At 37.7% G+C, this 72,089-nt stretch overlaps 1 long non-coding RNA gene across 1 annotated transcript; it reads left to right on the top strand.

Moving 5' to 3' along the window:
* The first annotated feature begins 38,138 nt into the window (after nucleotides 1-38,138).
* On the top strand, nucleotides 38,139-68,534 carry LOC128638731 (uncharacterized). Its single transcript, XR_008399120.1, has 3 exons — nucleotides 38,139-38,352; nucleotides 38,589-38,795; nucleotides 67,924-68,534. It is a non-coding gene; the product is annotated as an uncharacterized LOC128638731 (long non-coding RNA).
* The last annotated feature ends 3,555 nt before the right edge of the window (nucleotides 68,535-72,089 follow it).

The following is a 72,089-nucleotide window of genomic DNA, read 5'->3' as shown; positions in this document are numbered from 1 at the left end:
CTGGCCCCTGCTCCGGTCCGGACTCCAGAATATGACAGTGCTGTGACTCTGCAGCTGCCGGCCCAGCAAGGAACCCGCCCTCACACTGACTGAGAGCCAAGTCGCGGGAAAAGGAAACTACTTCCTCCTGGCTCCGCGCTGTTAGTAACTGGCTGCCTCCTCCGGCTCCTCCTGTCAGTAACTTCCGGGGCCCACCCTGAATACCACGATGCTCCTCCTACAGCTCCCACACACACAGCTCTTAGTGTGCGAGTGTCACGTGACAGCTGGCTCTCGCACACTAAGAGCTGTGCGGTTAGGAGAGCTATGGGCTGGCCTGTAGGTGGCACTGCAGTCAATGCAGTTTTAAAGTGGAAAGAGCTTTTGCTTATACTTCTATCTATGTCACTGCACAGCATATGCGATAGATAGAAGTATTAGGCAAAAGCTCATTCCACTTCAGCCTAAAGAATTAAAAACTGAAATTTTAATGTTTTTATGTCAAAACTGCAGTGGAGCCTGGAGGATTTTTGTATTTAGTTAGCAAATAAAGTTTAAAAATGTAATTAGTTTTTTTTATTTCTCAACTTTTTTTATTTATTTTTTTCATCAGGGGTCAGGGGGTTTCATCAGGGTTCAGGGGGTTCACATGCTCAAGTGATCCTATAGAGGAGCCTCCACTGAATAGAAATATGTATTTATTTTTATATTTATAATTATAATTAACTTTCTAAGTTACTTCTATTATTCTTGCAAAATAAGCACTTGGAAAGTGGTAGTGTAGCATATGTGTACAGGGAAATAAGGAAGCTACCATTCTTCTGTTGCTGCTTGACACATGTTTTTTGCATCAGAAGTCCTCTCCTGAGCTTGGGCAAGAAACTAACTTCCTGTTGCTAGTGCACATGTAATATTTTTTTTTTTGAAATTTTTTATTGAGAAATAATCAAAACATTACAAGTATCTATTCAACATCATTGAGAATAGTATGGCAGTTTTTACATCAACAATCGAACAAAATATGGTCTGAGCCAAACCGGGCCCAAGAGTAAAAACAAACAAAAATAAATAAATAAATAATAATTTGGGAAAATAAAACAAAACAACACAGGCCACTTTCACGTAAATGATAAACAAATGAAACAGTGATTAAAATAATACTTTCTCATCATAAGCTCCATTCAATTAACGTAATTTTCTGTAAGATTTAACAAGTCGGCTGTATATCGAGGCTATTAGCATGTTTAGTATTGAAGCGTGCAGAGTATTCTTCCCACAGAAAAGAGATAGATAAGTAGTCATCAAGTCTTTTAGAGACAACGAAGTGGTATCTTTCTAAGAGTATTGTTGAGGAAACTACTTCTCTCCATTCAACTATATCAGGGGGTCTAATTTTTTTCCAATTTTTTGGTATTAGTCTTTTTGCACTGTTGACCATGAGGTATAATAATTGTAATCTGAGCTTGCAGCGTACCTTGGGGAACTTGTTAAATAAGAGTACGACTGGGTGAAGTGGTAGTGCAATTTCTATAACTTTTTTGATTTCATCCACTATAGTAACCCAGAAGGAAGTTATAAGAGGGCAATCCCACCATATGTGTATGAATGTACCTGGGTCCCCGCATTTCCTCCAAAACCCCGTCGTTGTGTTCTTAAATATCGTGGATAGTCTGACTGGTGTGAGATACCATCTGCATTGAAGTTTAATATTCATCTCTTGCGTTTGCACTGATGAGGAATATCTATTTATATTTTGGAAGATGTGTAACCAGTCGTCATGTGTAGGATGATCCTGTAATTCCAAATCCCATTTGCTTGTGTAAGATGGTAATTGCCTAGAGTGATGTTGTAGAAGTAATTTATAGGTTAAAGATAGAGTACCCTTTCTAGAGGAGCTCATATGGCAGAGTGTTTCAAAAGGTGTTAGGGGTCTAAGTATACTGTCTTTATCTTTATGATTAAGGATGAAGTGTGTGATTTGGTGATATCTAAACCAATGACAGAAAATCCCCCCATAACAGTCCGACAGTTCCAACCTAGGTCTAATTTTCTTATTTTGTAGGATATCATAACACTTGGGGATGTCGGATAGTGTGAGAAATCGGTTTGAGGTTGAGGCCAATGTAATTGGTAAACTGGGGTTATTGATCAGTGGTGTCAATGGTGAAGTACTTGAGGAGATGTTCAGAATTTTGGTAAAATGTTTATCCCATAGTTTGTATGTTTCAAATGTGGTTTTGGGAGTATTGTGTCCCAGGGACCGGTTCCGAGGAGGAATCCAGCAACACCCCCCTAGCTGTGAAACGTTAGCTAATGTGTGTTCCAGCACAACCCACTCCTTGTGTGAGGAGTTCCTGCACCAGTCTACTATTCGGGTGATAAATACAGCCCATCTATAATATTTCAGCTGCGGTACTCCCAAGCCTCCATTGTCCCTTGTGCGGTACATAGTGGACCCGGATATCCGCTGCCTTTTATTCTGCCAAAAGTACGTGTTGATCGTTTTTTGAAGTGTGCCTAACTGAGATTCTGAGATGTTTATAGGGATGGTTTGAAAGATGTACAAAATCTTTGGCAAAATAGACATCTTAACTGCATTTTCCTTCCCACCCATGATATATTTTTAGCTTGCCAAGAGCGAAGTTCCTGTTGTATATTATTAGTAAGTAAGGAGTAATTAAGCGTGAGAAGGTGATTAGGGGAGGCTGTCAAGGTATTTGAAATATTATTAAATAATATATAGAAATATATTTAACTTTATCTAATAAATCTGTGGATGTGAACATGGTCTGTAGGACAAAGGATTAGATCTCCCCCACTCCAATTGCACAGGAGACATTCTTGGCTGAAAGGAGAACAAAGGATTATCTCTGGCAGATCTCACACACTCAATATGTTAAATTATGCAATTGTATAATTTAGCAAGGAACTAAAATATAACAGTTTCAGGATACAGGCAAATATATGGAGACGAAATGTCTGAATTACCCTTTTGGAACTGATCAAAATCATGGAGAGACAGCTTTTATGCACATGGTGTTAATTTTTAAATACACATCTGCACTGCTGGCTAAACAGGAAATATGCTGTTTTAAAGACTCTTACAACTCCTCATGGATTGACCCCATGTGGAGCAATAAAGGCCTTGGAAAACACAGACAAATGCTAAGGTGTGACTCTGGAAGTTCACGTAAGCAGACAGCAAATAAACATTTTTTTTTCTCTCTCTGTTTAAATACATGCCCCAGAATGTATTAAATATAGAAATTTGGGAAATTGTCTAAATTCTATATTATTATTACATGGGTATTTGCTAAGCTTGGGAGGTAACTGTTTTAGTCAGTCAAAAATGTGTAATAACCTCTGTTTTTGCTTATATTTTTCAGACAGATAAATTCAGATATACATAGAAATGATATATATGTTTTGAAAACACAAAAGATCTTACTTAGCCTCTGTGTTTTTAAGAATATAAATAAATACTTATGGACCATACACATACTAATGATTGGATCATCTCTAATAATTATTTCTATTTTTATTGCAGACAACCATTGGTCATGAGCATCAATCTTAGAAAGAGACGGAATGCCGCATGAAATGAATTAAGTCATATCATATAAACATACAAATAAATGTTTATAAAGTTTCACATACATCTTTTAAAATATAGTGAGATGAAAATATGGAAGTTACTTTGATGTGATATGACTATGAGATATATATTTGATGTGATATAACTATGAAATATAAGTTATTTTAATATAATGTTAGATATGTGATGTTTCATATCAAAATGATCAGAAAATTCATTAAGATATAACTTATCCAAAACAAATATTATGAATAGTTGTCGCAGTAAATTATGATAAAAATTAATAACCATTTCATAGAAATACTGACTTAAGCTGTTTCAAATGTTGCTGTGTCTGTTTGTGCTGCCACCTGGTGTTATGTTGCGAGAACTACAGCCAGAAGGTTCTTTCTGGCTGTTAAAAATGAAATTTCCAAGGGCCAATCCGATTTAGACTTCCCAGATAACCAATGGGAAGGTCAGCTCCCGCAGGGCCACCCACAATTTACCAATGATGGGAAAACCAAATAAAAAGTGAATGCAATGGAGAGAAAGGGACAGATTTTCTGCTGAAGCTAAAACTTGTAACTGGTTCCCGCTGGGTGTGAGATACCACTTTACTTGAGCAAAGCTAATCTACCCTTCTCATTGATTGCGATATACACTTATTGGTGATCTGAGGTAAAATAATTCCTACCAAGGAATATCGGATATCGACTGCTTTTTACTTTGGTAACGTATTCAAGGTTTTGTAAGATAAGTTATATGCATAGTTAATTTGTATTTAATAGATTTAAAGAAGCAGTGTGTTTTTTTTTTTCTCAAGTTAGCATTTCACAGCCTATATACATATATTGTTTAAATCTGCGTCTGATTGACCAAGTAACTCATCTATGCAAGTTCTGATATTGTCAGTTAATTTTGTATTAGGATAAATTGCAGTTAAATAGCAGAATATATATATTATCCTATTGTTTTATAAACACTGTTTAGAATTGTATTGTTTGGATGTTAAAGGTTTTTAGTCCCATTGTGTTAAATAAATAAAAGGCTGAATTGTGAAGGTATATCTTTCTGGGTTTTGTAAGAAGGATAGCATATCTTAAGAGTTGGTTTTAACGCATATAAATTTTGTTTCATTTCCTTTTATTGCAAATATACTTCAATATGTTTATGGATATTAACTAAATAAAAGAATTCAGATATTTATATTAATTGTATGGTCTAGTAGGTGCATGGTTGATAAGGGTTTCTATTTCTTTGTATTGTGTTTATAACCCTGCCATAAACTTATATATATTATTTGGATAGCACTGCTAAGATTTTCATAAATATACTGACATAATAATTGGAGGCACTGCTGAGATTTAATAATATCCATCATAATTGATATAATATATTTGTAAATAAATAGAAATTATTATAAAAAAAAAAAAAAAAAAAATTCATATTTCGATATTAATATTTTGAAGATATAATTTTTTTGAAAAGTTGAAATATTAATTTTCATATTTCGAGATTGACATTAATATCTTGAAATATTATTAAAGATTAATTTTGAAAAAATAATAAAAATATTAATTTTTCATATTTCAAAATTAATCAAAAATATTGATTTTTCATATTTTCAAAGTTAATCAAAAATATTAATTTTTCATATTTCGGAATATTAATTTTTCATATTTCAAAATTAATAATATTTTTTTTTTGAAATATAAAATTTTTCCTTCTCTCTTTTTATTGGTAAAAATTGTATTAGCATTTTAGTTAAATAAATACTAAACCAATACAATAATGTCTGTAGCCAGAAGTGACTCATTTAATTCTATACATAGCAATGAAATTGGTCCCATAACCATACCTATTACTAAAGGTCAGGTCCTTAAGAAAGATATCTTAAGTTACCTTAAAGGGAAGTTTAATATTGCGGGTGAATTAAATGATTTTATGGATATGCTTGAAACTAGGGCTAAAAATATTACCGTTAATAATAATATGTGGAATGAAGAGAATGAATTCTTCCAGGAATTATTAATGATTAATCAATGCGAAGCTCCCAAAAAGCGAGATGAACTAATACTAAAATCCTGGCCCCTTTTAATATGCATAATTGACGAAATGTCGTTTTGTGTCACAGACAAACGATTGCAAATACAGGAGCTAGAAAATAGTATTCGTTCCTCGCGCAGACGCGAAGAGGGTTTAAAAATAGCCAAAAATAAAATGGATGAATTTGCCCAAAACCTAGCCACCTTAGATAAGCACAATATGGACTTAATCGCGCAGATACAAGATTTAAATGAACAGCTTGCGCAAAGCCAGAGAGAATTAAGCGATTTAAAAAGGTCACATCGCCATAATGAAAACCCCTATATTAGCAATGAGAATAATACAGATAATGCTAACTCCTTTAGCGAACGCGTCAGGGACGAGGTACGAAAATATATAGAACAACATAGACAAATGACCCCTAACGGGTCAGAAGTAGATTTCCCAAATAGACAATCCCCTCAGGATATAAATCCAGAGGACAGCTGTAGCGCAGCTGATGCGGGGGAGGGGAACTCTAACAGAGAATCCCAAAATAAGTCTGATAAAGTCTATGATTCCCATAAAATAATCACCTTCGTACAACGCGCAGTACCTATATTCTCCAATAAGGGAACAACATCTGTAATTGATCATTTACAGGCTTTTGAAAATGCGTTAGCTATAATGAATGTTACAAGTGAGAAATTGAAAATTGAATTTCTGCCTTGGGTATTTGACAGTAGGCATCACAAATTCTTTGTTTCACTAAAGGATATGAATATTCATTCCTGGAATGGGGTAAAACAACAATGCAGAAAAGAATTCGGGCAATATCGCACTAAAACTGCCGCGAAAATAGCGGTATATGGTTTAAAGTGTCGTGCAAATCAGAGTCCAGTCGAATTCCTTTCTGTATTGAAAAATGCGTACAGTATGGCTGAAGATAATCCCAGATTTGATGGCTCAGAATTTGTAAATTTATTTTTTGAAGCATTGCCTACACCCATCAAAATCAACTTAGCTAGAGATTTTGATGAGGACTGCTCATTGGAATGGCTGATCAAAGAGAGTACGAAGTTATACTCTATTCAGCAGTCCAGTGAGCAGGGGGTTAAAAAGGAGTCAAAACCCAAAATTGTGGCAGAAACTAGGGTGTCACCTAGCCCACTCAATTTGGAGTCTAACAAGAGGACTTATGCAGAGGTGGCCAGTCAAAACAGGCCATCTCCACAGAGGTTTAATTCTGCCCCTCCCCCTACACAGGTTGAGGCGCAGGGAGACTATAACCAAAGTGGGGGACATAATCAGGTGAATAATTACTCACAAAGAGAATACTCACCAAATAATTGGTATCCGCGCAAGGGTAGATACAATAGACGGCGAAGATATTCTCAGAGTAACCAGACACCCCAGGTATATAATGCTCCCCAAAGTACTAATGCTGAACAAGCTGAACCCCAGGGGCAACCACGCCAGAATAGAAATAGTGGCCCTGATTCTGAGGGAACCCAATGGTCCAGGAATCAGTACAATGGGGCACCAAGAGATAGGCCCAGGGGTAGAGGTAACTTGTACAATCAGGTAGATATGCTGTTTACCCAATTAAATCGGTTGAGCGAACAAATCGCTAATATGAGTCAAAAATCTACGGCTCAGCAACCGAACAATACTTTTTTAGGGGTACAGCCAGTGGTCAGCAGTGGACCACAGGCACAGTCATAAATACTGCAGTATCACCTGAAGGGGAGGGGAGAGATATACAAAATGTAGTAATAAATATCAATGATACTAATCATGTTATCTCCCCACAGACCGGAAACGGACAAATTAGCTGTGACAATGAGCGACATCAGCCGGGAAAAATTAACCAAACTTTTCCTCTGCAGTGTTCTCTTAACATTATTTCCACAGATGCAGTACACAAGAACCCAGCTGACCTTGTCATAGGGGAAACAGGTAGGTATGAAATTTCCTCTGCATCGAATGACACAGCGGATCCAGGTAAAACGTGGCGAAGCCCACAGATGTACAAGAATGCAAATTTTATGTGTGAAATGATAGAAACTACAGGAAGATATTATGTACTAGTTGAGCTGCAAGATTCAGTCTCCAACCCTATCAGGGGATTAATTGACACTGGGTCACAGGCAACTATCTTATCCCACAGATACTACACACAGCTAAATGAGCTAACACCCCACAAACCTAAAATAAAAGAATTTGACGGTTCTCTGATAGGTGTTGGGGGTGATTCCCTAAAAGTCTACGGTATTGCCTGGTTAAAATTTAAATTGGGGAACAGGGTCATAAGACACCCTGTCATTATAGTGGATCTGCCAACTGATCGTTTAATTATTGGTAGTGATCTCCTGAAGCGATTAAGCACCATAATTGATTGCATAAATAATGTAATTTGGTCGCAAGTTAAACGGCCTATCAATTATGAAAAATCTGGTACATCTCGCACCCGACACAGCTGTCACGTGGTGGAAGAGAAACCAGATGCTGTGGAGATTCATTTCAGGAATAACTCTACACCTGAAATCACTATTCTACAAATAGATGATCAGACTCCTTTTAGTGGCTCTGATGGTAATACTTTTAAAATATCGCCTGGAAAGATAGCGAATATCTCCCTAGATGGCGATATATTAACCATATCACTCCACAAGGGGGATCCTAAAATCCCTAAAGGGGGAGACCATGCTCAATACCTCACAGGGATTGAGAGAGTTAAAGAGGATCTATGTATCCCTATACAAGTACATAACCTTGGTAAAACCAAGTATGCTAAAATAAACTTAAAACAGGAAGCTAGCTATATAAGCGAAGGTTTATTAGAGCAAATAGCTGAACCTAAAGTGATTAAATATCTTTCTCCCCAAGACCACTGTGTCAACGGCCTGGATGACAGGTCTGAAAGCTATAACATCACAGCTAAGTGCTTATTATCTATCTCTCTTGGTAATAAGTCAGTGAAGCACCTGTTTTTAGTTTTAAATACTCCCCATAATCAAATATACATTGGCAATGATATCTTACATAGATATGCCATACAAATAGATCTGATTAATTCTTGCCTCTGGAGCAGGTTAAAGGGGGACCCTGAAGTATTTCAGGATGAAAATGCAGCCCTGAAATCAAACCAGCAATTGCCATATGCTGTGAATATGCAGGTATCTAGCGATGTTATAATTCCTGCTGGGGCTGATAAATTTCTGTTACCCTTACAGGTAAAGAGAGGTCAGAAATTAAAAACTTCTGAAACACTGATTTGCCTCTCCCATAGAATACAAAATCTGGGTGTCACAGTAACCTACACTCCTATGGTGAATATTGGAACTGTTCCAATACATATTATTGTGCATAACATGACCCCACAGGATATAACATTATCCAAGGGAACTACCTTAGGATATGCACTGGAATCAAGTTATTACACTTTTGGATTCCAGAATAATGTAATTGGGCTAATACCTGAAGGATACCTAACTGAAGAACAATTAATAGAACAATCCTTTGCATCTATGCCAGAGGGTCTATTTAATGTTCAATCTATTTATCCCTTCAGCTCAGAGGAAGGCATCTGTAAAATTGAAGAAGCCTCTCTAGTGTTTGATCAGCCAATCAAACAGCAAGATTACCCCAATACCCAGAGTCATGGGAGCAATGTAAATTATAATCAAGGGGATCTCACCTCTAGACTGGAAGAAGCCTATGAAATAGGACAGCCTGAAATCTTTCCAGGATTTCAGCAAATAGTCGAAGAGCAAATATCCTTAGCTAATGGCTGTTCCAGCGATGATGAACGCCAACAGCTGCGAGAACTCCTAATGGAATACAAGGATATTTTCGCTAAGGACTCTTATGACTGTGGTACCACAGACTTGCACATTGCAAGAATACAAACAGATCCTAATGCGCCACCTGTATTTGTCAAACAATACAGACTTCCCTTAGCCTCATATGATTCTCTTGCAGAGATCATAAGGAATTTGGAAGAAAGAGGTATTATCAGACAGGTGCACAGCTCTTACAATAATCCTATTCTAGGTGTCCTTAAGCCCAATGGACAATGGCGTTTGTGTGCTGACTTAAGACAGCTAAACAAACGAGTATACATGTCTGGCTGGCCTGTACCATACATTGACCAGTGCCTAGCACAAATGCAGGGATCCAAAATATTCACTGCCATTGATTGTGCACAGGGATATTGGACCATAAAGGTACATGAGGAGGACCAGTATAAGCTGGCATTCTCTTTCCAAAAGGTCCAATATGCATTCCAGAGACTTCCATTTGGATACATAAATTCTGGACATGAATTTGCTGTATTCATGCATAAGGCTATGCCTGACGCACTGGAAAGGGGGACCTTATCTTATGTTGATGATGTTTTAATCAAAAGCACCGACTTTGAAAAACACATCACAGAACTTAAACATGTCCTCAGCCAACTTAAAAGGGCAGGTGTCAAATTATCCCTGCAAAAAGCTCAATGGTGCCGCACTCGTGTAAACTTCTTGGGACATGAAGTTACCTCTGACGGATTAAATCCCCAGAAGAAAAAGGTGGAAGCTATAGTGAATTCTAAAAACCCGACTAACTTAAAGGAATTGAGATCATTCCTGGGTATGACTAATTATTCTCGCAAATTCATTGATAATTATGCGGAATTAACTAAACCACTACTACTTCTTCTGAAGAAAGATGTGAAATGGCACTGGAGTGAGTCTCAAGAGACAGCCATCAGAGAGCTGAAGAGAAAACTCACTCAAGCACCTTGCTTAGCATACCCTGAAGGTGGCAAACCTTTCTTCTTAGAGACAGGTTACACAGATATAAGCATGAGTGCTGTGTTATACCAAAAGCATGATAATTTGAACAAAGCCATTGCTTATGCGAGCAAAAATCTATCCCCAGTAGAAATAAAATTTAGCGATTGCGAAAAAGCCCTCTTATCTACTGTATGGGCTCTACAAAATTTCCGCAGCTATATACAGGGCGAGAAAATTATTGTGGAAACGGCCCACCAGCCTTTGCTATATTTGCAAAGTGAGAGAATAAGAGATGGGAATTTGTCTAATAGCCGCATAACAGCGTGGACTCTTTCCTTACAAGGCTGGCCCTTAGAAATTCGCTACAAGCAGAATAAAAAGAATCCAGTCGCACAAGGGCTTGCTGAGCTCCACGACTGTACTGCTAGAGATCCTGGGGAAGAATTATCAGAAGATGATTTTCTGGAAGAACAATTGCTTTCCCCATATAAAATGTACAATGAGGACCATTGTCAAACATTACCTTGGGTATATGTTGATGGTTGTTCTTACCATGCCACTATTGATAATGAGCGCAGATTAGTCGCTGGCATTGGTATAACGGGGGCAAATGGATTCCCAAATATATCTGTAGGTTTCAACATTGGACCAAGATCCAGTCAAGTTGCAGAACTAACTGCTGTTTTCAAAACCATTGAAATGGCTATTGAACATGGTATTCATGAATTTGTGATCATAACTGACTCAAATTATGTGCGTGACAGTTTTGTTGAATACCTGCCAACTTGGAAAAGAAATGGCATGCAGAAAAGCAATAACAAACCAGTCAAGCATGGCAAGTTGTTCTGCGAGATTGATAATCTGGTAGTATCCAATGATTTAACCATACACTGGAAAAAGACCAAGGGTCATTCCAGAGTTCTAGGTCCTGATAAGGAAAGCAATGACCTTGCGGATTCATTAGCCAAACAAGGAGCCATAACTGGAGAACTCCTTAATATTGACCATTTAATGGATGCAATTCAGGTAGAAGCCATTACCAGAAACCAGGCAAAACAACAGAGTGAGCCTAACTTGGTACAATGGAGTCAGGATTCTCCTAGTGAGGACCTGATCACTAGTCAAAAAGAAGACCCCATTGTAGGCATCTTCTATAAACACATAGAAGATCCTGAAAGCAACCCCATCTCAAAAGATGATTGTATTGGCAAAGAAGATCTGAGAATCTTAATAAAATCTAAATCACAATTCAAATTACAGGATGGTTTGTTAATTAGAACCTCCAAAACTGGCATCCAGCAGTGGGTAGTACCCACCAAGTTCAGAGGTCTAATGCTTCAACATGCCCATGATGCTCCCACATCTGGTCATCGTGGTGCCAAACTCACGTATGAAATATTACGTGATTATGCTTTTTGGCCACACATGTTGAAAGATGTTCAAACCTACTGTCAAGGGTATTTAATCTGTCCACAGTTCCAACCCACTGCACCAACGCATAGAGCGCCATTGCAGAAAAGGGGGATGGTAATGCCATGGTCAGATATACAAATTGATTTTATTGGCCCAGTAACAAGATCATCAAGAGGTAACAAATACATGTTAACCGTGACATGCCTGTTCACTAAATGGGTAGAATGCATTAGTGCACCTAACAATAGTGCTGAAACATGTGCAGCATTGCTCATCAACCATGTGTTTTCAAGATTTGGTTTGCCCCAAAGAATCGAATCAGATCGGGGGACCCACTTCACTAGCGAAGTGATGACAAAAATGTGGAAAATACTAGGGGTTAAAAGAAAGCTCCATATTGCTTATAGAGCTGCCTCAAGTGGTGGTGTAGAGCGTTACAACCAGTCTATTGTTAAAATCCTCAAAAAGTTTGTGAGTGAAACAGGTAAAGACTGGGATGTAAAACTACCTCTAGTCTTAATGGCATTAAGAGCAACTCCAAGTAGTGCTACCAAGATGTCACCTTTTGAACTGATGACTGGTAGAAGAATGGTTCTACCTCAGCATCTGCTGTACCGTACATCAGACCAAAATTTGATAAACGCTGCCAATACACATCAATATGTGGAAAACCTAAGGAAACACCTGCAACATGCCTTTGCATTTGCTCAAAGGAATTTAGAAAGAGCCGCAACTGCCACTAAAACCTATTATGATCTCAAAACATCCAAAAAGGAATATGAAATAAATGATAAAGTTTATCTTTATAACTTTGGAAGAGATCAGGTTAGGGAGAAGAAATTTCTTCCCTCATGGAAAGGTCCTTTTGTCATTACTGACAAAATATCTCCAGTGGCCTATAAAATACGGATCCCCAAAAATGAAGGTTTCATAAATAAATGGGTCCATATCAATCAATTGCGAGCGTGTCATCCCAGATCCCAACTACAAGTCATAGAGGGAAAATGAAGTGTCCTATCCCCAAATGAACTAGAGACATACTATAGTTTAAAGATGCCTAACTGATAAACATGAAGGTTCAAAATTGACAGACTATCTACATAGAAGACTGTCCATGATGTGTACGGTCAACATCCTCACCAAATACCACTAACCTTGATCCAATTCAAATACATGTGTCCTACATATTTTTGAATTGGAAAGGGGGATTTATGTCAAGGTATTTGAAATATTATTAAATAATATATAGAAATATATTTAACTTTATCTAATAAATCTGTGGATGTGAACATGGTCTGTAGGACAAAGGATTAGATCTCCCCCACTCCAATTGCACAGGAGACATTCTTGGCTGAAAGGAGAACAAAGGATTATCTCTGGCAGATCTCACACACTCAATATGTTAAATTATGCAATTGTATAATTTAGCAAGGAACTAAAATATAACAGTTTCAGGATACAGGCAAATATATGGAGACGAAATGTCTGAATTACCCTTTTGGAACTGATCAAAATCATGGAGAGACAGCTTTTATGCACATGGTGTTAATTTTTAAATACACATCTGCACTGCTGGCTAAACAGGAAATATGCTGTTTTAAAGACTCTTACAACTCCTCATGGATTGACCCCATGTGGAGCAATAAAGGCCTTGGAAAACACAGACAAATGCTAAGGTGTGACTCTGGAAGTTCACGTAAGCAGACAGCAAATAAACATTTTTTTTTCTCTCTCTGTTTAAATACATGCCCCAGAATGTATTAAATATAGAAATTTGGGAAATTGTCTAAATTCTATATTATTATTACATGGGTATTTGCTAAGCTTGGGAGGTAACTGTTTTAGTCAGTCAAAAATGTGTAATAACCTCTGTTTTTGCTTATATTTTTCAGACAGATAAATTCAGATATACATAGAAATGATATATATGTTTTGAAAACACAAAAGATCTTACTTAGCCTCTGTGTTTTTAAGAATATAAATAAATACTTATGGACCATACACATACTAATGATTGGATCATCTCTAATAATTATTTCTATTTTTATTGCAGACAACCATTGGTCATGAGCATCAATCTTAGAAAGAGACGGAATGCCGCATGAAATGAATTAAGTCATATCATATAAACATACAAATAAATGTTTATAAAGTTTCACATACATCTTTTAAAATATAGTGAGATGAAAATATGGAAGTTACTTTGATGTGATATGACTATGAGATATATATTTGATGTGATATAACTATGAAATATAAGTTATTTTAATATAATGTTAGATATGTGATGTTTCATATCAAAATGATCAGAAAATTCATTAAGATATAACTTATCCAAAACAAATATTATGAATAGTTGTCGCAGTAAATTATGATAAAAATTAATAACCATTTCATAGAAATACTGACTTAAGCTGTTTCAAATGTTGCTGTGTCTGTTTGTGCTGCCACCTGGTGTTATGTTGCGAGAACTACAGCCAGAAGGTTCTTTCTGGCTGTAAAAAATGAAATTTCCAAGGGCCAATCCGATTTAGACTTCCCAGATAACCAATGGGAAGGTCAGCTCCCGCAGGGCCACCCACAATTTACCAATGATGGGAAAACCAAATAAAAAGTGAATGCAATGGAGAGAAAGGGACAGATTTTCTGCTGAAGCTAAAACTTGTAACTGGTTCCCGCTGGGTGTGAGATACCACTTTACTTGAGCAAAGCTAATCTACCCTTCTCATTGATTGCGATATACACTTATTGGTGATCTGAGGTAAAATAATTCCTACCAAGGAATATCGGATATCGACTGCTTTTTACTTTGGTAACGTATTCAAGGTTTTGTAAGATAAGTTATATGCATAGTTAATTTGTATTTAATAGATTTAAAGAAGCAGTGTGTTTTTTTTTTTCTCAAGTTAGCATTTCACAGCCTATATACATATATTGTTTAAATCTGCGTCTGATTGACCAAGTAACTCATCTATGCAAGTTCTGATATTGTCAGTTAATTTTGTATTAGGATAAATTGCAGTTAAATAGCAGAATATATATATTATCCTATTGTTTTATAAACACTGTTTAGAATTGTATTGTTTGGATGTTAAAGGTTTTTAGTCCCATTGTGTTAAATAAATAAAAGGCTGAATTGTGAAGGTATATCTTTCTGGGTTTTGTAAGAAGGATAGCATATCTTAAGAGTTGGTTTTAACGCATATAAATTTTGTTTCATTTCCTTTTATTGCAAATATACTTCAATATGTTTATGGATATTAACTAAATAAAAGAATTCAGATATTTATATTAATTGTATGGTCTAGTAGGTGCATGGTTGATAAGGGTTTCTATTTCTTTGTATTGTGTTTATAACCCTGCCATAAACTTATATATATTATTTGGATAGCACTGCTAAGATTTTCATAAATATACTGACAAGGCGGAAATAAATACCCCCAGGTATTTTAAAGATGTTTTTTGGTGCTTAAATTCATAGGACTGTGTTATATGGTCGATTTCAGCTTGAGAAAGGCCTAAGCCCAGAAATTCGGATTTACTGGCATTCACTTTAAAGTTGGAGTGTAGGCCATATAAAGACAATTCTTCCATGAGAAATTTAATCGACCTGTTCGGGGATGACAACGTTAAAAAAATGTCGTCTGCATAAAGGGTGATTTTGTATTGCTCTGTGCCTATGTGTATGCCTTCAATGTTAACATTTTGTCTGATTCTGGAGGCCAAAACCTCCATTGCAAGCACAAAAAGCAGGGGTGAAAGTGGGCACCCCTGCCTGGTCCCATTTAATATCGGAATTGGAGGCGATAGGGCATTATTTAGTACAATTTTAGCACTGGGACAGCTGTAGAGAGCAAATATTTTTCCTATAAATTTGGTGGGGAAGCCAAATTGTGTAAGCGTGTGCCTGAGGAATGACCACTCAAGGCGGTCGAACGCTTTTTCTGTGTCCATTGATGCGAATACCGATTGGATGTTATGAGAGGATGCATATTCTAATAAATTAATTATTTTTTAACTTTCTTTTCTTAAGTGCCCGTGCCAAGAGTTTGCCTGCTTTGTTCCCTTCATAGAAGAAGAGTTGTCTAGTTTTCATATGTGATTTTTGGTGCTCTATTGATAGAAAATTAGTCAGTTGAATTCGAAGAGATTTGATCTCGGCTAGAATTTGGGAGTTAGAGGGATCCTGTTTGTGGGCGTATTCCATCTGAGTCAATTTAGAGGTTAGTGTATGGTATAGCTGTCTAGCTATTTTCTGTATGTGTGATTTAAGCTTAATAAATTCTCCCCTAATGGTGCATTTGTGTGCCTCCCAAAGTGTGTATGGGTCTGTAACCGAGTTGGTATTGAATTCAAAATACTCTGCTAATATCTTAGTTAGATTCTCTATATTTGTGGAGTTACCAAGTAAAGAGTCATCAAGCCGCCAGTTATTTGGAGTAAGGTATGTATCTGGCCACCTAAATCTAACCTCCACTGCCGAATGGTCTGACCAGGAGCACGGTGTAATACTACTTTTTGTTATTAGGGAGAGGCCTTCTTGGTTTGTCAATAGGTAATCTATCCTGCTATATGACAGGTTTGGGTGGGAGAAAAAAGTGTAGTCTCTCCGGTCTGGATTTGCAAACCTCCATATATCATACAGGTTGTAATCTCTAAGGGCTCTCCAGAGAAAATTTGTAGTTCTCCGAGAGGTCATGGTGTTAGGATTGGAAGAGTCTAGTTTTGGGTTGAATGGAAAATTAAGATCACCGCCCAGGAACACTGTGCCTTGCGACATATCTAAGTATCTACAAAATAATGATTTAAAGAAGAGCAGTTGCTGTGAGTTTGGGGCATAAGCATTCAAAAGTGATACCTTTCTGCCATACAGTAGTCCCGAAATCCCAATAAATCTACCATCGTTATCTCTGTCTATTTTGTGAAGAGTGAATGGGACTGATTTCTTTATGAGAATACTAACTCCTCTTTTCTTAACTCCCGCTGAGCTGTGGTAATGTTGAGTATATTGGGCCCCGAAGTATGTGGGTTCTTTATGTTTTTTAAAATGGGTCTCTTGGAGGAAGAGAATGTCAGCACCCCTTTTAGCTAAGTCTGATAGTGCTTTGTAACGCTTGCTGGGAGAGTTAAACCCCTTAACATTTTGGGTAATTAAAGTTATCCTACGAGTTTCTGTAGTCATACTGTGCATGTCAAAATGTGATTCTCTATGCAGTTTGCCTGTGTGGAGCATGAGAAAGACCGTGAATGAAGCCTAACATAACAATATACTGTAAAATAATAACAGCTTAAACAATATAACAAAACAGAGCCAGGTAACCATGACCTGTAATGATGCCGAGGGCAGGGACAGCCATTTAGGCCATCCCCGCCCCCCCCCACCACTATTCTGAGAAAAAGAAATATTTCTTTCTTTTAAGAGGATTAATGACAGCTTCAGTATGTGAATACAATAATTTGAGACAAAATTGGGGACTATTTGTAAGTAAAGCTGTAGAGTATAAAATAAGAACAGGGGAGTATTCAACAGTCAACCCTTTTTTTTTTTTTTTTCATTTCAGATATTAATCTAAAATAGCATTCAACAACATCTAAATAGATAAATGAATGAGTGCGGCCGCATCTTTTAACAGTCCCAGTCCATGTCCCTGAGGGGATGAAAAGCGTTAAAGACATCTTAAAAGTGATGAACTAAAATAGCAATAAACCACAAACAAATAGATGCGGCCGCATCTTTTACCAGTCTTAGTCCAATTCCTAGAAGGGAGAAAAAGCATTAAAGACATTTTAATAGTTACCGACCAGTCCTTGGCCTGGGAGATCTGGGTTGCAAGTTATCTTGGGTTCCAGAGTCTTGAGTATGGACTTGTGACAAGGGAGACATTTTCTTCTGTTGGTTGCCGACTGTTCTCCATTTTTGAAAAGCAGTTTGAGATCTTTGGTCTCGCTGAGATGAGGTCTCTTCTGATGCTTGGGGTATTGTAGGTGCCTCTAGATTAAGAGCCCTACAAAAATCCTCTATTTCTGAGATATCCTTGCAGATGTGTCTTCTGTCTTCATGGATTACCATGATATGGGTTGGAAATCCCCACCTGTAGGGGATTCTTTTAAGGCGGAGGAGTTGAGTCAGAGGGCCAAACTCCCTCCTTTGTTGGAGGGTCCGTTGGGAGAGGTCAGCGAAGAATTGTAGAACAGTCCCTCTAAACCTTATCGGTTGATTTTTCCTGGAAAGTCCAAGTATTTCTTCTTTATCTCTAAAGTTTTTAAACTTAATAATGATGTCCCTAGGGAGTGCCGTAGGTGGTGGTTTCGGGCGCAAGGCCCTGTGTGCTCTGTCCCATGGGATTGCTTCTGATGATTTATCCCCTTTTAAGTGAGAGAACAAGGCTGGGAGAAAGGTGGGAAGATCCTTAGGGAGGACAGACTCTGGAATCCCGCAAATGCGTACATTTTTCCTTCTGCTTCTGTTTTCCAGATCGTCAACTTTATCATACAACAGCTCCATAGCTTTTTGTTGGGTATCATATTGGGCCTGTAATTGATTAAATTCTTCCCTCATTGAATCATTACCATCCTCCAGTGCTTCCACTCGAAACCCCAATGCGTGCACATCCTGCTTAAGATCTGCCAAGTTCTCTAACACTTGCGCGGACAATGTCAGCTATGTCTTGCTTAGATGGAAGGGATGAAAGGATATCTGCTGGGATTTGTATTAATTCCTGTGTGTCAGATTCTGCCTCTGAAGCTGGAGTTTTTTGAGACTCAGTTGTCCCTGGCAGTGAGCTGTCACTGTGTACTGTTTGTTCAGTTGCACTGAAGTATGATGTGACTGAGTGATTCTTACTAGATTGAGGTTTACTTGGCTTCTCCTGTCTGAGTTTTTGCCTAGATGCCATTGCAAAGATGTTAAAGCTTAAGTCCAGTGTGTATAGGGCAACCGTTGTTTACAATATGCACTGTCTTGTAATATCCCACGTGTGCTGCTTGTTTAAGAGCAGAGGCCAAGGGATCGAGAGACAATTTGTTGATTGATCATGGGCTTTCACTGTAATGTACCTTCCCCCACAGAAGGGGCTGCCAAGGCTGATGTGTTTTATTATTTAAGGGTACTGGAGAAATGTATACCCTGTTTGTCTGGGGTCTAGGTGGTGTGCCGAGTGCTGCCACAGTCAGTCAAGGAAATAAAGTGGCCGGTTATCGCCCAAGTTGCTGTAGGCTTATTTACTTATGCCCCCAATCTGATCGGGATAGGATGCACAGCACTCACCGCTGGTTGCCGAGGGCGTTAGGAGTCCCGATGCTCTTGTTGCGGCCCTCCGGAGCCTCGAAATATGTTCCCCGCCACCAGCTGCGTAGAGCGCTTTGAACGTGACTAGGCCTCACCTGGGATCACTGCCGCGTCGGCTCTCGGCCGTTCCGTTGTCCTATTGAGTTGTCAAAAGCGGTTCCTGAGTTCTCAGTAAGGCGATTTCTTCAGTTTGCCTCCATTAGCGCAGAGCAGTCCCCTGTTAATGGAACTTAGTTACTGAGCCATCAACGGAGCTCGGAATTACGCCGCCATCTTTGGTGACACCCGGCTCCGCCCCCCCATGTAATATTTTTTTTATTATTATTTGTTATTTACCACATCGTACGACAGGCAGTTCAATGTAATGACTATTACTGTGTATAATAATATGGTAGCATGAATCAAAATATTACTTAAAAAAAGGACAAATCATTTTCAGTAGTAGTACATACTTTGAATGCTTTGAACAGACTGTTTTTAATACAGATTGCATAAAATAGTAGAGATGATCGAATGTGTAAATTTCCGAATTCGAATGTTAGAACGAATGTTATTACCAAAATTCGAATTACAAATCCGAATGTTGATACGAACGAATATACTTAAAAATTCTATAATCGAATGCTATTTACAGTTTTCGAATGTCACTTTCGAATTTGAATGTTTATAATTAGATCGAATGTCCACATTCGAAATTTTGAATTTAACATTCTATTTAACAAATACTATTCAGAGGTTCAATAGTTCATGTGGTAGGGAATCTAGTAAATTGATGCATAATAGGTACAAATATATCAATTTGAATGTTTCTATTTCGATCGAATATTGCATAATTTGAATGTTACATTTAAAGAAAGCATTAGAAATACTATTACAAACATATAAATTCAAATTTTCTAATTCGAATATTGCATAATTCGAATATTATATTTAAATAAAGCATTATAGAAATACTATTACAAATATATAAATTAGAATTTTTCGAATTCGAATATTGCATAATTTGAATATTACATTTAAAGAAAGCATTAGAAATACTATTACAAATATATAAATTAGAATTTTTCTAAACAAATATTTTCGAATGTAATCGTAAAATTCAAAACCGAACATTCGAAAATCGAATGTTAGAATGTTATGTAAACATTCTAAATTCGATTTGAATGAACGTGTTAAAATTTGTTTCATTTTTCGACTGTTGCAAAACATTCGCCCATCCCTATAAAATAGTCAAAGTCAGGATATTTGTAATATTTTAAAGAACTTGGGCCAATTTCTTTTAAAAAAATGCAGTTTATTCTAGCAATATAAAATATCTTAGCACCTAAATTAGATAAAGCAGACATTAAAAGTGTATGTACAGATGTGGGAGCCATAACTTAAAGGATTTTGGATTCCTGATGGTTAGTAACAGGATAGTCTTTGAAGGTTAATGATTGACTTAGCTGTGTCACAAAGAACGTTGTTTATTGCGATATAGTAGATCAAATAAACATTAGGTAGGTTGGTTGTTTCACAGAAAAAAGGTTTCTAGGCCAGATAAAAACCAGAGAGCTAGTTAGCTCTACCCACATTTCCTTTCAGAGCATCTGCTTAGTTACATTCCCTACTAGTGACAATTTCTGAGTAATCATAAGCACAAAGCATTTGTTGTAGACTCAGATCTCTTCAACAAAATCATACATTTCAGAACAGTTTCTTCTCAAGTTAAAGGGACAGTCTAGTGAAAATTAAATATTAATAATTCAGATAGGGCATGCAATTTTAAACAACTTTCCAATGTACTTTTATCATCAAATATGCGTTGCTCTCTTAGTAATCTTTGTTGAGAGCTAAATCTAGGTAGGCTCAGGTGCTAATTTCTAAGCCCTTGAAAGCATTTGACAGTTTTTTACAGCTAGACAGTGCTAGTTTGTGTGTCCTATATACAGGGAGTGCAGAATTATTAGGCAAGTTGTATTTTTGAGGATTAATTTTATTATTGAACAACAACCATGTTCTCAATGAACCCAAAAAACTCATTAATATCAAAGCTGAATAGTTTTGGAAGTAGTTTTTAGTTATAGCTATTTTAGGGGGATATCTGTGTGTGCAGGTGACTATTACTGTGCATAATTATTAGGCAACTTAACAAAAAACAAATATATACCCATTTCAATTATTTATTTTTACCAGTGAAACCAATATAACATCTCAACATTCACAAATATACATTTCTGACATTCAAAAGCAAAACAAAAACAAATCAGTGACCAATATAGCCACCTTTCTTTGCAATGACACTCAAAAGCCTGCCATCCATGGATTCTGTCAGTGTTTTGATCTGTTCACCATCAACATTGCGTGCAGCAGCAACCACAGCCTCCCAGACACTGTTCAGAGAGGTGTACTGTTTTCCCTCCTTGTAAATCTCACATTTGATGATGGATCACAGGTTCTCAATGGGGTTCAGATCAGATGAACAAGGAGGCCATGTCATTAGATTTTCTTCTTTTATACCCTTTCTTGCCAGCCACGCTGTGGAGTACTTGGACGCGTGTGATGGAGCATTGGCAGTAGGACTGGGAGTTGAGCTTGACTCCATCCTCAACCCGAAAAGGCCCCACAAGCTCATCTTTGATGATACCAGCCCAAACCAGTACTCCACCTCCACCTTGCTGGCGTCTGAGTCGGACTGGAGCTCTCTGCCCTTTACCAATCCAGCCACGGGCCCATCCATCTGGCCCATCAAGACTCACTCTCATTTCATCAGTCCATAAAACCTTAGAAAAATCAGTCTTGAGATATTTCTTGGCCCAGTCTTGACGTTTCAGCTTGTGTGTCTTGTTCAGTGGTGGTCGTCTTTCAGCCTTTCTTACCTTGGCCATGTCTCTGAGTATTGCACACCTTGTGCTTTTGGGCACTCCAGTGATGTTGAAGCTCTGAAATATGGCCAAACTGGTGGCAAGTGGCATCTTGGCAGCTGCACGCTTGACTTTTCTCAGTTCATGGGCAGTTATTTTGCGCCTTGGTTTTTCCACACGCTTCTTGCGACCCTGTTGACTATTTTGAATGAAACGCTTGATTGTTCGATGATCACGCTTCAGAAGCTTTGCAATTTTAAGAGTGTTGCATCCCTCTGCAAGATATCTCACTATTTTTTACTTTTCTGAGCCTGTCAAGTCCTTCTTTTGACCCATTTTGCCAAAGGAAAGGAAGTTGCCTAATAATTATGCACACCTGATATAGGGTGTTGATGTCATTAGACCACACCCCTTCTCATTACAGAGATGCACATCACCTAATATGCTTAATTGGTAGTAGGCTTTCGAGCCTATACAGCTTGGAGTAAGACAACATGCATAAAGAGGATGATGTGGTCAAAATACTCATTTGCCTAATAATTCTGCACTCCCTGTAGATAACATTTTGCTGACTCCTGTAGAATTATTTATGAGACAGCGCTGATTGGCTAAAATGCAAGTCTGTCAAAAGAACTGAGATAAGGGGGCAGTCTATAGATGCTTAATCCTGGTCCCCCACAACTTCCTTGCCCTGCACACCCATGTGTGCCCTTCAATAGACTTCAAAAACAAAACTCTGGTACCCTTAATCTCACTCCTCTTGCATCTAAAGGCACCACCCCTTCACTTGCGCACTTTGGAACTCTCGCTTCTCTTTATCTCCCACTCTCTTAATCTTCTGACTCTCACAGAAACCTGTCTCTCTCCTTCAGACACGGCTTCCACTGCTGCACTGTCACATGGGGGTCTCCACTTCAGCCACACTCCTGGGTCTGACAATAGACAAGGAGGTGCTGTTGGTATTTTACTTTCCTCTTGTTGCACCTTTCAACAAATACAGCCCTTCTCTTCCCTCACATTTTCTTCATTCAAAACACACATGATTCGCTTATTCTCTCTCCTCTCTTTAGGCGTTGCAGTCATATACCGCCATCCTGGCTCCGCAACTCTATTTCTAGAACACTTTCCTGCCTTACTTCCTTTCCTCAGATACCCTTGCCCTCATTCTCAGTGACTTCAACCTGCGTGTTGATAACCCCACTGCCTCCTCTGCAAAACAACTTCTGCAACTCACTTCCTCGTTCGACCTGTCACAATGGATTGACTCTCTCACTCACAAAGATGGTCACTCTTTTGATCTGATTTTCAGCTATCGATGCACTATCTCAAACTGCACAAACTCACCTTTTCCTCTTTCTGACCACCACCTTCTCACTTGTAACATCACCTACCTCCCTACAGCTTTCCATCCTTCTACCCCTCACACTAAACTTCACAGAAGTATCAAGTCATTAGATCAGCAACAGCTTGCTAGCTCTCTAAAACCTCTTCTCTCTTCCATCTCCTCCTTTTCCTGTCCTGATGAATCTATCTGCCACTATAACTCCACCCTTACATCGGTCCTTGATAATCTGGCCCCACATACCATAACTCGGAAAACATACACATCCTCAGCCCTGGCATACTCCTCTGACATGGTACCTACGCAGATGTTCCCGTACTGCTGAGCGACACTGGAGGAAATCTCAGAGTTCTGCTGACTTTCTTCACTATTAGTTAATCTTGAACTCTTACTATTCTGCCCTTAATCTATATAAGCAACATTACTTCTTTACTCTTTCTTCAAACCCAAAACGTCTGTTCTACACATTCCATACTCTTCTCTACCCACCTCACCTCCCACCACAACTTTTCTTTCAGCTCAAGATTTTGCCAGCTACTTCAACACCAATATCGACTCCATCAGAAATGAAATTAGCTCTCAACATGCTACCGGTTTCACACCCCCTTAAAAGCTTACAATCATCCAAAACCCACGTAGCCATAAATTTAGCTCTTTTGTCCCTGTTACAGAGGAAGAAGTTTCTGCCCTTATACTATCCTCTCACCTCACTACCTGTTCACTCGACACCATCCCCTCACAACTACTCCCCTCCCTCTCTTCTACCCTTACCCCTATACTCACACACATCTTCAACCTCTCCCTCAGCACTGGTATAGTTCCCACATCTCTTAAGCATGCATTAGTCACACCTATCCTCAAAAAACCTTCTCTCGATCCAACCTCCCCATCCAACTACCGCCCTATTTCCCTACTCCCTCTTGCCTCAAAGCTTCTTGAAAGGTAGTATATGCACGTCTGTCCCATTTCCTTACATTAAACTCCCTCCTTGATCCACTGCAATCTGGATTTCGCCCCCTTCACTCAAAAGAGACAGCAATTGTTAAGGTTACCAACGACCTACTTACAACAAAATCCAAAGGCCATTTCTCTCTACTTATCCTCCTTGATACTGTCGACCACCCTCTTTTGCTCCATACCCTCCAATCCTTTGGTATCTGCGACACAGCTCTCTCTTGGTTCTCTTCCTATCTGTCTAACCGTACCTTTAGTGTAGCCTTCTCTGGGGCATCCTCTGCCCCATTACATCTTTCTGTTGGGGTACCGCAAGGCTCTGTCCTCGGTCCCCTTCTCTTCTCAATCTACACGTCCTCATTATGTTCCTTAATAAAGTCCCACGGGTTTCATTATCATTTGTATGCCGACGATACCCAAATCTACCTCTCTGCACCAGAACTATCTCCTTCCTTGCTAGCCCGTGTCACTAACTGTCTGTAATGCTCATGAGATACTCCTCTATCAGACTGAACTCGGCCAGTAGTCTTGTTATCCCAGCGTCGAGCCGGAATGATAGAGAATATCCCAGAACAGAGAAAGTTAGTAAGAGGAGGAAGGCGGCACTCACCACAGGCAGGACAGTTCCCAGCGGCAACGGCAGAGCAGTCCAAGGACAAACCACTAGACTGGTCGGGCAGGCAGGGTTTGGCAACAGCAAAGCAGTCCAAGGGCACACCACTAGAATAGTCAGGTAGGATTTGGCAACAGTAAAGCAGTCCAAGGGCACACCACTAGAATGGTCAGGCAGACAGGGTTCGGCAACAAAGAGGCAATCCAGAACAACAGGGGTTAATAAGCAGAGTAGTCAGACAGGCAGGGTTCAGCAGCAGTATATCAATCCAGTAATTAAGGGGTATAGCAGGCAGAGTAGTCAGACAGGCAGGGTTCAGCAAAAGTATATCAATGCAGTAGTTAAGGGGTATAGCAGGCAGAGTAGTCAGACAGGCAGGGATACACAAATAGGCAAAAGAATTCAACGATCTGTCACACCCAGGAGCACACAAAGTAACACCTATACTTGGGCAGTGACAGATCGTTGTAGGAAACTTACATAGGTGCAGGATTCGCGCCACAAAGGTCCGACCGGCATCAGGAGCGTGCGGCGATGACGTCAGTGCCGCACGCATCCGGACCCGACATAATCCCTGGCAACGAGCAGGGAAGGAGAAGCAAGGAGAGACTGCGCCCCTAGCAACGGCAGAGCGGCGCCTCTCTCATATTTCATCTTGGATGTCCTCTCACTACCTCAAGCTAAATCTCTCCAAAACTGAGCTCCTTGTTTTCCACTCTTCTTCCAAAATCTCCGCCCCCCATGTCTAAATAATTGTTGATAACTCCATCATCACCCCAACCTCACATGCCAGATGTCTTGGGGTCACACTTGACTTAGATCTTTCTTTCACTCCTCACATTCAGTCCTTGGCTAAAGCCTGCTGCTTCCACCTTAAAAACATTGCTAAAATTAGAAATTTTCTTTACACAAAACACAACTAAGAATTTAATCCACTCTCTCATCCTTTCCCGCCTCGACTACTGCAACTCCATCCTTTCTGGTCTTCCTAGCTGCCGCCTAGCTCCTTTACAATCCATAATGGATGCCTCTGCCAGGCTCATCTTCCTTACACGTCGCTCTTCATCTACCGTACCTCTCTGCCAATCCCTTCACTGGCTTCCTCTTGCCTCTAGGATTAAACACAAAATTCTCACTCTGACACACAAAGCCCTCAATTGCATTGCTCCCCCTACATCTCAGACTCTGTCTACAGATACTCTCCCTCCTGTCCCATTTGCTCCGCTCATGATCTCCTCCTCTCTTGTTACCTCCTCACATTCCCGTCTACAAGATTTCTCCAGATTGGCTCCAATCTTATGGAACTCTCTGCCTCGCTCCACAAGACTCTCCCCTCATTTTAAAAGCTTCAAGTGCTCACTGAAGACTCTACTATTCAGGGATGCATACGACCTCCACTAACCTTCCTATCTCCACTGCTATCTCCTTAAACCCCATAGCAGGTAAGCCTATGAGCCCAGCTGTTTGCAGTCCACCTTCATAAGAGCCAACTAAAACAGTGCATCTCTTGGCAGGACACTCTACCCATTTGATCCCTGTAATTGTTTTTATATACCACCTATGTTCATAGCGCTGCGGAACCTGTTGGCACTCTACAAATACCTGATAATAATAATAATGCTTAGATGCTTATCACAGAGGTAAAAAGTATATTAATACAACAGTGTTGGTTATGCAAAACAGGTGAATGGGTAATAAAGGGGTTATCTATTTTTTTAAACAAAAACAATTCTGGAGTAGACTGTCCCTTTAAGAAATTGACCTTTAAGAATATTAAAAGGACATGAAATCAAAATAAACTTTCATGTTTCAGATAGAGCAGGCAGTTTTAACAGACCTTTCAATTTACTTCTATTATAGAATGTATTTTGTTCTGTTGTTTTACCTAGGTAGTCTCAGGAATAGCAATGTACTACTTCGAGCTAGTTGGCGATTGGTGGCTACATACATATGCCTCTTGTCACTGGCTCACCAGATTTGTTCAGAGAGTTCCAAGTAGTGCCTTGCTGCTTTGGAGATGACTTAAAGTGTGTTTTAAATTCCTTTGCAGCGGTTAAAAACAAAGTTATAGGCAAGCAAATGTACAATAATAAAATGAGAAAGTAGAAAGGAACATTTCCTTTCTGCACTTTTATGTCAGATTAAAACTGGTATATTCTGTATGACAGCTCCTGTCATAAAAATTGGTTTACAAGGTCACGTTCGCATTGAGGGCACCTTAAAAAAAACGCACAATTGCGTGTGCTGGAATTACGAGTGTAGCGCAAATATCGCACTTGCAAAAGCGCAATTTTGCACTCCACTCGTAATCTGACCCAAAATGTTAAAATTGTTGTAATATAAATGTAGTCCATCCTGTTAAGTAACCTCTCCTTATTCAAAAAAATATTAAAAAACTGAAAGACAAATTTTATTTGGTGTCGTGGAATACAACAAAAACACATCCACTACCAAACACATATCATTAAAGGGATACAAAACCCCAAGTATTTCTTTCACAATTCAGCTGGAGCATGCAATGTGAAACAACTTTCCACTTTACTTCTATTATATAATTTGCTTTGTTGTCTTTGTATCCTTTGTTGAAAAGCATACCTAGGTGGGTTCAAAAGCAGCAGTGCACTACTAGGAGCTAGCAGCTGATTGCACATATATGCCTCTTGTAATTGGCTCACCAGATGTGTTCAGCTAGCTCACAGTAATGCTATAACTGTTCCTTTAACAAAGAATACCAAAAGAATGAAGCAAATTTGATAATGGAAATAAATTGAAAAATTGTTTAAAATTGCATGCTTTGTCTGAATCATGAAAGAAAAAAAATGTGTGTCATGCCCCTTTAAGTAAACAAAATGTAACTAAGAGAGTTACCAATAGAAAGTCATCATAAATATAAAATGGGGGGAGGGGGGAAACAAACACGCAAAAATGTAGATTTTTGTTGTACCAAATATGCATATGACTACAACTTCATTTTCTCTTTATTTCATCCAATTTATTTAAATGTCTAAATGGGTAGAATCAGATGTATACTATTGCATAGAAATTAAGCACCAAGGCAAAGTGTTTGGTATTAACAGTATAGCGCAACTGTCTTCATTTAAAGGGACATGAAACCCAATATTTTTCTTTCATGATTCTGATAGAGAGTACAGTTTTAAACAACTTTCTAATTTATTTCTATTATCTAATCTGTTTCATTCTCTTGGTATCATTTGTTGAAGGAGCAGCAATACAGTAATTGTTTCTAATAGAACACATGAGTGAGCCAATCACAATCGATATACAGAATATATGCAGCCACCAATCAACAGCTAGAACCTAGGTTCTCTGCTGCTCCTAAACTTGCCTAGATAAACCATTCAGCAAAGGATAACAAGAGAAGGAAGCAAATTAAATAATATAAGTAAATTGGAAAGTTGCTTAAAATTGTATTCTCTATCTGAATCATGACAGAAAAAAATGTGGGTTTCATGTCCCTTTAAGTATAAATGTAAAAAAATTAACTTTTATTAAAATCACTTTAAAAACATGAGTTTTAGCTCAGTTTTGTCCATCATATTTTTTTGCTAGCCTTAGGCAAGATAATCAGTTACAATGATTTATAGGTCTTGCAACATTAAAGGAATTACCAACTGCATGTAGTATCATAATACATTCTAAATTTAGGACTAAATAGTTAGTAAGCTTCCAACATTTTATCTCGCACGTACAACAGGGCAGTGATAGCAACCAGTGTCAATTAAAGGGACATGGAACTTTGCGTAATAAATACTTCACTATATACTTTCATTATATATTTTGCACCACTTTCCTGTAATTTAATTCTGAAATTGGTGGGCTTTTCAATACCTGCAAGAATTCAAACGCCTAGATTTAGAGTTCTGCGGCCAAAGGGGTGCGTTAGCTACGCGTGCTTTTTTCTGGCCGCCCCTTTTAAATACCGCTGGTATTGAGAGTTCACAGAATGGCTGCGTTAGGATCCAAAAAAGGAGCGTAGAGCATATTTAACGCAACTTCAACTCTCGATACCAGCGGTGCTTACGGACGCGGCCAGCTTAAAAAACGTGCTCGTGCACGATTCCCCCATAGGAAACAATGGGGCTGTTTGAGCTGGAAAAAAAAACCTAACACCTGCAAAAAAGCCGCGTTCAGCTCCTAACGCAGCCCCATTGTTTGCTATGGGGAAACACTTCCTACGTCTGCACCTAACACTCTAACATGTACCCCGAGTCTAAACACCCCTAACCTTACACTTATTAACCCCTATTCTGCCGCCCCCGCTATCGCTGACACCTGCATATTATTATTAACCCCTAATCTGCCGCTCCGTAAACCGCCGCTACTTACATTATCCCTATGTACCCCTAATCTGCTGCCCCTAACACCGCCGACCCCTATATTATATTTATTAACCCCTAATCTGCCCCCCACAACGTCGCCTCCACCTGCCTACACTTATTAACCCCTAATCTGCCGAGCGGACCGCACCGCTATTATAATAAAGTTATTAACCCCTAATCCGCCTCACTCCCGCCTCAATAACCCTATAATAAATAGTATTAACCCCTAATCTGCCCTCCCTAACATCGCCGACACCTAACTTCAAACATTAACCCCTAATCTGCCGACTGGAGCTCACCGCTATTCTAATAAATGTATTAACCCCTAAAGCTAAGTCTAACCCTAACACTAACACCCCCCCAAGTTAAATATAATTTAAATCTAACAAAATAAATTTACTCTTATTAAATAAATTATTCCTATTTAAAGCTAAATACTTACCTGTAAAATAAATCCTAATATAGCTACAATATAAATTATAATTATATTATAGCTATTTTAGGATTTATATTTATTTTACAGGTAACTTTGTATTTATTTTAACCAGGTACAATAGCTATTAAATAGTTAAGAACTATTTAATAGCTAAAATAGTTAAAATAATTACAAATTTACCTGTAAAATAAATCCTAACCTAAGTTACAATTAAACCTAACACTACACTATCAATAAATAAATTAAATAAAATACCTACAATTAAACCTAACACTACACTATCAATAAATTAATTAAATACAATATCTACAAATAAATACAATGAAATAAACTAACTAAAGTACAAAAAATAAAAAAGAACTAAGTTACAAAAAATAAAAAAATATTTACAAACATCAGAAAAATATTACAACAATTTTAAACTAATTACACCTACTCTAAGCCCCCTAATAAAATAACAAAGACCCCCAAAATAAAAAAATGCCCTACCCTATTCTAAATTACAAAAGTACAAAGTTCTTTTACCTTACCAGCCCTGAACAGGGCCCTTTGCGGGGCATGCCCCAAAGAATTCAGCTCTTTTGCCTGTAAAAAAAACCACATACAATACCCCCCCAACATTACAACCCACCACCGACATACCCCTAATCTAACCCAAACCCCCCTTAAATAAACCTAACACTAAGCCCCTGAAGATCTTCCTACCTTATCTTCACCATACCAGGTTCACCGATCGATCCAGAAGAGCTCCTCCGATGTCTTGATCCAAGCCCAAGCGGGGGGCTAAAGATGTCCATGATCCGGCTGAAGTCTTCATCCAAGCGGGAGCTGAAGAGGTCCATGATCCGGCTAAAGTCTTCATCCAAGCGGGAGCTGAAGAGGTCCATGATCCGGCTGAAGTCTTCTATCAACGGCATCTTCAATCTTCTTTCTTCCGGATCCATGTTCATCCCGCCGACGCGGAACATCCATCTTCACCGACGACTTCCCGACGAATGAAGGTTCCTTTAAGGGACATCATCCAAGATGGCGTCCCTCGAATTCCGATTGGCTGATAGGATTCTATCAGCCAATCGGAATTAAGGTAGGAAAATTCTGATTGGCTGATGGAATCAGCCAATCAGAATCAAGTTCAATCCGATTGGCTGATTCAATCAGCCAATCAGATTGAGCTCACATTCTATTGGCTGTTCCGATCAGCCAATAGAATGCGAGCTCAATCTGATTGGCTGATCGGATCAGCCAATCGGATTGAACTTGATTCTGATTGGCTGATTCCATCAGCCAATCAGAATTTTCCTACCTTAATTCCGATTGGCTGATAGAATCCTATCAGACAATCGGAATTCGAGGGACGCCATCTTGGATGACGTCCCTTAAAGGAACCTTCATTCATCGGGAAGTCGTCGGTGAAGATGGATGTTCCGCGTCGGCGGGATGAACATGGATCCGGAAGAAAGAAGATTGAAGATGCCGTTGATAGAAGACTTCAGCCGGATCATGGACCTCTTCAGCTCCCGCTTGGATGAAGACATCAGCCGGATCATGGACCTCTTCAGCTCCCGCTTGGATGAAGACTTCAGCCGGATCATGGACATCTTCAGCCCCCCGCTTGGGCTTGGATCAAGACATCGGAGGAGCTCTTCTGGATCGATCGGTAAACCTGGTATGGTGAAGATAAGGTAGGAAGATCTTCAGGGGCTTAGTGTTAGGTTTATTTAAGGGGGGTTTGGGTTAGATTAGGGGTATGTGGGTGGTGGGTTGTAATGTTGGGGGGGGTATTGTATGTGTTTTTTTTACAGGCAAAAGAGCTGAATTCTTTGGGGCATGCCCCGCAAAGGGCCCTGTTCAGGGCTGGTAAGGTAAAAGAACTTTGTACTTTTGTAATTTAGAATAGGGTAGGGCATTTTTTTATTTTGGGGGTCTTTGTTATTTTATTAGGGGGCTTAGAGTAGGTGTAATTAGTTTAAAATTGTTGTAATATTTTTCTGATGTTTGTAAATATTTTTTTATTTTTTGTAACTTAGTTCTTTTTTATTTTTTGTACTTTAGTTAGTTTATTTCATTGTATTTATTTGTAGATATTGTATTTAATTAATTTATTGATAGTGTAGTGTTAGGTTTAATTGTAGGTAATTGTAGGTATTTTATTTAATTTATTTATTGATAGTGTAGTGTTAGGTTTAATTGTAGGTAATTGTAGGCATTTTATTTAATTTATTTATTGATAGTGTAGTGTTAGGTTTAATTGTAGGTAATTGTAGGCATTTTATTTAATTTATTTATTGATAGTGTAGTGTTAGGTTTAATTGTAACTTAGGTTAGGATTTTTTTACAGGTAAATTTGTAATTATTTTAACTAGGTAACTATTAAATAGTTATTAACTATTTAATAGCTATTGTACCTGGTTAAAATAAATACAAAGTTACCTGTAAAATAAATATAAATCCTAAAATAGCTATAATATAATTATAATTTATATTGTAGCTATATTAGGGTTTATTTTACAGGTAAGTATTTAGCTTTAAATAGGAATAATTTATTTAATAAGAGTTAATTTATTTTGTTAGATTTAAATTATATTTAATTTAGGGGGTGTTAGGTTTAGGGTTAGACTTAGCTTTAGGGGTTAATCCATTTATTACAGTAGCGGCGAGATTTGGTCGGCAGATTAGGGGTTAATAATTGAAGTTAGGTGTCGGCGATGTTAGGGAGGGCAGATTAGGGGTTAATACTATTTATTATAGGGTTATTGAGGCGGGAGTGAGGCGGATTAGGGGTTAATAACTTTATTATAGTAGCGGTGAGATCCGCTCGGCAGATTAGGGGTTAATAAGTGTAGGCAGGTGGAGGCAACGTTGAGGGGGGCAGATTAGGGGCTAATAAATATAATATAGGGGTCGGCGGTGTTAGGGGCAGCAGATTAGGGGTACATAAGGATAACGTAGGTGGCGGTCGGCAGATTAGGGGTTAATTATTGTAGGTAGCTGGCGGCGACGTTGTGGGGGGCAGGTTAGGGGTTAATAAATATAATATAGGGGTCGGCGGTGTTAGGGGCAGCAGATTAGGGGTACATAAGTATACAGTAGGTGGCGGTCGGCAGATTAGGGGGTAAAAAAATTTAATCGAGTGGCGGGGATGTGGGGGGACCTCGGTTTAGGGGTACATAGGTAGTTTATGGGTTTTAGTGTACTTTAGAGCACAGTAGTTAAGAACTTTATAAACCGGCGTTAGCCCAGAAAGATCTTAACTACTGACTTTTTTCTGTGGCTGGAGTTTTGTCGTTAGATTTCTAACGCTCACTTCAGCCACGACTCTAAATACCGGAGTTAGAAAGATCCCATTGAAAAGATAGGATACGCAATTGACGTAAGGGGATCTGGGGTATGGAAAAATCGCGGCTGAAAAGTGAGCGTTAGACCCTTTCCTGACTGACTCCAAATACCGGCGGTAGCCTAAAACCAGTGTTAGGAGCCTCTAACGCTGGTTTTGACGGCTACCGCCAAACTCTAAATCTAGGCCAAAGTGTTTAGTCCAGACTTTCCAAGTCTAAATGCTATACTCTACACAACCAGTTCTATTGACTATAGTAACTAATTTATACATGTCCCTTTACTTTATGGAGACTAAACTCATTAACACATTAAGACAATGATTATCAATATTTAAATAACTAATAAGCTTGTACATTTGGATCCTTTGTTAGGATCTGAATGTGGATGTAAGCGTCATTCTGCTCCTTTCAGAGCCCGATTGATTCTGGTGCAAGATCACCAAATTAAGATTTGTGCAGATCCAGATCTTAAAGGGACACTGAACCCAATTTTTTTCTTTCATGATTCAGATAGAGCATGCCATTTTAAGCAACTTTCTAATTTACTCTTATTATCAATTTGTCTTTGTTCTCTTGCTATGTTTATTTGAAAAATAAGGCATCTAAGCTATTTGTTTGGTTCAGAACCCTGGACAGCACTTGTTCATTGGTGGATGAATTTATCCACCAATCAGCAAGGACAACCCAGGTTGTTCACAAAAAATGGGCCGGCATCTAAACTTACATTCTTGCTTTTCAAATAAAGATACCAAGAGCATGAAGAAAATTTGATAATAGGAGTAAATTAGAAAGTTGCTTAAAATTGCATGCTCTATCTGAATCACGAAAGAAAAAAATTGGGTTCAGTGTCCCTTTAACATGGTAATCTTGGACCAGAATCAATCCAGCTTTGAAAAGAGCAGACTAGCGCTTAATTCAGCATTGAGATCCAGATCTTAACGTGGTGACCTTGAACCAGAATTAGTCCAGCTTTGAAAAGAGCAGAATAGTGCTTAATTCAGTATTCAGATCCTAACGAAGAATACACAAGCCTAAGAACTAATACAATTTAAAAAAATGAAATACATCTGCATATTGTAATCTTTTATTTCAATCCATCAATATATCTAGCATGTGTTTTTGGCTCCTGTAGATTCAAACAGCTGCATTGCAATAACTGTGTACAATATTTTTTGGTTAAAGGAATATGAAACCCAAAATGTTTATTTCATGATTCAGATAGAGCATACAATTTTAAGCACCTTTCTAATTTACTCTTATTATAAAATTGTATTTGTTCTCTTTGTATCTTTATTTGCTGATTGGTGACAACATTTAGTCACCAATCAGCAAGCGCTACCCAGGTGTTGAACCAAAAATAGGCCGGTTCCTAAGCTTACATTCCTGCTTTTCAAATAAAGATACAAAGAGAACGAAGAAAAAAAATAATAGGAGTAAATTAGAAAGTTGCTTAAAATTGCATGCTCTATCTGAATCATGAAAAAAATGTGTTTTATATAATTTTAAGAATCCTCGTGGTCCACTGACTCAACTCTAGCTTCTCAATTATCCAAGTTAAAGGGACGTTAAACAATTAGAGTCTGTAATATAAAATGTTTCATTATATGTAGTAACAAAATAATTGCAATCTATTTTCATTATTTATTTTGTCCCTATTACCTGTAATTTAATTCAGAAAATTGTAGGCTTTCCAAATCTTGTTAAAGGTGGTTATAAAGACTCCAGCACTTAGTTGCACACTATAATTGGTCTCTGGCTAGAAGAAAACCTAGCAGTGCCAAACATGGCAGTGCCCATTCCTTTATAGACACTAAAACTTTACACTTATATTTAATATTTAAACTACTAGCATTTGTTTAGTATGTAATGCCCCTTTAAATTGCAGAAAAACAAGTAAAATGAGTAGTGAAAGTACATATTTTATTTTAATATACATAATTAAAAATTTATTGGGAAAGTAGTCTTGAGTTAAATGTCCCTATAAAACATATTCTAATGGAAACTGAAAGTCTGCTACCTATTGTTAAACTGTTTCCAGGTAACAAAAAGTTTCGGTGTGCATTTTCCTCTAACACCCTGACACAAAGATAAGTAAACTAGGTTTTGAGATAGTCATTTCCTAAAGATAATAACATCAAAGTTAAATCTGGTAAAGTAGATTTACATGACTGACCCTATACACAAACTAGAATATTATCTGATAAACAACCATGAGGTTAAAGGGACATGCCACCCACATTTTTTCTTTTATGATTTAGAAAGAGAATGCAATTTTAAACATCTTTCTAATTTACTTATATTATCTAATTTGTTTTATTCTCTAAATATTCTTTGATGAAAAGCATATCTAGATATGCTCACTAGCTGCTGATTGGTTGCTGCACATAGAAGCCTCGTGTGATTGGCTCACCATGTGCATTGCTTTTTCTTCAACTAAGGATATCTAAAAAATGAAACAAAATAAATAATAGAAGTAAATTGTAATGTTGTTTAAATTTCTATTCTCTATCTGAATCATGAAAGAAAGATTTTGGGTTTAGTGGCCCTTTAACTCAAGGGTTGCAGTTTATAACACTGATATATTTAGAATAGGTTTCTGTTACAGCTCATAAATGGGGACTTACCAGCTGAAGCATTGCACAATTGCAAAAAGAAATAGTGCATCAAATATAAATCATACTGGGAGTGGATGTTAAAAATGTGCTATGAAGCCAATTTGAGTAATCTATTTTAATAGGGGTTGTATATGAGATTGCACAGAGTACACAGCAAATGTTTTGAAAAAGCCACTAGCTTGTTGCCTTATCTGGTGCATTCAGGGCTTCCATAGCAACACTGAAAGGCTTCATTTGAAGAGCAACTACATTAAAGGAACAATAAAAATACATCCTCCCGGAGTCATGTGAACGCTAAACAAGGAATTTAGCAGAAATAAAACTTCCAGTTACTACCTGGTCTCTTGCTTGAAGGTATTCAGTTAGTCCTTCAGGCTGTGGATAAAGTTGTTTATAACTGTTAAAGGGATACTAAACCCATTTTTTGTATTCATGATTCAGACAGGGCATGCCATTTTAAAGAGAAACTCAAGTCAAAATTAAACTTTCACAATTCAGATAGAGCATGCAATTTGAAACAACTTTCCAATTTACTTCCATTAAAAACATGTGCACAGTATTTTTATGTTTACACTTTTTGAGTCACCAGCTCCTATTGAGCATGTGCAAGAATTCATAAAATATACGTATATGCATTTGTGATTGGATGATAGCTGTCATGTGATGCAGGAGAAGAGGAAATAGACATTACTTTGAAATTTGTCAGAAAAAAATCTGCTACTCATTTGAAGTTCAGACTAAGTGCTATTGCAGTGTATTTTTATCATGCATTTGTTGATTATGCAAATCTACTGTATTTACTGGTCCATTAAGCAACTTTCTAATTTACTCCTATTATAAAATTTTCTTCATTCTCTTGCTATCTTTATTTGAAAAAGCAGGAATCTAAGCGTAGGAGCCGGCCCATTTTTGGTCCAGCACCCTTGATAATAGTAGTAAATTAGAAAGTTGCTTAAAAACACAGTAAATGTAAAAAATAATGTTAAATAATTTTGCACATAGTGCAGAATTATGTAACATTATCTTAGCGACAGCTTTAAAAATCTAAAGATTTTAGAGATTTTGCCCCTCAAAGTTGCAGTTACCTGGTCTCCTCTCCAGGCTGTGTCTTCTTTTTCAAAAGTGCGTTGCGGGCACGCTATTGAAATGAAAGTAGTTCGCTCCTTCTACCAGACCAGAGTGGGAGTGCGCTACATTCAGTTCAATAGCTGGATCAAAGTGTGATATTCTCAATGTGTATTTGTCAGGTAGGTGTGTGTGTGTTTGTGCACTTGTAACAAGCAGAGTAGTTAGTACATACATTCCTGCATGCGGCATACAGAAAGGTATATGTGTTTTACATCTCAAAATGTGTAACAAATAACATTATATATATATGTTGTGTGAAAAGTGGAAACAACAGTGGGCAAAATACTCTAAAAATCTCTCAACTTTCTTTATCTTCAGCATTTCCTATGTTCATTTATAAAGTTGATTTACTACAGCTTACTCATTTTCCTACTGGAATTTGCTGGGGATATTGGGGTTGGATTTTGCTGGGGATATTGGGGTTGGATTTTAAAGAATTTTGACGCTACCTCCTATTCCTTCACTACAGCCCTTATAGCCCTTGTTTTTGCAGCCCCCCTGAAAAAGCAGAACTTAGAATGTGTTGCCATAGTTTATATGGTCCCCTGCTTCTGGTGGGTAGAGTACAGCAGGGAGATGATAACTTGCAACCTTATCTCAACCTACCATGTGGCACTGGATAATAGCTATACATTTCTATATGGCCCTTGAGGCTTCTAAAATATTGATCTGCAGATCCATGTGTTAAGAAGTTGCAATACCATGTACACTACATTACATAGAAACATATCTAATCTCTCATTTTTTCCATAGTGAGTCAGCTACAAGCAGGAACATAGGAACTAGGGAATCTGAACATGCTTGGAAGTCAAATGAAGCAGGAGAGGGCTGGTAGTGAGTTTTGTGGAGTGCCTGTTCTTGGGCAGTAATTGTGACATAGATTACTTTGTTATTTCACAATTGCCAGCATCACTTGCCAAACCTGCTACATCAATTTCATTGTTATTATATGCAGCTAATTCACTAAAGCTCACTCATCTCTCAATTATTTAGTGAGTGCAGTGCATTCAGTAACACAGGAATCGGTGTCGCTAAAATGAATGTTTATAAAATCTAATGTGTACCTGTGACCTTCAGACTAGTAGCAGCTGGTAACTCTGAATTTACTTCATAATGTGAATCAGTTTACATACAGTACAGGGAAGGACAGCCTTTTCATATTTATTATTTTTTGGACCACAGTATAGTGCTATAATGATATGTACTAATATGCTGATTTATACAGAAAGATAAACAGAATATTCCAATGTGCCACTTGACTAGACATGTTGTTTATACGAACACATTAATTAAACATGTATCGTTGATTCCAACACAACTATTAGGGTTGCTGAAGCTGAAGGCTAAGTACAACCGCATAATCATGCAATGGCCCCCGGGCTATCACTTGGACAAGTAGATCATGTAGATGTGCAGCCTTCCCTGCAGTTGTTATTACTATACCTGGGGAGGTGACTTTGCAGTTTCAGTCATGTACCCGGAAATAGCTTGTGAGGAAAGTTACTATCATTATCTCTAAAAGGCAAAGCCTGTTCGGTGAGTAAGAGCTGACAGGCACATAAAACCTGGTCATCTGTGATACCCACTAATCAGTGCCCCCCAGCACACACACTGACTCATGCAGGTCGTCTGCAGAATATGATACATTGTATGGTGCAACGTTCTTATCTTCCTGGCCATGTGGTATTTAAAGCAATTTCTATTATTGTGCATAATACACTAGCTCTGGATTAGCTACTGATTATATTGCAATAGCATTACTCAGATATAGGTCATTTATCGCGAAATGATTGTTTCTTTATCCCCTAGTAGTGATTGTTTTCTTTCCTCATCATTGTTTATCCCCCTCAGCTAACAGCAATGGCTGCAAAACAATCCTCTCTGACACCAGAAGGGTTAATCCCGTTTTTTTGAAACAGGTGAAGGGGCGGGGAGAGTATGATAATGACCTGGGTGACGTCACCGTCTGGGAGCAGCTCGCTAGATCGAAACCAGAAAGCTGCTGGAACTGAGATACTGAGAACACCGAGACAAGGGATAGTGCTGGTCAGAGACATCTAGGAGAGCAGCTGGAACCGAGAGGATGTTGTGCCAGGTGTATGTACTTCTCTGTGGGCTATGTGTAGGTGAGTGACAACCCTTATCGACAAGGATAGATTAACCATGCATAACCCAGCTTCCCCTTTAATATAATCAACTTGTAGATCTCACTCTTCCTACCGGTTCCTAATACACGAATATCTATCCTTGTGTACAACCTTGTGGATCACCCTATGTCTTCTCTTCTGTAAAAAATCACCCCTATACATTCTATACTGGTCTACCTTGTATGCAGCCTTATTTAATAACATGTTTATCTTTATGCTTTCTGTGTGTGCACTGTTTAAATTGTGTTTTAATATTTACATTGTGTGTGCCATTCTTACTGCCTAGATACCCGCTGCTGCTATCTGTCCCTCACCCTATTAACCCCTAATTCGAATACTTAACCTTCTGTTCTATCCACACTTACTCATAACCACCTGTCCAAAGTACACTGAAATCTGCTATGGTTTTATATTTACTAACCATTTGCCCCTGCAGAGCTGTAGCTGTAGATCACAACCTCATTAACTCATGGGTTATGTTTCTAAATATCTATGTTTCCAAATGTCTAATGTTAACTGCTTTCATTATGTCATTCTAACTGGTATATGCAGAATAATCCCACATTCAACCAGTCTGTAACACATAATCATTTCCTTCTGTTATTTCTATTTCAATATATAGTTATTTTCTTATATCCTTTGAAACTCGTTTTTATGGTGCTGTACCATTCACATACTTCTCCTTGTCCTGTATACCTTCTGTATGTTCACCATCCCCCCTCTCACTGCCAGTCACACCTATATTCTGACCCCATTCCCTGTATACATTGGTATCCCTCTGTGCTGCCCTATAATCTCATATTTTACCCTCTTCTGTATAAAGCTGACTGGTTTCTGATGAGAGAGTTCAGGAATTCTGAGAATGTCTGTGTAGTAATTAGATGGGGGGGAGGGGGGATCTGCCTTCCATTAGGAGGGGAGGTTATTGTATCTGTGTGTGTGTGAGAGAGAGCGAGAGGGATTCGAGGTCAGAGTCACTTGTACACTAACTGGTTGTCACACCCTGCCAGGAGGAGCTTGCCTGTGTCACTGTTTTTTTTTTTTTACCCCATCCCCCCATCACTGATACTGGACTTTATTGGGTTTTCCCACGAAACAGAGGTTTTTGGTTATAGAATTGCTGTATTGTCTACTATTGTCCTAGTTTATCTATTGTTAAGAAACCATTCTTCAATATACAGTAGCTGTCTTAGTGCAGGTGCAGTATATCTGTATACATATGACTTATTATTATTGAGAGCATCTGCCTGTACTGTCCATTTATTATCCAGATCAGGAGATTGACAGTGATTGCAATAAATATAATAATCTGACAGAGAAAAAAGTGATTGCATTTCACCCCCCAACAATTATTTCTTTTGATCTCAATTTGTAATACACTAGTCTGGTTAAAACTACTGTTATTTCCATATGCTCGTTTTATCTCTACTCTGGAAGTGCTCTGATCTCTTACCATTTGTAATAATGTAGTTTGGAAAGGAATCCAATATAGCAGCAGATAAGATGTACGTACAAAATAGGGGGAAATCGCCTATTGTGACACGTATGATTTTAATGTTTATTAGTGGTTAATGATAAATAAAAGAAACAACAAATTGTTTGGTGTTATTTCCCTAAATTGTAAATCTATTATGCAAAAAAGCAAACAAAAAAACTTTATACAAAGTTTTGTTGACAGTGGAAACAACCGTGTTTTAATTCGGTAAATCCTGAATGAGTTGCTTGTGCATTGCAACATAGTGTAGCACAGTGCTGTAATTTTCTATTTAAAGGGATATTAAACAGAAAATACATACTAGATATGATGTATTCAGTGCAAACATAAGCCTAATAATAATATATATAGATTTATTTTTTCAATTCCATTAGTTGTTAAAGGGACACTGTACCCAAAAATTTTCTTTTGTAATTCAGAAAGAGCATGCAATTTTAAGCAACTTTCTAATTTACTCCTATTATCAATTTTTCTTCATTCTCTTGCTATCATTATTTGAAAAAGAAGGCATCTAAGCTTTTTTTTAGTTTCAGTACTCTGACAGCACTTTTTATTGGTGGATGAATTTATCCACCAATCAGCAAGGACAACCCAGGTTGTTCACCAAAAATGGGCCGGCATCTAAACTTACATTCTTGAATTTCAAATAAAGATACCAAGAGAATGAAGAAAATTTGATAATAGGAGTAAATTAGAAAGTTGCTTAAAATTTCATGCTCTATCTGAATCACGAAAGAAATTTTTTGGGTACAGTGTCCCTTTTAAAATTAAAGATGTTGGTGTAAATATTTTAGTTTCTATACAGTAATGTGCACCGCAATGTTTGAATTTATGTTTTTTATTTACCTCTTTACAATTAGGGACTTGTATAAAGTAGGCGATAAAAGTGAGATCGCAAACAAGATGATGTGGAAAGCCTGATATGTTTTGTGCCTGTCTCTAATTATCCTCATCAGGAGAGAGAAATGGAAAACTTTAGTTCAAACATGGCGGCACCCATTGCTTTATAGAAACTCAGTGCAAATTAGAAACCAACAATTTTATAGTTAAATTACAAACGGTTACAAAATAAGGAATGATACTATCTTGTAAAGATTTTAACTACACATTATTAAACATGTTATATTACAAATACCATACAGTTTAATATCCTTTACGTAGCTGCTTAAAGGGACAGTCTGCAATATAATTTTTATTGTTTTAAAAGATAGATAATCCCTTTATTACCCATTCCCCAGTTTTACATAACCAACACTGTTATATTAATATACTTTTTACCTCTGTGATTACCTTGTATCTAAGCATCTTCTGACCGCCCCCTGTTCACATGACTTTTTATTTATTATCGACTTGCATTTTAGCCAATTAGTGCTGTGTTGCGCTGACTCATAAATAAATCCACGGGCATGAACACAATGCTATCTATATGGCCCACATGAACTAGCAGTCTCTTGCTGTTTTAAGCAAATAAAAACATGTGATAAGAGGCTTTCAGTAGTGGCTTAGAAACAGGCAGAAATTTAATTGGTAGCAAAGGCATTAGCTATCTTATTAAAGAACAATAACAATTTTAGTGTTGACTGTCCCTTTAATAGTGTCAGTTACACCCTTCTATGCTTTCTTGGATATTTAACCTGTGGATCTTTGCTATCATCTCGCACAACCTAAACTATATTAGCTGCACCCAATGATTTTATAGTCTTACCCAAGGCTTGACATATCCCAGATGCTGGGGAGTTGCAACATATTTTATTCATCCTCTTCCCCCCCCCCCCCCTCTATTATTCTACATATATCTATTTAAGGAGACAGATGCCTGGCACATGGGAAGTGTACCCAGCTCATAATATTTTACAGTTCCTAAATTTTGATTTACAATTATAAAGCACTTTGTGCTTGTGGTCATTTTGTTTGTCAAGAAGATGTGGTTTCTAGCATTTTACTTCTGGCTTCTAACCTTTGAGTTATTCTATATCTGTATATTGCCTTCCCTGATAACCGTACACAACAGTAAATGATTCCTAGATCCACCCATGACTTTTTTTTATTTTATTTACTAAGTAGTAATACAAAACAGGAATGTATATACATTTATTTTTTTACTGTTCTAAATATTTATTTCTTATCAACAAACGCCTACTGCCTTTTATAGAATTACTGCTGACAAAAAGGGACATTCTAAAGCAAAATACTTTTTCCATTACTGACTGACTCATGTGTTTAGTCACCTCCCATTTAAAGAACTACTTAGGGGCTGCAAGCATTGTAGCTCCTGAACAGAACATATTTGTTGATAGGTGGTCATGTACAGTTGCGCTTCTAATTGCCTGTGTTCTGCTTGGGAGCTGCAAGCATTTATAAACGCATTTGTAAGCTTGTGCCAGCAATTCAAAATTACATGCTAATGAATGTAATTATTTGCTTTGGAATGTCCCTTTAAAAAATTAAACTCAATTTAATACCCCATATAAACTTTAATCATCAAAGAAGACTACAGTTGTTTTTTTTCCCCTCTATCCATTTTGTCTGCCTCTCCAATAAATTAAATTTGGATATTTTTAGTTTTTCCACTGCCCCCTTAAGAGGCTGAAGTGCATTCTATTGAAGACAGTATCATATTGCTTGATACTTGCAAGAGCTAATTTTTATATGTCCCTAACTGGCCACAGCAATGGACTTTGTGACCCTGAATTGCAAAGCAATGCAAATATTTACTACCTAAAGGTTAATATCACTGTTTTTCTGATTTTATATTCAGTAGAACCTTTTTCTTTTGTTTTTTTATTTTCTTTAAAGGGACGTGAAACCTAAAACTTTTATTTTATGATTCAGATAGCACATACAGTTTTAACCCTTTCATGAAAGGGTCATTTTGTCTACATCAGAACAACGTTCCGATGTAGACAAATTGAAATCTGCGCAATCGTGCACGTGATTGCGAGATTTCAATGATGAGATCGGGTCAGGGGGGCGTCCCTATGAAGCTTGGCACGCTCTCCAGGAAGCGCCATTGGCTTCAGGATAGCCAAACGGCTCGGACCTTCTATTCCGTCGTACCTGCGCTAAAACCTGGCGTGGTTAGGACGGAATAGAACGCCACAACGACGTTAAAAGGTTAAACAACTTTCCACTTTATTTCTGTTATCAATTTTGCTTTATTCTCTTGGTATCATTCCTTCAAGAGCAGAAATGTACTACTGGGAGCTAGCTGAAATAATTCGTAAGCCTATTATCAGAGTGCAGCCGTCAAACATCAGCTTTAGCTCCCAGCTCCTGAGCCTACCTCAACAAATGATATCAAGAGAACAAAGGAACTTAGATAAGAGGTAAATTGGAAAGTTGTTAAAATTTTGTTCTCTATCTGAATCATGTAAGAAAAATATTGGGTTTCACGTAAAGATTTAAAAAAAAAAAAAAATTGAAACCACCATGTAATCAATTTTAAATGAGATTTTACATAAATGAAATGCTCACTTCTAGGTCATGTTTGCATATTTTCAGGTATGGCCTCTAGTAGACAAAGGTAGGAAACGACTGTCAAAGCGGTAAATCCTGAATTACATACTTGCTCATTTTTGTGACACTGACACAGTGTAGCACAATGTTATAGTTGTCAAATTAACAAGCTGCCTAAGGGCAACTGAGTGTCCTTGTATGCCTTCTTGGATTCTTCATTGATCTTTGCCACTTATTATACTTTAAAAACTACGTACTTAGCTGCACATACAGACTGCAGCTATTGTCTAATCCAAGGCAATTCCAGGAGCTAGGAGTCTCTTGCTCCTAAACATTAATGTGAAGGTAAACTTTGATGAATGAAAGCCCGTTTTTTTTTAAAAATACTATTAAAAACAGGGGCACTTTCATTCATCAAAGTTTACAAAGCAGCCGTTTTAATGAAAACCTTACCTCTCTTCTTTGCACAGCCAGAGCAGCTTCCTCCACCCGGAGATCCTCTCTCCACACGTTTGCAATGACTAATCCAGCTTCCTCCAATCACGGCATGGCCTCAGGCAATGACTAACCTGGGGGGAAAGCTGTGATTGGAGGAAGCTGAATTAGTCATTGATGACGTGTGAAGAGAGGATGTCCGGGTGGGGGAAGCTGCTCTGGCTGTGCAATGAAAATAGGTAAAAAATAATTTTTTTATCAAAACGGCTGCTTTGTAAACTTTGATGAATGAAAGTGACCCTGTTTTTAATAGTATTTTTAAACGGGCATTCATTCATCAAAGTTTACCTTCACTTTAAGGACCACTAAATGCAGTAGAAGTATATCATAAAAAGACAATACAATAAAACTTAATCTGAATTATAAAAAAACAGATTTTTTTTTTTCTGACAATTTCCCCCCCCCATTTTCAGTCTCCCCTGTATCATGTGACTGACATCAGCCAGTCAGAGACTAGTATAGTATACCCTGTGAGCTTGTGCACATACTCAGTAGGATCTTGTTCTTCTGAAAGTCAGAATATAAAAAAAAATGTGCACATTTTGGTAATGGAAGTAAATTGAAAAGTGTCTTTAAAATTGCATTCTCTTTCTGAATTATAAAAGTTTATTTTGACTTGAGTGTTTCTTTATGTTATTTTACATATATCTATATCGAGAAACCTTTGCCTCATCACCCCTAAAATGTGTTCCTAGCTTCTCATTTTTTCTAGCTTTTAAAATGTTGATGTCCTAGTTACTTAAATATTTTGCTCGGTGTGCATACTCAAACAGCAGCCCATAATAGCTTTACGTTAACAATGACTGACCCTGCAACAGTCTACACAGGCATTGTTTAGATCTGAACAGCTCTTGATTTGCAAAAACAAGTAAATTGTGCTGACAAAACCTATAGTGTTAAAATAACATTAAACATCTCTTGGTTTTGTGCAAATTTGTGCTTTGTCCCTCACTCCATAAAGAAGCTAAAAAAGCAAATTTTGTAAGCTACAAATGCTGCAAAATAAATAGATGGTTTAGGGCAGTTTGCAGCATTTTGAACAGCAAGGTTCCGAATCTTGCTTTTTGGCCTCTCAAGTGAATTTGGAATGATGCCTTTTTAAATACACAGAAGAGGTGTTTTAATAATGCCCCTTAAAGGGACACTCAGGTCAAATGAAATTTTCATGATTCAGATACAGCATGTCATTTTAAACAACTTTCCAATTTACTTCCATTAAAAAAAATGTGCAGAGTCTTTTATTATTACACTTTTTGAGTCACCAGCTCCTAATGATCATGTGCAAGAATTCAGAATATACGTATATGCGTTTGTGATTGACTGATTGCTACACATGGTACAGGGGGAGTGGAAATATACATAACTTTGAAATTTGTTAGAAAAAAATCTACTACTCATTTGAAATTTAGAGTAAATGCTATTGCATTGTCTTGTTATCTTGCATTTGTTGATTATGCAAATCTACTGTGTTTACTGATCCTTTAAATACATGAAGAATAGTTTATGAAATATTTTAAATTTAAAGTGGACAATTACATTTTCTAATTTGTTAAAGTATGTCATTTTGACACTAGCTACCTGGCAATGCTCCCCCATCCACAAATGTTTTAAACACATAATTAAAGTACTTCTCGGGAGCTGCAGAGAAGCAGTCCAGAACTGAAGATTCTGTTAGCCAAAACAGAAATGGTAGTTGCACAGCTGGATTATGCAAACTGCTGCTGATGATGATTGGATCAGCAGCCATGTCCACTCAGAACCAGCAGTGCTCTGCAGCTCCTGAAAGGTACTTTCCCTATGTGTTTAACCCCACAACAGAATTGCAGGATCACTAGTGTTAAAATGACATGTTCTAATGAAAAAGAATTTGTCACTTTTTTCACTATAATGACCCTTTTTAATGTTCCTTTAATAGAATTTATGATCAAAGAAAAATACCATTAGCAAATGTTGGATTTTCACCCACAATAATTGTCTGATCTTTAGAACTGCAACAACTAATCAGCATAATCAATTATGAAAACAGTTGTCAACGAATCTCATAATCAATTAGTTGGTTTGCAATTAGTTGATCTGTGCACAGCACCAGCTGCTTCACTCCGATGAGCTCCTGCACATGGTATTGTGTTTTATGGTTATGCCCTTGACCCAAAGGACGTCTACAAACGTTTTACTTTTTCAGGACGCTATAGGTTTCTTTTTAAGTTTACATCTACTCCTGTCTTATGTGCAACCCAGAAATGAAATAGGAGTCATAATTTGGATTGTTTATATTAATTCAGGTGATTTGGAACTATGCTTTGTATGATATAGTGCCAAGCTTGTTATTTACACCTAACCCTAGATTAATGGCATTTGTTATATGAATTTATGTCACTATTATCTGTTTGCACAGTTTTTAGCAGATTGCTTGCTATTGCTGATTATATGTACTCTATAGATACATGTGTAAGGCTGTATCCGTTTACTGATATATAGGCCTCTATTTAACAAGGTCTAGCAGACCTGATCCGACATTGCGGATCAGGTCCGCCAGACCTCGCGCAATACGCTCTCCGTATTCAGCATTGCACCAGCAGCTCACAAGAGCTGCTGGTGCAACGCCGCCTCCCTGCAGACTTGCGGCCAATGGGCCGCCAGCAGGGGGGTGTCAATCAACCCGATCGTACTCGATCGGGTTGATTTCCGGCGATGTCTGTCCGCCTGCTCAGAGCAGGCTACAGGTTATGGAGCAGCGGTCTTTGTGACCGCTGCTTCATAACTGCTGTTTCTGGCGAGTCTGAAGACTCGCCAGAAACACGGGGCATCAAGCTCCATTTGGAGCTTGATAGATAGGCCCCATAGTTTTTTTTTTTTTTTTTTTTTCCTTCTATTTTTAATTGATTGGAATATGTACCAAATTCAACCTCTAAGTATATATATCTGTTATTTTAAGAGTGGACTAGATATTTTCCCCCCCTAACCTTATAGCTGGTTATTTACCACTGCATATAGATATTCAAGATATTTTTATGTTAAAATGAAGTCCAGGCTTATTTTGTTGAGAGGCCCCTTGCATTGCTGGAGAACTAACAAAGATAAATAGCCCACCTTGGTGAAATTTGCAAAACCCTACTTATGCATCTCAGGCACCTCAACACCATCTGAGTGCCTCTTCTCTGCTGCAGGCAAAATAGCTGCAAAAAGAGAGCCAGCCTCAGCCAGACGCATGTGGTCATGATGACATTTGTGCATTTAAATGCAAAGTTTCTGAAAGAGTGAATAACAGAATTGTATAAACAGTGGTGGTCTACCTCTTACTAGTTCTACCTCTTTTCAAAAAGTTTGGTTTTGCTTAATTAAAAAAAATTGTTCTGCTGCTTTAAAAAAAAAATGGACCAACAGTTGTTTTAATGTAAAGTTTTTTTAGTTGGAAGTTTATATTTATAACACTCAGTATGTGGATTTTATTTTAAATATAGGATTTTTTTTTAACTGATTAATTGAAAAAATAATTGGCCGATTAATCGATTATGAAAATAATCGTTAGTTGCCGCCATACTGATCTTGCCAGCTGAAGTCTGTGGTTATCTGGGGTGTCCAGGTTATCTGTCTATCATCTATCAATGCCCTATAAAAACACAATAGACGGCTACACTATATCTTTGTGGACATTTTGGGTGATCCCGATTTTAAAGGGATTTTTTACTCAAATATTTCTATTGTAATACTAGGGAACAGTAATTTTTAAAACTGTATGTTGTCTGAAAAAAAAAGTGAATTTGAAAATAAAAGCTGTTTTCTATTGACCATTGGGGTTTCCTGCTTGTGCTTGTTGGATGAGCATTAGAAGAATGTTGCCAAATTTGTTTTTATTTTTTTTTTTTTTTACTGAAATTGTGAAGGTAAAAAAAAAAAAGAAGAGAAATACTGCATGTTTAAATGCTGCTCTTTTATATGGATGATAGAAAATGGTTGAGTAAAATGTTTTTTTTTTTAACAATTTAATGCAGTTCGGGCATTCCATGGCGTCCTAACAGCACTGGGCTTCAACCCCGAAGGACGGCATGGAACGTTCTACCTTTTTATAAGGCGTTCCGCAGCCTCCCCCCTTTGACAAACTCAAGATCGGACTGGGGGTGTGCTTAGCAATGTAGTTAGTCCTCCATGATCCAATCCCTGCCCTGAGATCACGTGATCGCATCGGTCGTGTGATTTAATTTTGCAGCAAGTAATTACATCAGAACTTTGTTCTGATGTTAAACACTTGTGCCGGCCATAAAGGGGTTAAAATTATATTTAACTGGTTAATGTCTTTAAACAGAAAAGTGAAATCTGTAAACTAAAAGTAACTTTATTTAGACATATCCTACATGGACAAACTATATGAAACATTGAATCCATTTAGGTTTGTAGATGTATAGATTATGGGTTGGCACCTGAACATACATCCCTACTTTTCAACAAAAGGTACCAAAATAATGAAGAAAAATTGATAATAGACGTAAATTTCAAAAATGTGCTTGCTCTATCTGAATCATGAATTAAACTTTTTGAGTTTCATGTCCCTTTTAAGCAAGGGTCAAGTCGAGTGGGAACCCATGGGAACGGAGTTTCTGCACTATTTTTGCAGGAGGAACTAAGTTCCCTAAGGACAGTGAACAGAAACACTTCAGTAAACACTGATGCTGCTACTGTTGTAAGTTGCTGGAGCACAGTCTGGTTAGAGGGATTGTGAGATCCTCTTAATGGGCAGTAACACTTCCTACAATACACTAAATGCAAGACTGTTGATGGTCCTGCTGTGTGATTTTCCCCCACTCACACACACACACTGTGTGGAACACATGGTGCTTACATTTATGTATGGCTTGCTTTGGGGTTATTTAGCTCACCGCAGCAGAAATAGGACTATTGCACCTTAAATGGGTGAGACTCTGTGACAGAGGAGGATTATCAGGCCCAAAGGCAACCATTCAACCCTTCATTGGATTTAATTTGTGTGTGTGTGTATATGTGTGTATATATATATATATATATATATATATATATATATATATATATATATATATATATATATATATATATATATATATATATATATATATATATATATATATATATATATATATATATATATATATATATATATATATATATATATATATATATATAATTTATTGTGAAGGAGGGTGGAAGTCTTCCCACACTTTTTTTGTAGGACTTGCCCCCCGCTTTCAAAAGATGAATATTTAAGAGTCAGAAAAACAAGTAAAGCACTGGTTCTCAATGGGGATGTTGCCATGATGGCATTTTATAGCTGCCATTATACTGTAACTATAATGTCACTAAGAATACAGTGAGGCTGCTGTTATGTTGCAGGCATTATTGCTGGAAGAGGCTAATTCCCAGTATACCAGTGAGTGCTGCAGCTCATTGCTGTATAATTTGGCTTAGACCTTTCTGGCATCCAATGATGAACCCTGACCCGAACTATAGGCACTTGCAGTGTAGCTAAATTCACATCAAGACCATTGATTGCTTTGTACTGTCAGAGGGAATTCCATGGATGCACTGTAAGATTCTCATTGACAAGTAATTGGTTATTGAGACTATTTTTGCCAGATAGTCAAATTTTTGTAGTGTAATAAAAAGCCAATTAAGTTCTAATAGCATGCAAAAAATGTTGGTTTCAAGAAACATTAACATTTTATGCTTTTTTTTTTTTTTTTTTTTTTCCTTCATGAAAAGCTGTTAAAGCTGGTTCATTTTATAGTAACAGGAAGTGTATGTTTGTGCACATGTAACAGTTTGCTCACTTGCTGATGATGACAACTTCCCCAGCTCTGTTGGTAGACAGAAACCCTTTCATTAAAGGGACACTCAGGTTAAATTAATTTTCATGATTCAGATACAGCATGTAATTTTAAACAACTTTCCAATTTACTTCCATTAAAAAAAAATGTGCACATTCTTTTATATTTACACTTTTTGAGTCACCAGCTCCTACTGAGCATGTGCAAGAATTCAGACTATACGTATATGCATTTGTGATTGGCTGTTTTCTATCACATGATACAGGGGGAGTTGAAATAGACATAACTTTGAAATTTGTTAGAAAAAAATCTACAACTCATTTGAAATTCAGAGTAAATGATATTGTATTGTCTTGCTATCTTGCATTGATTGTTTATGCAAATCTACTGTGTTTACTGCTCCCTTAACGGTAAATTGCATTATTTTTTTATTTATTTTTGTTCATGTAAGATGAAAAAAACATGGTTTTTGGTGTGAACAAACCATTTTGTTTTATTGGGCTTACTTTTTGTATTTAACATTTTATTTTTTTTCAGACAGGCTGTGGCATTTTGCTCTTTTCAGTGTAGCATAATGCCACTGCCTGCAACCATATTAGATATTTGTTTGTAAAAAATAAATATGGCCATGCCTTGTTTTAAAAAGGACACATACCCAAAAACTTACCTTTTTAATTTGTTCCCAATTATTCATTTTACCTGATGGAGTGTATAAAATTGTTTACAAATAGCTCTTTAGCCTTTATATTGGCATTTGAAATAGCTGATTTAGCCTGAGGTATACCTATCTATACTGAACGTTTCTATACCTAGGTATAGGCTATTGAGAAACCATGTAAACTCAGGCAGCAGAAGAAATTACACTCACAGTGGGAGGTTGATATGAGAGAGCTTTAAAATGTTCATTTTCAATGGTTCTTTCTAAATATTGTACAGAGATGAGAAAGGGAAGCATTTGAGTGATAAGATAACAAAATCTGATCTGTCTCCAAGCTTAGCCTATTTTGATGGGCTGTGATTTTAAAGAGCAAATCCAGTTATTTTGCAACAAAAATCACAAATGAGCAATTTCTGACAAATTTTATACACTGGTAAAACAAGGGGAGCACATTCAGGAAAAAAAAAAAACTTTTTCCAGTGAACTGTCCTTTTTAAGGCTTGGTGAGGATTGGCCCTTTCTACCAATAGAGCTCTGACCGTTTGCAAGATCACCCAATGAGTAAGTTGTACATAACTGATAAAAATGTATTGTTTTTCATTTTAAAAAATGCACTTTATTTTTTTTCCATTTCTCCAGTCTTTGTGTTCTGTTCTCTAACTTTGCTTTCTCTATTTTCCTTTTTGCTCTGATCTCCAGTTTTTTTTTTACAACTTTGCATCTTTCTCTGATTTTGTTTCTCACTTTTCTCACAAAAATCACACATTTTGTTCATTTCTTTATTCCACATTTTGTTCAGTTTGGTTTCAAGCATCTTTCGATCCCGTTTTCTATTTCTCACAGGTTCTTTATTTTGCCAGTGTCTCCCTCTTGCTGGTTACTCCCCAGTATTCGTCATTTGTGCTTTCTTCTGCCCTAGTCTCTCTTTATACTTCTCGGCAGTCTCCATTTATTTTCTTGTCTTACCCACTTCCTCATCCCAGTTTGTCTTCTCCCCCCCCCCCCCCCAATTTTGTATGTGGTTATATATTTTTTTTTTCTGCTCTGTTGATTTACGCTCTGTTGCTTTTTGATCTTTGTGCGGAGAGAGAGGGATTAGTTAGAGAGGAAGAGAGAGGCAGGGAGATGTGGTAGGGGGGATGGAAGGAATCCCAGCATGAATCGCTTATCTCAGTTTGAGTCATTACAATGCATAGAGATAACCATATATAAAATACAGATTGTATAGAATTTTCAGCACAGAATGACCTACAATACTACTATATAAAATATATATTTTTTAAGTAATGCAAGGCCAAACCGCTTAATAGCAATGGTGTATTTCATATACAGCCCAATAAATATTTGTATTCACATGCAGTGTGCTTGTTTCTTATTAAAGGGACAGTGTACTGTAAACCTGGTTATACAAGCTGCAGAGTATAAAATGTATGGGAAATGCCACCTTTAGGTATAATTTTGTATATAAAATAGTTGTTTCTGAAAATTGAAACTACAACCCAATGAAATGGTCTGAGCTTGCAGGGAGGGCAGACCTCATTATCTTAAGTCAAATTATTTAGTCCTTGTTATATCATTTCTCTCTGTTTACTCAAAGACCAATACATTGAGAGAACAATGGAAAATGAACATTTTAGTACCTCTCTGTCAAATACCCCGCTCGGAGCATGATTTCTTTTAAACCTTCTAGATTTTCTGTATCCAGTACTTGTTAGGGAAATTTTCAGCATAGGTAAGGGTGAACAGGGCAAAATCATCTATTTCAAATGACAAAATAAAGGTAAACAATTGAATACACTCCAACAGGTAAAAAAGATAATTGGGGACTCATTGGGGGGAAACAAATACAGTACACTATTAATTTAAGTGATATATGATGGGTAATAATGTTAATTTAGGCAACGCACACAATAAGGTATGTATGTATTTTTTTAAATGAGCTGCAAAATTAAAGGGCCACTGAAGTCAAAATTGAACTTATGTTTCAGACAGAGCATGCATGATTTTTTTTTTTTTTTTGTGATTTGCTAATTGTTGTCACATGATACAGGGGACAGGAATAAAGGGAAGCAACTTTGAAATATGTCAGGAAAAAAATACAGTTATTGCATAGTATTTGTATTCTGCAATTCTACTGTATTCCATGGTCCTTTATCATCTTTCATTCGACTTTAGTGTGTATTTTTTTTTCCTTCTCCAGTCAACACTTGAAACCATATCAGTTACTTTATTGGCACAAAAGGGCATATGTGGCTTCAATAAACCACCTGTGTTTAAAAAAAAAAAAAAATTGTCTTCCTAAAAAAACAACAAAAAGAAAGCATCCCATTGTTTCCTGTCTTGGATATCAGGTAACGGCCAATATCCCTGACTTCTGTGGGAGTGAACAAGCTTTAGCAAATTCTCAAAACTGTGCGTAGCTCAAGAGAGTGCTCTGTATACGGTTACAGAAACCATTTACAGCAGTTCCCAACACAATAAATGTTTGTGTTTTTTTTTGGGGGGGGGGGGTTGTTCTCTTCAGTTATATTTGGTACACACACTAATGCTGGTACACACACTAATGCTCATACACACACTAATGCTCATATATACACATACACACACTAATGCTCATACACACACATACACACACTAATGCTCATACACACACATACACACACTAATGCTCATACACACACTAATGCTCATATATACACACACACACACATGCGCACACACATGATCATACATGCGCACATGCTCACACACACACACACGCACACACATGCTCACACGCACACACACACATGCTCACACACACACACATGCGCGTGCACACATGCTTGCACACACACATGCTCACGCAGACATGCTCACGCAGACACGCAGACATGCTCACGCAGACATGCTCACGCAGACATGCTCACGCAGACATGCTCACGCAGACACGCAGACATGCTCACGCAGACACGCAGACATGCTCACGCAGACACGCAGACATGCTCACGCAGACATGCTCACGCAGACATGCTCACGCAGACATGCTCACGCAGACATGCTCACGCAGACATGCTCACGCAGACACGCTCACGCAGACACGCAGACATGCTCACGCAGACACGCAGACATGCTCACGCAGACACGCAGACATGCTCACGCAGACACGCAGACATGCTCACGCAGACATGCTCACGCAGACATGCTCACGCAGACACGCTCACGCAGACACGCTCACGCAGACACGCTCACGCAGACACGCTCACGCAGACATGCAGACATGCTCACGCAGACACGCTCACGCAGACACGCAGACATGCTCACGCAGACACGCAGACATGCTCACGCAGACATGCTCACGCAGACACGCTCACGCAGACACGCTCACGCAGACACGCTCACGCAGACACGCTCACGCAGACACGCAGACATGCTCACGCAGACATGCTCACGCAGACATGCTCACGCAGACATGCTCACGCAGACACGCAGACATGCTCACGCAGACATGCTCACGCAGACATGCTCACGCAGACACGCTCACGCAGACACGCTCACGCAGACACGCTCACGCAGACACGCTCACGCAGACACGCTCACGCAGACACGCTCACGCAGACACGCTCACGCAGACACGCTCACGCAGACACGCTCACGCAGACACGCTCACGCAGACACGCTCACGCAGACACGCTCACGCAGACACGCTCACGCAGACACGCTCACGCTCACGCAGACACAGACACTGACAAACATGCAAGAGAGAAATAACTGTGTAGTACGCTGCAAATGCACAATGCCACCTTTTTTTGGCTGTGGCTGTTTCCTACCAACTGGCTCGGCTTCAAACCTGGACACACAAATGGAAACCCGAACTGTCCGGGTCTTTAAAAATGCTGTAAATTGCTAAACAAGCTATTTGTTTTGCAGTATTTGAAGGTTGCTGATTTTGTTTTATGGCCTCTCTCTAGGAAACCTGGGACAAGCACAATTTTCACAAAGAGGTGTTTATGATTGAGAGAGAGCATATCATTTTAAATTCACTTCAGTCTTCAAATGTGCTTTGTTCTCTTGGTATCCCTTGTTGAAAAAGAATATGCACATATCCTACACTAGTGGGAACTCGTTGCTGATTGGTGCCTGCACACATTTGTCTCTTGTGATTGGCTAACTAGATGTGTTCAACTAGCTGCCAGTAGTGCAATGCTGTTCCTTCAAAGGATAACAAAAGAATGACGCATGTGTGTTCTATCCAAATCATGAAAGAAGATTTTGGAGTTTCCTGTCCCTTTTTATTGATAAAGTACCAGAAAGCCCCATTGAGTTTTTGAACGGTTTATCAGAAAATGTTTTGATTCTAGTTTGTCTCTATTATTTTTAATATTACATTTTCCTCTAATTATAGCAGGAGTTTATATTTAAGGGCTACGGCCAAGGACGCAGAAGGATTCTCCCACTAGCAGGTGTTTGTTGATAATGATGCATAATCAGTAATTTTTCCCTCTATGCTGTATTATTAGTGGAAACATTCCCAGAGAACAATCCTGTTATTTTTCATGAAAATCTTTTATATACCTCCTAAATATCCCTTTAGGTAAATAAAATGATACTTTTAAGCATTTAAAATATTTCTTTATAAAGTTTAAAAATATTTACATTTCTTTTGAAACTAACAGGAAATTAATGCTTATGCACAGCTTAATCCAAGGTTCAGATTGCTCACTAGTTTATGAGGTTCATTATATCAGCTATATATATGTATATGTATGTATGTAGTGGGACCTCGGTTTACGAATTTAATTCGTTCTCCGGGACGTTTCGTATTGCGAAAAATTCGTAAACCGAAACACGGTTTCCCATAGGAATGCATTGAAAACCAATTAATGCGTTCCGGAGGTGAGAAAAAAGTCAAATAAAGGCTCCACAACTTGCTGCAAATGGCTCCAAAAGACTCCACAACTTGCTGCAAATGGCTCCAAAACCTCTCCAACACCTCCACACTGCTACCCACACTTCAGTATGCAGGGGCAAACCGGGACACTTGTTTCGTATTGCGAAAAAAAATCGTAAACCGGGACACTTGTTTCGTATTGCGAAAAAAATTAGTAAACCGAGGCAATTTTTTTAAAGCATTTTCATTCGTAAACCGAATTTTTCGCTTACCGAGTCGTTCGTTAACCGAGGTCCCACTGTGTGTATATATATATATATATATATATATATATATATATATATATATATATATATATATATTGTGTGTGTAATTTTAAAACTTACTGTTATGAAATTTGCATATTTCTCTATATCCTTTGTTGAAGGAGCAACAATACACTACTGGGACGTCACTTAGCTGGTGAGGTAGCTCAGTTGGTAAATACCCTGACTACAAAAAAGCCTGTTTGAAAGGTCACAGGTTCAAATCCCGGCAGGGACGACTCAGCCCTTTATCCTTCCTAGGTCGATAAAATGAGTACCATTAAATTGGGTAATAATAACAACAATTACTATTCAGCTGCCGATTTGGTTAATTCCGAGAGCGAGCGCTGAAAAAGCGCTTTGAGTCCCACTGGGAGAAAGGCGTTGTATAAATACTAGTTGTTGTTGTTGAGAATAATAATATTATCTAAACACATCTGGTGAGCCAATGACCAGAGGTATATATGTGCAACCACCAATAAAAAGTTAGCTGCTCCTGAGCCTACCTAGGTATGCTTTTTAACACAAGAGAACAATAGAACAAAGTAAATTTTAGATAATAGAAGTAAATTGGGATGTTGTTTATAATTGCATGCTCTAATCTCAATCCTGAAAGTTTTTTAATTTTGACTTTATTGTCACTTTTTAAGCAGAGCATTTAAAAATATCTAAATGTGAAATATTCTAAAAACATTATTTATTGTTTAAGACATCTAGTTTCAAAAGCCTTTGAGTGTACTTTAGCTTCTCTTTGCTGTAGTCAATAAGGGACTTACTGAATTGAGCCCCTGCACTAACCCAGCAATTGCTGTGTAGATTGCAGTTTTGAATTCTGCAGGACGCACTTCATTCTCTCAGTGGAGAAATATTTGAAGAGCTAAAGTGCATGCAAAATAAATAATTAAACTACAAAACAAATGATTTTTAACCCTTTAAGGACACAGATTTCAGTTTGCTCAATTGTTTTATGACGGAAAAATTCTGTAATATGTCCTTAAGAGGTTAACTAAGCAACCTTATATAGAGAATCAAATTTGCTGATTGTAATATAAGCTGTATTATAAAAAAATGTTTAATCATATTAAAAAACATAATTTATGCTTACCTGATAAATTCCTTTCTCCTGTAGTGTAGTCAGTCCACGGGTCATCATTACTTATGGGATATTAACTCCTCCCCAACAGGAAGTGCAAGAGGATCACCCAAGCAGAGCTGCTATATAGCTCCTCCCCTCTACGTCACACCCAGTCATTCGACCAAGAACCAAACGAGAAAGGAGAAACTATAGGGTGCAGTGGTGACTGGAGTATAATTTAAAAATTTTTAGACCTGCCTTAAAAAACAGGGCGGGCCGTGGACTGACTACACTACAGGAGAAAGGAATTTATCAGGTAAGCATAAATTATGTTTTCTCCTGTTAAGTGTAGTCAGTCCACGGGTCATCATTACTTATGGGATACCAATACCAAAGCTAAGTACACGGATGACGGGAGGGACAGGCAGGATCTCTATACGGAAGGAACCACTGCCTGAAGAACCTTTCTCCCAAAAACAGCCTCCGAAGAAGCAAAAGTGTCAAATTTGGAAAAAGTATGAAGAGAAGACCAAGTTGCAGCCTTGCAAATCTGTTCAACAGAGGCCTTGTTCTTAAAGGCCCAAGTGGAAGCCACAGCTCTAGTAGAATGAGCTGTAATCCTTTCAGGAGGTTGCTGTCCAGCAGTCTCATAGGCTAAACGTATTATGCTACGAAGCCAAAAGGATAGAGAGGTAGCAGATGCTTTTTGACCTCTCCTCTGTCCAGAATAAACGACAAACAGGGAAGAAGTTTGTCGAAAATCTTTAGTTGCCTGTAAATAAAATTTCAGGGCACGGACTACATCTAGATTGTGCAGAAGTCGTTCCTTCTTTGAAGAAGGGTTAGGACACAATGATGGAACAACAATCTCTTGATTGATATTCTTGTTAGTGACTACCTTAGGTAAGAACCCAGGTTTAGTACGCAGAACTACCTTATCTGAATGAAAAATCAGATACGGAGAATCACAATGTAAGGCTGATAATTCAGAGACTCTACGAGCCGAGGAAATAGCCATTAAAAACAGAACTTTCCAAGATAACAGCTTGATATCAATGGAGTGAAGGGGTTCAAACGGAACACCCTGTAAAACGTTAAGAACTAAGTTTAAGCTCCACGGCGGAGCAACAGATTTAAACACAGGCTAAAGCCTGACAAAAAGCCTGAACGTCTGGAACTTCTGACAGACGCTTGTGTAAAAGGATGGACAGAGCTGAGATCTGTCCCTTTAACGAACTAGCAGATAAACCCTTTTCTAAACCTTCTTGTAGAAAAGACAATATCCTAGGAATCCTAACCTTACTCCATGAGTAACCCTTGGATTCGCACCAGTGTAAGTATTTACGCCATATCTTATGGTAAATTTTCCTGGTAACAGGTTTCCTAGCCTGTATTAAGGTATCAATTACTGGCTCTGAAAATCCACGCTTTGATAAAATTAAGCGTTCAATTTCCATGCAGTCAGCTTCAGAGAAATTAGATTTTGATGTTTGAAACCGGATTAGTTATATAAACCAAATTTAGCAAAGGATTGCACACATTAGCAATGGATGATTAACCCTTAATATCAGAAAAAAAAGTATAACAATTGACAATATAAGCGTTTTTATCACAGTCAAGTACAGTCTCACAGGTCTGCTGTGAGTGATTACCTCCCTCAAAACTAGTTTTGAAGACCCCTGAGCTCTGTGGAAACGTCCTGGATCATGCAGGGAGAAAAGGACAGACTGTGACTGAATTTCTGATGCGTAGTAAAAGCGCCAAAATAGGCCCCTCCCACTCACAATACAACAGTGAGGGAAGCTCAGTAAACTGTTTTAATTTAAAACAACGACAGCCATGTGGAAAATAAAGCCCAAAACAATTTTCACCAAGTACCTCAGATAATTAAACGATTTAACATGCCAGTAAACGTTTAAAATCTAATATATGAAATGTCATTAAAAAGCCTGCTGCTAGTCGCTCACACTGCAAGTTAGGCTAAAAGTTATATGCATACAGTATTTTCCCAGTGAAGTGCCATTCCCCAGAAATACTTAAGTGTTAACATATATACATGTCAGCCTGATACCAGTTGCTACTACTGCATTTAAGGCTGTACTTACATTATATCGGTATTAGCAGTATTTTCAAAGTCAATTCCATTCCTTAGAAAATAATATACGGCAACATACCTCTTTGCAGGTGAACCTGCCCGCTGTCCCCTGATCTGAAGTTACCTTACTCCTCAGAATGGCCGAGAACAGCAAACGGATCTTAGTTACGTCCGCTAAGATCATATACAAAAAACTCAGGTAGATTCTTCTTCAAATTCTGCCTGAGAAGGAAACAACACACTCCGGTGGCGTTTAAAACAACAAACTTTTGATTGAAGATATAAAAAACTAAGTTTAATCACAACAGTCCTCTCACACATCCTATCTATTAGTTGGGTGCAAGAGAATGACTGGGTGTGACGTAGAGGGGAGGAGCTATATAGCAGCTCTGCTTGGGTGATCCTCTTGCACTTCCTGTTGGGGAGGAGTTAATATCCCATAAGTAATGATGACCCGTGGACTGACTACACTTAACAGGAGAAAAAACACACCAAAAAACACTACAGAAAAGCCTTGTAATTACAAGGTGTTTAATATACAATTTTTATGCTTACAATTATCCGATAGATGGGCCTTTTGCATTCTTTGTGTGTGATCTCATTTCAGGATGTTAAATAGGAAATGTGGCATCTTTATAGGAAGTGTTTGGAAGTTTCTCACATAGAGTTGTCTTATCTTTGCCCATCGTTTTAGAGAATATAATTTAGTTCCCGGAACAATTCACTCAGCCTGTAATCATTACTGAAGATTGATATTGTTTTGTAGCCACGGCTGCAAGCTGACCTATGGCAGCGCTGGAAAGTAAACTACATATGTAGGACACAAAATTTCAGCAAGCAATTAAATTATTTTTATTGAGTCTTTTATTACACACTTTGCATGTAGATAACACTGTAAGCTTCGGATATGTTTTTTTTTTTTTTTTTTTTTTTTATGCAGTGTTCCTGGAATTGGCCTTTGCTTTATGATGTCATTTATGTGAGTCTGATGCAAGCTTTTATCACACATGTGATTGTCTAGATTTCTGTTCTTAGAGACTGGATTATCCCCCTCTTCTAATTTTTTTTTTTTTTCTCTTGACCTGTGATCTTTCTTTCCATAGATAATTCCATTCAAAGTGATTCACTCATCCCCAGCTTTGACCTGTTTATACCTTATTGTTTAAACAGGCGATGAACTATTTTCTCGTTTGCTCACTTTCTTTTATTTCTGTTGTTAGGATTGACTGTCTGGCTCCTAAAAACATATACGGCTAACGCTTCATTTATCTGGGTCGTTGTGTGAATGTATATATATATATACACACACCGTTTTTGTTTAGTAGCTAATTTTACAACTAGTATATGTGATCTAACTCTGTTTAACTTCTATATAATTTATAACAATAGGTGAAAAGCACACACATAACAAGTCTTCTTAGTCTGGTAATGTTAAATGAAGACATGGGGGAATAAAATAATAGAGAGAGAGATTTGTGTGTGTGTGTGTATATATGTATGTGTGTATGTGTGTATATATATATATATATATATATATATATATATATATATATTTATATATATATATATATATATATATATATATATATATATATATATATATATATATATATATATATATATATATTCACAAAAGTGAATACACCCCTCACATTTTTCTAAATATTTTATTATATATTTTCATATGACAACACTACATTGTAGCAAAGTGCTATTTCTTCAAAGTATTGAGTGCACAGCCTGTATAACAGTGTACATTTACTGCCCCCTCAAAATAACTCAACACACAGCCATTTAATGTCTAAACAGTTGGCAACAAAAGTGAGTATACCCCTAAGTGGAAATGTCCAAATCATGTGACTCGTTAGTTCAACATGGCACCTCATTGTTGATCTACATATAGATGGCCTAGGCTATAAGAAGTTTGCCAAGATCCTGAAACTGAGCTGCAGCACGGTGGACAAGACCATACAGCGTTTCATAGGACAGGTTTCACTCGGAATAAGCCTCGCCATGGTAAACCAAAGAAATTGAGTGAACTTGCTCGGCCTCATATCCAGAGGTTGTCTTTGGGAAATAGATGTATGAGTGCTGCCAGCATTGCTGCAGAGGTTGAAGGGGTGGGGGGGTCAGCCTGTCGGTGCTCAGACCATACGCCGCACACTGCGTCAAATTGGTCTGCATGGCTGTCGTCCCAGAAGGAAACCTCTTTTAAAGGGACAGTCTAGTCCAAAAAAAACTTTCATGATTCAGATAGGGCATGTAATTTTAAACAATTTTCCAATTTACTTTTATCACCAATTTTTCTTTGTTCTCTTGGTATTCTTAGTTGAAAGCTTAACCTAGGAGGTTCATATGCTAATTTCTTAGACCTTGAAGGCCGCCTCTTAAGAATGCATTTTAACAGGTTTTTCACCACTAGAGGGTGTTAGTTCATATTTTTCATATATATAACACTGTGCTCATGCACATGAAGTTACCTGGGAGCCATCACTGATTGGCTAAACTGCAAGTCTGTCAAAATAACTGAAATAAAGGGGCAGTTTGCAGAGGCTTAGATACAAGATAATCACAGAGGTAAAAAATATATAAATATAACTGTGTTGGTTATGCAAAACTGAGGAATGGGTAAAAAAGGGATTGTCTTTCTTTTTAAACAATAACAATTCTGGTGTAGACTGTCCCTTTTTAAGATGATGCACAAGAAAAAATATAAAAGAATAAGTCCCTGCGCTCAAAAGCAAAATATTGAAGGATCTAAGCAATAAATAAGCTGAAATGGCTCAAGAAATAAAAAGACAATTATATATTTAAAATACGTGTAAACAACTAGCAATTGATACAATTTATTAACACAATTGATACATCTTATTAAATAACCACTGGTGGTTTGCAATTCTAAAAATTATATTTTTCTATGTGTAACTGATTCAAATCTAACTACGATTGAAACTGCTCGGAACAACTACACTGCTATTGGAAGCTGCAAGTCACGTGATCGTCACTAACCAGAAAGGAGGAAAAATCCCCGGATGACGGCACGCTAGAGAGGTACATCATTAGGTAGCCGGATTGCAAGGTAATCGGACAATTTTGAACCACAATTGTACCTAGCTGCTGGGAGACATTGACATTTGTTATCTATTTGGTTGTTCGAGCCATTAGCTGCAAAAGTAGCGATCGTGGTTAATCAGTACACAGAACGAACAGGGAAGACTATCCAGCGTTCCTTTGTGAAACTGTCCACATTTCACCTGCCTTTGCCATATTTGCCTTATTCTGAACTTAAGGGAAAACTTCCCAATATAGCTCTACTAGAGTATCAGCCAGTCATTATCTATTATCTTAATAACAATATAATTTTTAGAATTGCAAACCACAGGTGGTTATTTAATAACAAGATGTATCAATTGTATTAATAAATTGTAATTATTGTTTCAATTGCTAGTTGTTTAGTTTACACATATTTTAAATATATATTGTCTTTTTTATTTCTTGAGCCATTTCAGCTTATTTATTTCTTAGATCTTTCAATATTTTGCTTTTTGAGCGCAGGGACTTATTCTTTTATATTGTCTATTCCCTTTTAAACACTTCAAGAGGACGTCTTATACATTTAGGGCAAACCCTCCTCCCTCCCTTTTTTTTTTTTTTTTTTTTTTTTTGATTCACAAGAAAGCCCGCAAACAGTTTGCTGAAGACAAGCTGACTAAGAACATGGATTACTTAAATCATGTCCTGTGGTCCAATAAGACCAAGAAACTTATTTGGTTCAGATGGCGTCAAGCATGTGTGGCGGCAACCAGGTGAGGAGTACAAAGACAAGTGTATCTTGCCTACAGTCAAGCATGGTGGTTGTTGGAGTGTCATGGTCTGGGCCTCCATGAGTGCTGCCGACACTGGGGAGCTACAGTTCATTGAGGGAACCATGAATGCTAACATGTACTGTGACATACTGAAGTAGAGCATGATCCCCCTCCCTTCGGAGACTGAGCCGCAGGGTAGTATTCCAACGTAACAACCCCAAACACACCTCCAAGATGACCACTGCCTTGCTAAAGAAGCTGAGGGTAAAGGCGATGGACTGGCCAAGCATTTCTCCAGACCTAAACCCTATTGAGCATCTCTGGGGAGCACAAGGTCTCTAACATCCACCAGCTCTGTGATGTCATCATAGAGAAGTGGAAGAGGACTCCAGAGGCAACCTGTGAAGCTCTGGTGAACTCCATGCCCAACAGGGTTAAGGCAGTGATGGAAAATAATGGTGGCCACACAAAATATTGACACTTTGGGCCCAATTTGGACATTTTCACTTAGTACTCATTTTTTGTTGCCAACGGTTTAGACATTAATGGCTGTGTCTTGAGTTATTTTGAGGGGACAGCAAATTTACACTGTTATACAGGCTGTATTCTCACTAATTTACATTGTAGCAAAGTGTCATTTCTTTAGTGTTGTCACATGAAAAGGTATAATAAAATATTTACAAAAATGTGAGGGGTGTACTCACTAGTCAGGGGATAAAAGAGAGTGAGTTCCCTTTTGTGATCTGTAGGTATACAAACAATAGACGTTAACAAAACATTTAGCGGTTTGCACACTACTTATTGATGCATGATGTTGATGGCTTGGTTTTGTTTATTTAAATGTGGCCATTTTACAATCACGTTTACAAAGTTATACAACTCTGTGTGGAGAGGAAAACCATTTGAGTGCCTGTGTTCTGCAGGCCTAACCCTAGTAACTTTTGAACAAAGGTCTTTTATCGACCTTGACTATGTTTTTATTACAGAATTCATGAAACTGCACGTCCCCCCTTTTTTTTTTTTTTTCCCTCTTCTCCTCCCAAACATGAGTTAATGTTTAAGGCATGGATTTTATGATTTAAGGGAGATAAGACACAAAAATAGCACGCATTATGTCCTTTTTAAAAGGAAGCTAGATATTTTATATTTTTCAGACTTGCCGTTTTTAGCCAGCTCCTTCCTCCCTTTGTTTCTTTTAGAAAAAAGTTTTATACACCTATTTTAAAAGTATAAAATATCACAGATAATGACGAGGTGGAAGGAAATATATATATATATATATATATATATATATATATATATATATATATATATATATATATATATATATATATATATATATTTTTTTTTTTTTTTTTTTTTTTTTTTTTTTTTAAAAACAATGAAAGTAGAATATTTTGAGATATCTGCATCTACAAAACGTGATAACAGGTGTCAGGTCACACTATAGTATCATAGCAATAGCCTGAGGGCATAACTGAGAATTCTGTCTGGGGCTATTGAATAAGAATAGGTGGTCAAACTGGTCAAATAAACCAAAAGTAACATAATATGCTAAATATTGAGTAATGTGTGTACTGTATGTGTAACAAACCAGGTTAAAAGGTCCAGTTATCTCCATTACAAACAGAATATATTGGAAATGTGATTAGGATGTGCACATGTGTGTTGGGTTACTACAATAGAGTGGTGTGTAGCCTGGTTTAAGTTATGTAGGAGAGTTGCTAATAAACAATAAATGTTATTAGAGGGACGATATACTGTAAAAGCTGCCTTTCCCTTAAAGGGACTCTCAATCAAAATTAAACTTTTATTATTCAGATAGAGCATGCCATTTTAAACAACTTTCCAATTTACTTCCATTAACTAAATGTGCACAGTCTTCTTATATTTAACGTTCTGAGTCACCAGCTCCTACTGAGCATGTGCAAGAATAAGTGTGTATGCATTTGTGAATGGCTGATGGATGTCACATGGTACGTGTATGCATTTGTGATTGGCTGATGGCTGTCACATGGTACAGGAGGAGTGGAAAAAGACATAACTTTAAAAATTGTCAGAAAAAAAATCTACTGCTCATTTGAAGTTCAGACTAAGTGCTATTGCATTGTCTTGTTATCTTGCATTTGTTGATCATGCAAATCTACTGTGTTGACTGGTCCTTTAATGTGTTTACAATGACTTGTTCTAGCTGCAGAGATTAAAATGTTTTGGAAATTGCTTCTTTTTTAGCTATATTTTTGTGTATAAAACAATTGTCTCTGCTAATTGGAAAAAACTAAACAAATGAGCCGAACTTCTAGACCCTGCAACAGTCCACACTGTGATTGTTTTAGCAGTGAGTGCAGTAACTGAATTATTTTTGTCCCTAACCCGCCTTTGAAAATGGGATAAAATAAACATATTCAAAAAGCTTTTCAAGGCGTATAACCTGAACTGCAAGGCACAGCAAATTTTGCTAAAAATGAAAGACATTAAACACTAAATACATTTAATGTGCCTTCCTTTACTCATGGGTGCCACCATTTTGGAACCTAGATTTCACTTCAGGTATCTGAAGTAGAGTTACTGCACATGTGCGAATACATCAACACTGGAATGCAGTGAAATCTAGATTTCAATACACTATTACTAGAGGGAGGCAGGAATAACATTAATATTAATATAATGCTTATAGAATGTTTTAAATGTCCCTTAAAGTGTTAAATGCATTTTGTATGCAGATCTATTGCAATAATTCATTAGTGCTGATACTGTTTTATACATCTTTGTAACTATGTAACGTCCTGTTTAAAAATGCCAGCCAAATGAGTGTGTATCAAACACAAGATGCATTTTATTGGTGTTAGATCTAGGGTTCATATACTAAAATCCCTATTGACTTTAAAGGACCAGTCAACACATTAGATTTGCATAATCAACAAATGCAAGATAACAAGACAATGCAATAGCACTTAGGGCTCCATGTACTAAGCCGTCAATTCATCCGTCATTTTAGACGCGGATAAACTCGCCGTTACTCGCCGCGGGCGAAATGGTGTCCGCTGTCACTATGTACTAATAATCCCCCAATAAATAGACAAGTCTAGCCCGCCGCGAGCAATGGCGGATTATTGATAAATTTGACGTCTCGCTCGCCGCAACTAAGCTGATGTACTTTTAACTTTCAGTTGAATTGTCTGGCCAATTATTAACACGTGACATGCAAGGTGTCACGAACATCATAGTAGTCGCGGGAATAGAATTTTGCTCCTATAAAAGTTCAACTTATCTAAACAACTTTATTATTGTTCAAAATTTTTTGAAGAGTGATAACAGAGCGTTATTTTTGTAATATTTATTTACAATTTGGATATGGCTTCATCTGGATCTGATAATATATAAATATTAATATAAAAATAATTATAAAGATTGACAACTATACAATACAAATTTAAAATATAGATTACTCTTTAATTACAGTCGACAAATTTGGCGCAATTTATGTACATGGAAATGAGAGACAAATTAGACGCCAGTTATGCTGTACAATGCTGATATTACTGCCTTTATATATGTCTAGACTGGCGTCTAGATTGACTTTCCTATTGTTTTGTACCTTGCCCGCCACCTAAAAGGTGGCGAGGCAAAAATAACGAGGTGGGAGCGGAAATTGTAGCGAGCGGACAAATAGATTTTTTAGTACATTCGTTTTTGGCGAGTTGGTGGTCAAATGTGTCTAATTACAGTGAAAAATGGAGAGGTAGCGAGGTTTGGCGGATAAGTACGCTCGCAATTTTAAAGATGCGAGTTTGAACATAGTTGACGACTTTGTACATATCAGTTTGCGAGTTTTGACGCGAGATTTGTTGCGGGTAGCTCGCTGACTGCTTAGTACATGGAGCCCTTAGTCTGAACTTCAAATGAGTAGTAGATTTTTTTTTATATAACAAATTTCAAAGTTGTTATTATTATTATTATCGGTTATTTGAAGAGCGCCAACAGATTCCGCAGTGCTATAAACAAAGGCGGAGTACAACAAAACAATTATAGGGATCAGATGGGTAGAGGGCCCTGCCAAGAGTTGCACTGTTGTAGTCAGCTCTTAAGAAGATGATCTACAAACAGCTGGACTCTTAGGCTTACATGCTAAGGGGGTTCAGGGGATAGCAATGGAGGGGATGAACTGGTATAAACAAAGGTTAGCGTAGGTTGTATGCATCCCTGAACAGTAGTGTCTTTAGGAAGCACTTGAAGCTTTTAAAACTAGAAGAGAGTCTTGTGGAGCGAGGCAGAGTTCCACAAGATGGGAGCCAGTCTGGACAAGTCCTGTAAACGGGAGTGTGATGAGGTGACAAGAGAGGAGGAGAGTAGGAGGTCATGAGCAGAGCGAAGGGGACGGGAGGGAGAGTATCTGGAGACAAGGTCTGAGATATAGGGGGGAGCAGTGCAGTTGAGGGCTTTGTATGTCAGAATGAGAATTTTGTGTTTGATCCTAGAGGCAATAAGAAGCCAGTGAAGGGATTGGCAGAGAGGTGCAGTAGATGAAGAGCGACGTGTAAGCAAGAGAAGTCTGGCAGAGGCATTCATTATGGATTGTAAAGGAGCTAGGCGGCAGGTGGGGAGACCAGAGAGGACAGAGTTGCAGTAATCAAGGCGGGAAAGAATGAGAGAGTGGATTAAAATCTTAGTTGTGTCTTGTGTAAGGAAGTGTCTAATTTAATTTTAGAGATGTTTTTAAGGTTGAAACGGCAGGCCAATGACTGAATGTGAGGAGTGAAAGAAAGATCTGAGTCAAATGTGACCCCGAGACATCGGGCATGCGGGGTAGGGGCAATGATGGAGTTGTCGACAGTTATAGAGAGATTGGGGTGGAGAGTTTAAAAGAAGGGGGGAAATAAGGAGCTCAGTTTTGGAGAGATTTAGCTTGAGGTAGTGAGAGGACATCCAGTTAGAGATGTGAGAGAGACAGTTAGTGACACGGGTTAGCATGAAAGGAGATGGGTCTGGTGCAGAGAAGTAGATTTGGGTGTCATCGGCATACAAATGATATTGTAAACCGTTGGACTTTATTATAGAACCTAGTGATGACGTTTAGATTGAGAAGGGGACAGAGGACAGAGCCTTGCGGTACTCCGACAGAAAGTGGTGACGGGGCATAGGAGGCCCCAGAGAAGGCTACACTAAAGGTATGGTTTGACAGGTAGGAAGAGAGCCATGAGAGGGCTGTGTCACAGATGCCGAAGGATTGGAGGGTTTGGAGCAAAAGAGGGTGGTCAACAGTGTCAAAGGCTGCGGACAGATCAAGGAGGATAAGCAGAGAGAAGTGGCCTTTTGATTTGCTGTAAGTAGGTCGTTGGTAACCTTAAAGGGACAGTTTACTCAAAAATGTACTCCCCTTTAATTTGTTCCCAATGATCCACTTTACCTGCTGGAGTGTATTAAATTGTTTACAAGTAGCTCCTTTACCCTTATATTGGCATTTGAAATTGTTAATTTAGCATGTGGTATCCCCACCTATTCTGAAAGTTTGTGGCCGCGCGTACCAGCTATAGATAAGCATTGTAAACACAGCCAGCAGAAGAAATTACACTCCCAGTCGGATATAACAGAGATGAGGTAATACAATGTTGATTTTCCATTGTTCTCTCAAAGTACTGGTGATTGTTTTAAGGACAGATATAAGATAAAGAAGCAGGTATATGTGCACAATGTGATACAGTAATGAGATCTGATTAAAACTACAGCTCAACCCATTTTATTAGGTTGTGGCTTCAAAACAAAAAATCAGACCTTTAATATACACAAGCCTTAAAAATCTAATTTTCATACATTTTTTACTCTGCATTTGGTAAGAAAAGCAATTGTAAACACATTAAGGGAAAAACTATTTTACAGTATACTGTCCCTTTAACAATTGCTGTCTCTGTGGAGTGATGGGGACGAAATCCAGATTGCAATGGGTCAAGGAGGGAGTTTATTGTAAGGAAATGGGATAGGCGTGCATAAGCTAGTTTTTCAAGAAGCTTAGATGCAAGAGGGAGGAGGGAAATAGGGCGGTAGTTGGATGGGGAGGTAGGATCAAGGGAATATTTATGTAAAGTTATATATATTTCCACTCCCCTTGTACCATGTGATAGCAATCAGCCAATCACAAATGCATATACGTATAGTCTGTGAATTCTTGCACATGCTCAGTAGGATCTGGTGACTCAAAAATTGTAAATATAAGACTGTGCACATTTTTTTTAATGGAAGTAAATTGGAAAGTTGTTTAAAATTACATGCTGTATCTGAATCATGAAATTTTAATTTAACCTGAGTGTCCCTTTAAAAGATCATTTCCTATGACTGGAATAAAATCTACCCCATGGTAACTATTTATTTCAAAACATTCTTCTGTGTGCTGACATTCCCCTCGAGGGACTTAATTTTCATACCTTTGTAAGGTTGGGGCTTGCGCTGCAGTAGCGTGTGCCTACGGTGGTGTCGTTGTTGTTTTTTTTTTTTTTTTTTTTTTAACAGCTATCTTTTTTTTCCTATGCCGTAGCATCCATAACGATAATAGTAATCACAGATCAAGGAATTCTATTTAGTAGATATTTTGTATATAAGACGTAACATATTGAAGCGATAAATTAAAAAAAAAGTGTAGATATATTTTAATTATGTCTGTGCAACAGCCTGTTTTTGTGACTCTCTCAACCACAGGCCAAATTTATTTTATGTATTTAATCAGGGAATGGGTAGTAAAGGGATTATCTATCTTTTTAAATGATAACATTTTTAGAGTGGATTGTCCCTATTTTAAGGGTAGATTTAGCTGGATGTTGATGTAATTTGTTCACTGCTCTAAGCAATCACTGGGTGGTATATAGTTGGTTCAGACAGTTTTCAGTATTTTGCAACATACTTTGGTAACAGAATTACAGTTTTGGCCTCTCTATGGACCATGTGATCTGCACAATTTTTACATAAGCAAGCAAATTAAATACATATTGTATAGTCACAGGAATTCAGTTTTGAGTTTGCCCTTTTTAATATGCCAACTTTGCTAAATTTTAAGTCATAACTAACTCATTGCGTCACCTACTGGTATTAAAAGAAATATAAAAATGAAAGTCTCTAGAAAGGTCAAAAATAAGTTAAATAGAAGCTTTTTTGCAATATACTTGCAATAGCACAAATCCTTCTTGTAAAAGGTATTACTGTTTTTCAGCGGCATACGCACATATGCTGTGAGGGCTTGTGCACCAATATTCAACCACTACATCTTATCAGAGAATCCGCAGCTCTCAGTATCAATACTGACGTACAGGCCCTTTACAGAATGTACATATGCCCCTAAAAACTAATCACTTTTGCTAGAAGCAATTTTGCTAATGGAGGTATATTGCAGAAATGCTTCCATTTAAAATTTAAAGGGACAGTAAACTCCAACATTTTCTTTCATCTATTATCTAATTTGCTACATTATCTTGTTCTTCTGGCAGCAAAACTCATCTAGTTAGCCAATCACAAGAGACACGTTTGCAGGCACCAATCAGCAGCTAGCTTCCACACTAGTGTATGATATATGCATATTCTTTTTCAACAAGATATCGCAAGATAACAAAGCACATTTAAAAATAGAAGTGAATTTAAAGGGACAATGAACCCAATTTTTTTTTTTCGTGATTCAGATAGAGCATGCAATTTTTAAACAACTTTCTAATTTACTCCTCTTATCAAATTTTCTTCATTCTCTTGGTTCTTTATTTGAAAAGCAAGAATTTAAGTTTAGATGCTGGTCTATTTTTGGTGAACAACCTGGGTGTTTGTTGCTGATTGGTGGATAAATCCACCCACCAATAAACAAGTACTGTACCAAATATTGGCTGGCTCCTTAGCTTAGATGCCTTCTTTTTCAAATAAAGATAGCAAAAGAGAGAAGAAAAATTGATAATAGGAGTAAATTGGAAAGTTGCTTAAAATTGCATGCTCTATCTGAATCACAAAAGAAAGAAAATGGGTTCAGTGTCCCTTTAAAAGTGGCTTTAAATTGCATGCTCTATCTGTATCAAGCAAGTTTCATTTTGACTGTTCTTTCCCTTTCAAATGCACCTACGCACATTTCAATCGTGACATTTCTATCCCTTTAAAATTTAAAGAGTATGCACTATTAAAATACTTTTCAATTTACTTCTGGTATGAAATTCACTTAGTTCTCTTGGTTTTTGTGTTGAAAAACATACCTAAATATGCTCATGGGAAGCAATGTACTACTGGGACCTAGCTGGTGATTGGTGGCTCCACCATATGTTCTTAGTTTCCAGTAATGCATTACTACTCTTCAGCTATGAGTATGGGTTAAACACATAGATGCATGCAGGCAACAGTGTATTAATAACCTGATCTAACACAATAGAATTTTCTTTTTGCACTTTTATCTCTCTTTTATTTGTGCTTTATTGAAAAAAAGAGAAACGGCCATATTGAAATTATGTAGACAATTTATTTTTAGTAAGTTATCTGATGCTTTTTAAAGGAAAATACAAATAGCAATTATAATTAATAATAACAAAGTCTCTTGCGCTACTCAAAGACATAGAAAGGTCAAAATTGTATTGTGCGTAGGTGCATTTCAATTTTAAATGGAAGCCTTTTTGTGATATAATTTCATTAGCACAAATGCTTCTAGTAAAAGCTATTACTCTTTATCAGTGACATACCCAAATATATTCTGAAGGCCGTGCACCTGTATTATGCTGATGGTGTGTATTGTGCCTGTGAAGACTATCATACCAGCCACTGCAGACTCAATGCTGGTGCACAGGGCAATCACAGGATATGTGCGTATGCCACTGAAAAACAGTAATAAAATGTTACTAGAAGCAGGTTTGTTAGTGTGTGAATGTTGAGAGAGAGAGAGATCTCAAACATTGTTCTATTTAAAATTGAAATGCATCCATGCACATGTCAACCTTTTGTATCCCGTCAAGGTAACGTAACTCTCTATATTTCATGACTATTCAATTCCTCATTATCTATGTTTGAAGATGCCCTCAAAGGCTAAATGTATTTAGAGGCTTAGAGAAAACTGACATGAAGTCTTGGTGATGTGGTAATGACTGAAAGTCTTGGGACCTTCTGTTTCCCTAAGGAAATACTCCAAAAGCTGTATAGAAATTACCTCCTTATTTAAGGCTGATTGTTATGGGTATACGTGTAGAAAGGACTGTCAGAGCTGAAACCTATTTCTGAA

The sequence above is a fragment of the Bombina bombina genome, chromosome 8 (genome assembly GCF_027579735.1).
Source record: "Bombina bombina isolate aBomBom1 chromosome 8, aBomBom1.pri, whole genome shotgun sequence".
In the NCBI taxonomy this organism is placed as follows: domain Eukaryota; kingdom Metazoa; phylum Chordata; class Amphibia; order Anura; family Bombinatoridae; genus Bombina; species Bombina bombina.
The sequence above is the reverse complement of the archived record's forward strand: the minus strand, read 5'-3'. Positions and strand labels throughout refer to the sequence as shown.